The 58476-nt window shown below is 44.3% G+C and overlaps 1 protein-coding gene across 1 annotated transcript; it reads right to left on the reverse strand.

Annotated features, from left to right (window-relative positions):
• Nucleotides 1–17737: 17737 nt before the first annotated feature.
• Nucleotides 17738–42648, reverse strand: mkrn1 (makorin, ring finger protein, 1). Its single transcript, XM_056276254.1, has 7 exons — nt 42521–42648; nt 28454–28770; nt 20398–20621; nt 19959–20173; nt 19308–19418; nt 18923–19067; nt 17738–18294 (listed from the first exon to the last, which is right to left on the reverse strand). The coding sequence occupies exons 1-7, from the start codon at nt 42643–42645 to the stop codon at nt 18082–18084; spliced, it is 1350 nt and encodes a 449-aa protein (XP_056132229.1). The 5' UTR covers nt 42646–42648; the 3' UTR covers nt 17738–18081.
• Nucleotides 42649–58476: the final 15828 nt, after the last annotated feature.

Genomic DNA, 58476 nt, shown 5'->3' on the forward strand with positions numbered 1-58476 from the left:
TATCAAACCCAGGCATGGATTATTTCTGATGTCAAACCCAGCCATGGAGTTTTTCTGATTTCAAACCAAGGCATGGAATATTTCTGATATCAAACCCAGGCATGCAGTTTTTCTGATGTCAAACCCATGCATGGAGTTTTTCTGATATCAAACCCAGGCATGGAGTATTTCTGATATCAAACCCGGGCATTGTGTTTTTATGATGTCAACCACTGGCATGGGGTTTTCTGATATCAAACCCAGGCATGGAGTAATTCTGACATTAAACCCAGGCATGGAGTATTTATGATGTCAAACCCAGACATGAAGTAATTCTGATATCAAAATCAGGCGTGGAGTTTTTCTGATTTCAAACCCAGGCATGGAGTATTTCTGATATCAAACCCAGGCATGGAGTATTTCTGATATCAAACCCGGGCATTGTGTTTTTATGATGTCAACCACTGGCATGGGGTTTTCTGATATCAAACCCAGGCATGGAGTAATTCTGACATTAAACCCATGCATGGAGTATTTCTGATATCAAACCAGGGCATGGAGTTTTTAAGATGTCAACCACTGGCATGAGGTTTTCTGATATCAAACCCAGGCATGGAGTAATTCTGTTGTCAACCCCAGGCATGGAGTATTATTAATATCAAACCCAGGCATGGAGTTTTTCTGATATCAGACCAAGGCATTGAGTTTTTCTGATATCAAACCCACGCATGAAGTATTTCTGATGTCAAACCCAGGCATGGAGTTTTTCTGATATCAAACCCAGGCATGGAGTATTTCAGATATCAAACCCAGCCATGGAGTTTTTCTGATTTCAAACCAAGGCATGGAATATTTCTGATATCAAACCCAGGCATGCAGTTTTTCTGATGTCAAACCCAGGCATGGAGTTTTTCTGATATCAAACCCAGGCATGGAGTATTTCTGATATCAAACCCGGGCATTGTGTTTTTATGATGTCAACCACTGGCATGGGGTTTTCTGATATCAAACCCAGGCATGGAGTAATTCTGACAATAAACACAGGCATGGAGTATTTATGATGTCAAACCCAGACATGAAGTAATTCTGATATCAAAATCAGGCGTGGAGTTTTTCTGATTTCAAACCCAGGCATGGAGTATTTCTGATATCAAACCCAGGCATGGAGTATTTCTGATATCAAACCCGGGCATTGTGTTTTTATGATGTCAACCACTGGCATGGGGTTTTCTGATATCAAACCCAGGCATGGAGTAATTCTGACATTAAACCCATGCATGGAGTATTTATGATGTCAAACCCAGACATGAAGTAATTCTGATATCAAAATCAGGCGTGGAGTTTTTCTGATTTCAAACCCAGGCATGGAGTATTTTTGATATCAAACCCAGGCATGGAGTTTTTCTTATGTCAAACACAGGCATGGAGTTTTTCTGATATTAAAACCAGGCATGGAGTATTTCTGATATCAAACCCGGGCATGGAGTTTTTCAGATGTCAACGACTGGCATGGGGTTTTCTGATATCAAACCCAGGCATGGAGTAATTCTGATATCAAACCCAGGCATGGAGTATTTATGATGTCAAACCCTGTCATGAATTAATTCTGATATCAAGACCAGAAGTGGAGTTTTTCTGATTTTAAACCAAGGCATGGATTATTTCTGATATCAAACCCAGGCATGCAGTTTTTCTGATGTCAAACCCAGGCATGGAGTTTTTCTGATATCAAACCCAGGCATGGAGTATTTCTGATATCAAACCCGGGCATTGTGTTTTTATGATGTCAACCACTGGCATGGGGTTTTCTGATATCAAACCCAGGCATGGAGTAATTCTGATATCAAACCCGGGCATTGTCTTTTTAAGATGTCAACGACTGGCATGGGGTTTTCTGATATCAAACCCAGGCATGAAGTATTTCTGACATTAAACCCAGGCATGGAGTATTTATGATGTCAAACCCTGTCATGAATTAATTCTGATATCAAAACCAGAAGTGGAGTTTTTCTGATTTCAAACCAAGGCATGGAGTATTTCTGATATCAAACCCAGGCATGGAGTTTTTTCTTATATCAAACCCAGTCATGGAGTATTTCTGATATAAATCCCAGGCAGGGCGTTTTTCTGGTGTCAAACCCAGGCATTGAGTTTTTCTGATGTCAAGCCAAGACGTGGAGCATTTCTGACATCAAACACAGGCATGGAGGGATGGAGTTTTTATGACGTCAAACCCAGGTATGGAGTATTTCTGATAACAAACCCAGTTATGGAATTTTTCTGATGTCGAAACCAGGTATGGAGTATTTCTGATGTCAAACCCAGCATTGGAGTTTTCTGATGTCAAACCCAGGCATGTAGTTTTTCTGATATCAAACCCAGGCACGGAGTATTTCTGATATCAAACCCGGGCATGGAGTTTTTAAGATGTCAACCACTGGCATGAGGTTTTCTGATATCAAACCCAGGCATGGAGTAATTCTGATGTCAACCCCAGGCATGGAGTATTATTAATATCAAACCCAGGCATGGAGTTTTTCTGAAAGCAGACCAAGGCATTGAGTTTTTCTGATATCAAACCCAGGCATGAAGTATTTCTGATGTCAAACCCAGGCATGGACTTTTTCTGATATCAAACCCAGGCATGGATTATTTCTGATGTCAAACCCAGCCATGGAGTTTTTCTGATTTCAAACCAAGGCATGGAATATTTCTGATATCAAACCCAGGCATGCAGTTTTTCTGATGTCAAACCCATGCATGGAGTTTTTCTGATATCAAACCCAGGCATGGAGTATTTCTGATATCAAACCCGGGCATTGTGTTTTTATGATGTCAACCACTGGCATGGGGTTTTCTGATATCAAACCCAGGCATGGAGTAATTCTGACATTAAACCCAGGCATGGAGTATTTATGATGTCAAACCCAGACATGAAGTAATTCTGATATCAAAATCAGGCGTGGAGTTTTTCTGATTTCAAACCCAGGCATGGAGTATTTCTGATATCAAACCCAGGCATGGAGTATTTCTGATATCAAACCCGGGCATTGTGTTTTTATGATGTCAACCACTGGCATGGGGTTTTCTGATATCAAACCCAGGCATGGAGTAATTCTGACATTAAACCCATGCATGGAGTATTTCTGATATCAAACCAGGGCATGGAGTTTTTAAGATGTCAACCACTGGCATGAGGTTTTCTGATATCAAACCCAGGCATGGAGTAATTCTGTTGTCAACCCCAGGCATGGAGTATTATTAATATCAAACCCAGGCATGGAGTTTTTCTGATATCAGACCAAGGCATTGAGTTTTTCTGATATCAAACCCACGCATGAAGTATTTCTGATGTCAAACCCAGGCATGGAGTTTTTCTGATATCAAACCCAGGCATGGAGTATTTCAGATATCAAACCCAGCCATGGAGTTTTTCTGATTTCAAACCAAGGCATGGAATATTTCTGATATCAAACCCAGGCATGCAGTTTTTCTGATGTCAAACCCAGGCATGGAGTTTTTCTGATATCAAACCCAGGCATGGAGTATTTCTGATATCAAACCCGGGCATTGTGTTTTTATGATGTCAACCACTGGCATGGGGTTTTCTGATATCAAACCCAGGCATGGAGTAATTCTGACAATAAACACAGGCATGGAGTATTTATGATGTCAAACCCAGACATGAAGTAATTCTGATATCAAAATCAGGCGTGGAGTTTTTCTGATTTCAAACCCAGGCATGGAGTATTTCTGATATCAAACCCAGGCATGGAGTATTTCTGATATCAAACCCGGGCATTGAGTTTTTTCTGATGTCAAGCCAAGGCGTGGAGCATTTCTGACATCAAACACAGGCATGGAGTAATTCTGACATTAAACCCATGCATGGAGTATTTATGATGTCAAACCCAGACATGAAGTAATTCTGATATCAAAATCAGGCGTGGAGTTTTTCTGATTTCAAACCCAGGCATGGAGTATTTTTGATATCAAACCCAGGCATGGAGTTTTTCTTATGTCAAACACAGGCATGGAGTTTTTCTGATATTAAACCCAGGCATGGAGTATTTCTGATATCAAACCCGGGCATGGAGTTTTTCAGATGTCAACGACTGGCATGGGGTTTTCTGATATCAAACCCAGGCATGGAGTAATTCTGATATCAAACCCAGGCATGGAGTATTTATGATGTCAAACCCTGTCATGAATTAATTCTGATATCAAGACCAGAAGTGGAGTTTTTCTGATTTCAAACCAAGGCATGGAATATTTCTGATATCAAACCCAGGCATGCAGTTTTTCTGATGTCAAACCCATGCATGGAGTTTTTCTGATATCAAACCCAGGCATGGAGTATTTCTGATATCAAACCCGGGCATTGTGTTTTTATGATGTCAACCACTGGCATGGGGTTTTCTGATATCAAACCCAGGCATGGAGTAATTCTGACATTAAACCCAGGCATGGAGTATTTATTATGTCAAACCCAGACATGAAGTAATTCTGATATCAAAATCAGGCGTGGAGTTTTTCTGATTTCAAACCCAGGCATGGAGTATTTCTGATATCAAACCCAGGCATGGAGTATTTCTGATATCAAACCCAGGCATGGAGTATTTATGATGTCAAACCCTGTCATGAATTAATTCTGATATCAAAACCAGAAGTGGAGTTTTTCTGATTTCAAACCAAGGCATGGAGTATTTCTGATATAAAACCCAGGCATGGAGTTTTTTCTTATATCAAACCCAGTCATGGAGTATTTCTGATATAAATCCCAGGCAGGGCGTTTTTCTGATGTCAAACCCAGGCATTGAGTTTTTTCTGATGTCAAGCCAAGGCGTGGAGCATTTCTGACATCAAACACAGGCATGGAGGGATGGAGTTTTTATGACGTCAAACCCAGGTATGGAGTATTTCTGATAACAAACCCAGTTATGGAGTTTTTCTGATGTCAAACCCAGGTATGGAGTATTTCTGATGTCAAACCCAGCATTGGAGTTTTCTGATGTCAAACCCAGGCATGTAGATTTTCTGATATCAAACCCAGGCACGGAGTATTTCTGATATCAAACCCGGGCATGGAGTTTTTAAGATGTCAACCACTGGCATGAGGTTTTCTGATATCAAACCCAGGCATGGAGTAATTCTGATGTCAACCCCAGGCATGGAGTATTATTAATATCAAACCCAGGCATGGAGTTTTTCTGAAAGCAGACCAAGGCATTGAGTTTTTCTGATATCAAACCCAGGCATGAAGTATTTCTGATGTCAAACCCAGGCATGGACTTTTTCTGATATCAAACCCAGGCATGGATTATTTCTGATGTCAAACCCAGCCATGGAGTTTTTCTGATTTCAAACCAAGGCATGGAATATTTCTGATATCAAACCCAGGCATGCAGTTTTTCTGATGTCAAACCCATGCATGGAGTTTTTCTGATATCAAACCCAGGCATGGAGTATTTCTGATATCAAACCCGGGCATTGTGTTTTTATGATGTCAACCACTGGCATGGGGTTTTCTGATATCAAACCCAGGCATGGAGTAATTCTGACATTAAACCCAGGCATGGAGTATTTATGATGTCAAACCCAGACATGAAGTAATTCTGATATCAAAATCAGGCGTGGAGTTTTTCTGATTTCAAACCCAGGCATGGAGTATTTCTGATATCAAACCCAGGCATGGAGTATTTCTGATATCAAACCCGGGCATTGTGTTTTTATGATGTCAACCACTGGCATGGGGTTTTCTGATATCAAACCCAGGCATGGAGTAATTCTGACATTAAACCCATGCATGGAGTATTTCTGATATCAAACCAGGGCATGGAGTTTTTAAGATGTCAACCACTGGCATGAGGTTTTCTGATATCAAACCCAGGCATGGAGTAATTCTGTTGTCAACCCCAGGCATGGAGTATTATTAATATCAAACCCAGGCATGGAGTTTTTCTGATATCAGACCAAGGCATTGAGTTTTTCTGATATCAAACCCACGCATGAAGTATTTCTGATGTCAAACCCAGGCATGGAGTTTTTCTGATATCAAACCCAGGCATGGAGTATTTCAGATATCAAACCCAGCCATGGAGTTTTTCTGATTTCAAACCAAGGCATGGAATATTTCTGATATCAAACCCAGGCATGCAGTTTTTCTGATGTCAAACCCAGGCATGGAGTTTTTCTGATATCAAACCCAGGCATGGAGTATTTCTGATATCAAACCCGGGCATTGTGTTTTTATGATGTCAACCACTGGCATGGGGTTTTCTGATATCAAACCCAGGCATGGAGTAATTCTGACAATAAACACAGGCATGGAGTATTTATGATGTCAAACCCAGACATGAAGTAATTCTGATATCAAAATCAGGCGTGGAGTTTTTCTGATTTCAAACCCAGGCATGGAGTATTTCTGATATCAAACCCAGGCATGGAGTATTTCTGATATCAAACCCGGGCATTGTGTTTTTATGATGTCAACCACTGGCATGGGGTTTTCTGATATCAAACCCAGGCATGGAGTAATTCTGACATTAAACCCATGCATGGAGTATTTATGATGTCAAACCCAGACATGAAGTAATTCTGATATCAAAATCAGGCGTGGAGTTTTTCTGATTTCAAACCCAGGCATGGAGTATTTTTGATATCAAACCCAGGCATGGAGTTTTTCTTATGTCAAACACAGGCATGGAGTTTTTCTGATATTAAAACCAGGCATGGAGTATTTCTGATATCAAACCCGGGCATGGAGTTTTTCAGATGTCAACGACTGGCATGGGGTTTTCTGATATCAAACCCAGGCATGGAGTAATTCTGATATCAAACCCAGGCATGGAGTATTTATGATGTCAAACCCTGTCATGAATTAATTCTGATATCAAGACCAGAAGTGGAGTTTTTCTGATTTCAAACCAAGGCATGGAATATTTCTGATATCAAACCCAGGCATGCAGTTTTTCTGATGTCAAACCCATGCATGGAGTTTTTCTGATATCAAACCCAGGCATGGAGTATTTCTGATATCAAACCCGGGCATTGTGTTTTTATGATGTCAACCACTGGCATGGGGTTTTCTGATATCAAACCCAGGCATGGAGTAATTCTGACATTAAACCCAGGCATGGAGTATTTATTATGTCAAACCCAGACATGAAGTAATTCTGATATCAAAATCAGGCGTGGAGTTTTTCTGATTTCAAACCCAGGCATGGAGTATTTCTGATATCAAACCCAGGCATGGAGTATTTCTGATATCAAACCCAGGCATGGAGTATTTATGATGTCAAACCCTGTCATGAATTAATTCTGATATCAAAACCAGAAGTGGAGTTTTTCTGATTTCAAACCAAGGCATGGAGTATTTCTGATATAAAACCCAGGCATGGAGTTTTTTCTTATATCAAACCCAGTCATGGAGTATTTCTGATATAAATCCCAGGCAGGGCGTTTTTCTGATGTCAAACCCAGGCATTGAGTTTTTTCTGATGTCAAGCCAAGGCGTGGAGCATTTCTGACATCAAACACAGGCATGGAGGGATGGAGTTTTTATGACGTCAAACCCAGGTATGGAGTATTTCTGATAACAAACCCAGTTATGGAGTTTTTCTGATGTCAAACCCAGGTATGGAGTATTTCTGATGTCAGACCCAGCATTGGAGTTTTCTGATGTCAAACCCAGGCATGTAGATTTTCTGATATCAAACCCAGGCACGGAGTATTTCTGATATCAAACCCGGGCATGGAGTTTTTAAGATGTCAACCACTGGCATGAGGTTTTCTGATATCAAACCCAGGCATGGAGTAATTCTGATGTCAACCCCAGGCATGGAGTATTATTAATATCAAACCCAGGCATGGAGTTTTTCTGAAAGCAGACCAAGGCATTGAGTTTTTCTGATATCAAACCCAGGCATGAAGTATTTCTGATGTCAAACCCAGGCATGGACTTTTCTGATATCAAACCCAGGCATGGATTATTTCTGATGTCAAACCCAGCCATGGAGTTTTTCTGATTTCAAACCAAGGCATGGAATATTTCTGATATCAAACCCAGGCATGCAGTTTTTCTGATGTCAAACCCAGGCATGGAGTTTTTCTGATATCAAACCCAGGCATGGAGTATTTCTGATATCAAACCCGGGCATTGTGTTTTTATGATGTCAACCACTGGCATGGGGTTTTCTGATATCAAACCCAGGCATGGAGTAATTCTGACATTAAACCCAGGCATGGAGTATTTATGACGTCAAACCCAGACATGAAGTAAATTCTGATATCAAAATCAGGCGTGGAGTTTTTCTGATTTCAAACCCAGGCATGGAGTATTTCTGATATCAAACCCAGGCATGGAGTATTTCTGATATCAAACCCGGGCATTGTGTTTTTATGATGTCAACCACTGGCATGGGGTTTTCTGATATCAAACCCAGGCATGGAGTAATTCTGACATTAAACCCATGCATGGAGTATTTCTGATATCAAACCAGGGCATGGAGTTTTTAAGATGTCAACCACTGGCATGAGGTTTTCTGATATCAAACCCAGGCATGGAGTAATTCTGATGTCAACCCCAGGCATGGAGTATTATTAATATCAAACCCAGGCATGGAGTTTTTCTGATATCAGACCAAGGCATTGAGTTTTTCTGATATCAAACCCACGCATGAAGTATTTGTGATGTCAAACCCAGGCATGGAGTTTTTCTGATATCAAACCCAGGCATGGAGTATTTCAGATATCAAACCCAGCCATGGAGTTTTTCTGATTTCAAACCAAGGCATGGAATATTTCTGATATCAAACCCAGGCATGCAGTTTTTCTGATGTCAAACCCAGGCATGGGGTTTTTCTGATATCAAACCCAGGCATGGAGTATTTCTGATATCAAACCCGGGCATTGTGTTTTTATGATGTCAACCACTGGCATGGGGTTTTCTGATATCAAACCCAGGCATGGAGTAATTCTGACAATAAACACAGGCATGGAGTATTTATGATGTCAAACCCAGACATGAAGTAATTCTGATATCAAAATCAGGCGTGGAGTTTTTCTGATTTCAAACCCAGGCATGGAGTATTTCTGATATCAAACCCAGGCATGGAGTATTTCTGATATCAAACCCGGGCATTGAGTTTTTTCTGATGTCAAGCCAAGGCGTGGAGCATTTCTGACATCAAACACAGGCATGGAGTAATTCTGACATTAAACCCATGCATGGAGTATTTATGATGTCAAACCCAGACATGAAGTAATTCTGATATCAAAATCAGGCGTGGAGTTTTTCTGATTTCAAACCCAGGCATGGAGTATTTTTGATATCAAACCCAGGCATGGAGTTTTTCTTATGTCAAACACAGGCATGGAGTTTTTCTGATATTAAACCCAGGCATGGAGTATTTCTGATATCAAACCCGGGCATGGAGTTTTTCAGATGTCAACGACTGGCATGGGGTTTTCTGATATCAAACCCAGGCATGGAGTAATTCTGATATCAAACCCAGGCATGGAGTATTTATGATGTCAAACCCTGTCATGAATTAATTCTGATATCAAGACCAGAAGTGGAGTTTTTCTGATTTCAAACCAAGGCATGGAATATTTCTGATATCAAACCCAGGCATGCAGTTTTTCTGATGTCAAACCCATGCATGGAGTTTTTCTGATATCAAACCCAGGCATGGAGTATTTCTGATATCAAACCCGGGCATTGTGTTTTTATGATGTCAACCACTGGCATGGGGTTTTCTGATATCAAACACAGGCATGGAGTAATTCTGACATTAAACCCAGGCATGGAGTATTTATTATGTCAAACCCAGACATGAAGTAATTCTGATATCAAAATCAGGCGTGGAGTTTTTCTGATTTCAAACCCAGGCATGGAGTATTTCTGATATCAAACCCAGGCATGGAGTATTTCTGATATCAAACCCAGGCATGGAGTATTTATGATGTCAAACCCTGTCATGAATTAATTCTGATATCAAAACCAGAAGTGGAGTTTTTCTGATTTCAAACCAAGGCATGGAGTATTTCTGATATAAAACCCAGGCATGGAGTTTTTTCTTATATCAAACCCAGTCATGGAGTATTTCTGATATAAATCCCAGGCAGGGCGTTTTTCTGATGTCAAACCCAGGCATTGAGTTTTTTCTGATGTCAAGCCAAGGCGTGGAGCATTTCTGACATCAAACACAGGCATGGAGGGATGGAGTTTTTATGACGTCAAACCCAGGTATGGAGTATTTCTGATAACAAACCCAGTTATGGAGTTTTTCTGATGTCAAACCCAGGTATGGAGTATTTCTGATGTCAAACCCAGCATTGGAGTTTTCTGATGTCAAACCCAGGCATGTAGTTTTTCTGATATCAAACCCGGGCATGGAGTTTTTAAGATGTCAACCACTGGCATGAGGTTTTCTGATATCAAACCCAGGCATGGAGTAATTCTGATGTCAACCCCAGGCATGGAGTATTATTAATATCAAACCCAGGCATGGAGTTTTTCTGAAAGCAGACCAAGGCATTGAGTTTTTCTGATATCAAACCCAGGCATGAAGTATTTCTGATTTCAAACCCAGGCATGGACTTTTTCTGATATCAAACCCAGGCATGGATTATTTCTGATGTCAAACCCAGCCATGGAGTTTTTCTGATTTCAAACCAAGGCATGGAATATTTCTGATATCAAACCCAGGCATGCAGTTTTTCTGATGTCAAACCCAGGCATGGAGTTTTTCTGATATCAAACCCAGGCATGGAGTATTTCTGATATCAAACCCGGGCATTGTGTTTTTATGATGTCAACCACTGGCATGGGGTTTTCTGATATCAAACCCAGGCATGGAGTAATTCTGACATTAAACCCAGGCATGGAGTATTTATGATGTCAAACCCAGACATGAAGTAATTCTGATATCAAAATCAGGCGTGGAGTTTTTCTGATTTCAAACCCAGGCATGGAGTATTTCTGATATCAAACCCAGGCATGGAGTATTTCTGATATCAAACCCGGGCATTGTGTTTTTATGATGTCAACCACTGGCATGGGGTTTTCTGATATCAAAACCAGGCATGGAGTAATTCTGACATTAAACCCATGCATGGAGTATTTCTGATATCAAACCAGGGCATGGAGTTTTTAAGATGTCAACCACTGGCATGAGGTTTTCTGATATCAAACCCAGGCATGGAGTAATTCTGATGTCAACCCCAGGCATGGAGTATTATTAATATCAAACCCAGGCATGGAGTTTTTCTGATATCAGACCAAGGCATTGAGTTTTTCTGATATCAAACCCACGCATGAAGTATTTCTGATGTCAAACCCAGGCATGGAGTTTTTCTGATATCAAACCCAGGCATGGAGTATTTCAGATATCAAACCCAGCCATGGAGTTTTTCTGATTTCAAACCAAGGCATGGAATATTTCTGATATCAAACCCAGGCATGCAGTTTTTCTGATGTCAAACCCAGGCATGGGGTTTTTCTGATATCAAACCCAGGCATGGAGTATTTCTGATATCAAACCCGGGCATTGTGTTTTTATGATGTCAACCACTGGCATGGGGTTTTCTGATATCAAACCCAGGCATGGAGTAATTCTGACATTAAACCCAGGCATGGAGTATTTATGATGTCAAACCCAGGCATGGAGTTTTTCTTATGTCAAACACAGGCATGGAGTTTTTCTGATATTAAACCCAGGCATGGAGTATTTCTGATATCAAACCCGGGCATGGAGTTTTTAAGATGTCAACAACTGGCATGGGGTTTTCTGATATCAAACCCAGGCATGGAGTAATTCTGATATCAAACCCAGGCATGGAGTATTTATGATGTCAAACCCTGTCATGAATTAATTCTGATATCAAAACCAGAAGTGGATTTTTTCTGATTTCAAACCAAGGCATGGAGTATTTCTGATATCAAACCCAGGCATGGAGTTTTTTCTTATATCAAACCCAGTCATGGAGTATTTCTGATATAAATCCCAGGCATGGCGTTTTTCTGATGTCAAACCCAGGCATTGAGTTTTTGTGATGTCAAGCCAAGGCGTGGAGCATTTCTGACATCAAACACAGGCATGGAGGGATGGAGTTTTTATGACGTCAAACCCAGGTATGGAGTATTTCTGATAACAAACCCAGTTATGGAGTTTTTCTGATATCAAACCCAGGCACGGAGTATTTCTGATATCAAATCCGGGCATGGAGTTTTTAAGATGTCAACCACTGGCATGAGGTTTTCTGATATCAAACCCAGGCATGGAGTAATGCTGATGTCAACCCCAGGCATGGAGTATTATTAATATCAAACCCAGGCATGGAGTTTTATTGATATCAGACCAAGGCATTGAGTTTTTCTGATATCAAACCCAGGCATGAAGTATTTCTGATGTCAAACCCAGGCATGGAGTTTTTCTGATTTCAAACCCAGGCATGGAGTATTTCTGATATCAAACCCAGGCATGGAGTATTTCTGATATCAAACCCAGGCATGGAGTATTTCTGATATCAAACCCGGGCATTGTGTTTTTAAGATGTCAACGACTGGCATGGGGTTTTCTGATATCAAACCCAGGCATGGAGTAATTCTGATATCAAACCCAGGCATGGAGTATTTATGATGTCAAACCCTGTCATGAATTAATTCTGATATCAAAACCAGAAGTGGAGTTTTTCTGATTTCAAACCAAGGCATGGAGTATTTCTGATATCAAACCCAGGCATGGAGTTTTTTCTTATATCAAACCCAGTCATGGAGTATTTCTGATATAAATCCCAGGCAGTGCGTTTTTCTGATGTCAAACCCAGGCATTGAGTTTTTCTGATGTCAAGCCAAGGCGTGGAGCATTTCTGACATCAAACACAGGCATGGAGGGATGGAGTTTTTATGACGTCAAACCCAGGTATGGAGTATTTCTGATAACAAACCCAGTTATGGAGTTTTTCTGATGTCAACCCCAGGTATGGAGTATTTCTGATGTCAAACCCAGCATTGGAGTTTTCTGATGTCAAACCCAGGCATGTAGTTTTTCTGATATCAAACCCAGGCACGGAGTATTTCTGATATCAAACCCGGGCATGGAGTTTTTAAGATGTCAACCACTGGCATGAGGTTTTCTGATATCAAACCCAGGCATGGAGTAATTCTGATGTCAACCCCAGGCATGGAGTATTATTAATATCAAACCCAGGCATGGAGTTTTTCTGAAAGCAGGCCAAGGCATTGAGTTTTTCTGATATCAAACCCAGGCATGAAGTATTTCTGATGGCAAACCCAGGCATGGACTTTTTCTGATATCAAACCCAGGCATGGATTATTTCTGATGTCAAACCCAGCCATGGAGTTTTTCTGATTTCAAACCAAGGCATGGAATATTTCTGATATCAAACCCAGGCATGCAGTTTTTCTGATGTCAAACCCAGGCATGGAGTTTTTCTGATATCAAACCCAGGCATGGAGTATTTCTGATATCAAACCCGGGCATTGTGTTTTTATGATGTCAACCACTGGCATGGGGTTTTCTGATATCAAACCCAGGCATGGAGTAATTCTGACATTAAACCCAGGCATGGAGTATTTATGATGTCAAACCCAGACATGAAGTAATTCTGATATCAAAATCAGGCGTGGAGTTTTTCTGATTTCAAACCCAGGCATGGAGTATTTCTGATATCAAACCCAGGCATGGAGTATTTCTGATATCAAACCCGGGCATTGTGTTTTTATGATGTCAACCACTGGCATGGGGTTTTCTGATATCAAACCCAGGCATGGAGTAATTCTGACATTAAACCCATGCATGGAGTATTTATGATGTCAAACCCAGACATGAAGTAACTCTGATATCAAAATCAGGCGTGGAGTTTTTCTGATTTCAAACCCAGGCATGGAGTATTTCTGATATCAAACCCAGGCATGGAGTTTTTCTTATGTCAAACACAGGCATGGAGTTTTTCTGATATTAAAACCAGGCATGGAGTATTTCTGATCTCAAACCCGGGCATGGAGTTTTTCAGATGTCAACGACTGGCATGGGGTTTTCTGATATCAAACCCAGGCATGGAGTAATTCCGATATCAAACCCAGACATGGAGTATTTATGATGTCAAACCCTGTCATGAATTAATTCTGATATCAAGACCAGAAGTGGAGTTTTTCTGATTTCAAACCAAGGCATGGAGTATTTCTGATATCAAACCCAGGCATGGAGTTTTTTCTTATATCAAACCCAGTCATGGAGTATTTCTGATGTCAAACCCAGCCATGGAGTTTTTATGATGTCCACCAATGGCATGGGGTTTTCTGATATCAAACCCAGGCATGGAGTAATTCTGATGTCAAACCCAGGCATGGAGTATTTCTGATGTCAAACCCTGTCATGAATTAATTCTGATATCAAAACCAGAAGTGGAGTTTTTCTTATTTCAAACCAAGGCATGGAGTATTTCTGATATCAAACCCAGGCATGGAGTTTTTCTGATGTCAAACATAGGCATGGAGTTTTTCTGATATCAAACCAAGGCATTGAGTTTTTCTGATATCAAACCCAGGCATGGAGTTTTTCTGATGTCAAACCCAGACATGGAGTTTTTCTGATGTCAAATCCAGGCATGGGGTTTTTATGAAGTCAAACCCAGTCATGGAGTGTTTTTGATTTCAAACCCAGGTATGGAATTTTATGATGTCAAACCCGGGCATGGATTTTTTATGATGTCAAACACTGGCATGGAGTAATTCTGATATCAAACCCAGGCATGGAGACATTTTGATATCAATCCCAGGCATGTAGTATTTATGATGTCAAACCCAGACATGAAGTAATTCTGATATCAAAACCAGGCGTGGAGTTTTTCTGATTTCAAAAAATGCATGGAGTTTTTCTGATATCAAACACAGGCATGGAGGCATGGAGTTTTTCTGACGTCAAACTCAGGCATGGAGTTTTTATGATAACAAACCCAAGCATGGATTTTTTCGATGTCAAACCCAGGCATTAAGTTTGTATGATGTCAAAACCAGGCATGGAGTATTTCTGATGTCAACCCCAGGCATGGAGTATTATTAATATCAAACCCAGGCATGGAGTATTTCTGATGTCAATCCCAGCCATGGAGTTTTTCTGAAGTCAAACTCAGTCATGGAGTGTTTCTGATTACAAACCCAGGTATGGAATTTTATGATGTCAAACCCGGGCATGGATTTTTTATGATGTCAAACACTGGCATGGAGTAATTCTGATATCAAACCCAGGCATGGAGAAATTTTGATATCAAACCGACGCATGTAGTATTTATGATGTCAAACCCAGACATGAAGTAATTCTTATATCAAAACCAGGCGTGGAGTTTTTCTGATTTCAAACAAATGCATGGAGTATTTCTGATATCAAACACAGGCATGGAGGCATGGAGTTTTTCTGACGTCAAACCCAGGCATGAAGTATTTCTGATGTCAAACCCAGGCACGGAGTTTTTCTGATATCAAACCCAGGCATGGAGTATTTCTGATGTCAAACCCAGCCATGGAGTTTTTCTGATTTCAAACCAAGGCATGGAGTATTTCTGATATCAAACCCAGGCATGCAGTTTTTCTGATGTCAAACTCAGGCATGGAGTTTTCTGATATCAAACCCAGGCATGGAGTATTTCTGATATCAAACCCGGGCATGGAGTTTTTATGTCAAGCACTGGCATGGGGTTTTCTGATATCAAACCCAGCATGGAGTAATTCTGACATTAAACCCAAGCATGGAGTATTTATGATGTCAAACCCAGACATGAAGTAATTCTGATATCAAAATGAGGCGTGGAGTTTTTCTGATTTCAAACCAAGGCATGGAGTATTTCTGATATCAAACCCAGGCATGGCGTTTTTCTGATGTCAAACACAGGCATGGAGTTTTTCTGATATTAAACCCAGGCATGGAGTTTTTCTGATATCAAACCAAGGCATGGAGTATTTCTGATATCAAACCCAGGCATAGTGTGTTTCTGATATCAAACAAATGCATGGCGTATTTCTGATATGAAACACAGGCATGGAGGCATGGAGTTTTTCTGACGTCAAACCCAGGCATGGAGTATTTCTGATAACAAACCCAGGCATGGAGTTTTTATGACGTCAAACCCAGGCATGGAGTTTTTCTGATGTAGGAATGGAAGGATGCAGAGACGCTCACACGTTTCCTTCTGTTGAATAAAAGAGAGACAGTTAATAGACAACGCTGAACTGACTTTTTGGTTGGAATGGCAGAATGATGTGCGCAGTACATACACCTGTCTCCACCCAACACCGCAACACACCTGGAGAGTCTCCAGCTGAAACAGCCTAACAACTTACACCAGTGTCACTTTCTCTTGCTGTACATGGTACCATCACACATTTGCCTTTTTTGTTGTTGCATTGAATGAGAACAGAGAAGAACAAGACGTCCAGCCAGGATTGACTGTGGCACACGCAGTGGCCCTGGTACGTGAAATACCACATGAGAAGGAAGTGACTCACCCACGCCACCTTCGGATTTTATAGCGATACAATTGTAATATTTACCCAAAATAGCCAATATGTCTTCTCCTTGTCTCACTCTGAGCTAATACGAACCATCCTCAACACCCCTTATTGTTAGTAGTTGCAATTTCAAATGGGCCATTTTGACCCAAACAGAACACAAGGGTTGAAGTAAACGGTGTTATTTTTTTTTTAATATAGAGCAGTTAATGGTCAACTACTTAACTGAACACCTTCAAAAGAACCAACACACAAATAGATGTTGATAATAAACTTTTAATTTCAAGTGGTGGTGGATGGCTGTGGAACAGAAAATACACATTCCAGTGAACAGATGCATTGCAGTGCAGTTCAAGTTTGGAGCAGCTGTTCTGACTTGTGGATGGGCATCTGTCAAACCGGCTTACTGTGCATTTCTCACTGAGAGCAAAGATATCTACAATTCATTGACAAATATTTTGAAATTAAAAAAAAATCTGCTTCCTTATTGTCATTTTGTTTGCTTATAAACATTATAAAAAAATTAGACAAGCTTGTTCCTGAATGGGTCAGATCCAGAGAGGCTAGAAATGTGCAGTTGGGCCCATGGGGGGGATTCTCAGATGGAAACATATGGATATGTTTCCAACATATATGGACATGTTTCCAACATATGGATATGTTTCCAACATATGGACATGTTTCCAACATATATGGATATGTTTCCAACACATGGATATGTTTCCAACATATATGGATATTTTTCAAACATATGGACATGTTTCCAACATATATGGATGTTTCCAACATATGGACATGTTTCCAACATATATGGATATGTTTTCAACATATGGACATGTTTCCAACATATGGATATGTTTCGAACATAAGGATATGTTTCCAACATATATGGATATGTTTCAAACATATATGGATATGTTTCCAACATATATGGATATGTTTCCAACATATGGACATGTTTCAAACATATGGATGTGTTTCCATCCGAGAACGTGTTGATGGGTCGTCCCTGCTTGGAGTAAAAAGCGGGACGAGTGGACACGAGTATTTTTGTGAATGGGAAGAAGACTGGCTAACGGCAGGTCAGCTCAGCGCGTCCGAGGACTACTTCTCAACCATGGCTTCCTCGCCTATACTGTACATGGAGCTGTGTAACGGGCGCATCCTCGGCCTCACACATGCGCACAAACACCTGGGGAAATGATCAAGTCAACCCACACCCACAAATCATCTTGATAATGTTTATTAGCAATATTTATAGAAATGAATAACGATTTTGTTAATTCCTATACTGATTCTCTTGTTTTGTTATTTTTTCCTTTTTACATGAACCACACAATAGATTCACAAGGACAGTTTCTAGAAAATGTTTAGCACAAGTGTGACGTCTGATTTTTTCTTTTTTCAATTTTTCTTAAAGTTCATTTATTTATGGCCTGCTTAAGGGCAGTGCCACAACACAGGGATAAAAAGCTACTGTCCATCACTTGCACAAGACAGTCCATTCTAGAGTTTAGTATGAGGGGTTGGTATGTGCCTTAGGGGAGAGGCAGGGGTAATGGGCAGGGCTGCTATAGGTAAATTTCATAGATATCGTCCAGCTCCTCGTGAAACAAGTCCCATTCATCTTCTGAATCTGTCACCTCGTCGTCGGTGCCTGCAGCAAGCAGCATGAGGAGCATCTCACTCAACTCAAATGTCACCATGTCCTCATCCTCATTGTCAAAGGAATCTGTACTTCCCCGCTCATCAAAAATGTCCCAGAGAGGCGTTCTCCTTGCATTCTGGAATACAGAGGAGACACACCTTTTAGTTAAAGAGCTGTGAAATGAATGGTGAAGAGTTTGGGATCAAAGAAAGAAAATTTTGCACCCTAATGTATGAAAATTATTTAAATTCCCAGACCCATTTTGACTGAAGTTGGCTTGTCATTTTTGTCCGTTTTCTAAACACATATAAGTGTATTTTTAGGAGCATCCATCCATCCATTATCCCCACCGCTTATCCTGCTCTCAGGGTGGCGGGGATGCTGGAGCCTATCCCAGCAGTCATTGGGTGGCAGGCGGGGAAACACCCTGGACAGGCCGCCAGGCCATCACAGGGCCGACACACACACACACACACACTCATACCTAGGGGCAATGTAGTACGGCCGATTCACCTGACCTACATGTCTTTGGACTGTGGGAGGAAACCCATGCAGACATGGGGAGAACATGCAAACTCTACACAGAGGACGAGCCGGGACGTCCCCCAAGGTTGGACTACCCCGGGGCTCGGACCCAGAGCCTTCTTGCAGTGAGGCGACCGCGCTAACCACTGCGCCACCATGCTGCCCTTTTTAGGAGCATATGCTACAAAAATGTCATCAGTGGGGATCCCGTTTTAGACCCTGGTGACCTGCTGTCATACCCTGTTTCTTCCATTGGATCCTGTCTGCCTTCTCTGGGGTTGAGCCTCCTCCAAGCGCCCATCAGGAAACGCGTGCTTGTAAAAGCAGTTTGAACCGAATGGACAGGTCCCACGGCCCTCATCAAAATATCGACATGGTTTACTCCTGGCAAACACCACATACAAAATAGCACCAACAGCAAGTTAAGCCAAATGCGGTACACCAGGACACAGAGACCGAGAGAGAAACAAAGGAAACTGATTATGGACGTTTTTTCCAGAGGATTTCTGTCATTTAAATGGATATCTTTTATTTCGGTGCTTATACTATAAGAGTAAAGCTTGTCGTGCATGTATGCTTATAAGCTGTGGTAGCCAAGTGCTTAATTTCTCCTTATTTTATTACCCCATGCCATCTTTGTATTTCTGGATGAGCTTCTGCTTCTCATCCTTATCCTCGACCCAGTATTCGCTCGGGATAACAAAGTTGGATGTGATGCGACACTCTGGGCAGGATCTGAAAAGGGGCAGTATGGGAGAGGAGGTCAAGTAAGCCTTCATAGCATTGATCAAATGAAATAACCCTTTTCATGTAAAAGAAAAGGGCTTAGCAAACTCAACTCACAAATTAACATTTCTAACTAGACAATCTTCTTCTTCTTTCAGGTTATTCCCTGTTTCTCATGGGTCGCCACAGCGGCTTTTATAGTTTCTATCAGTACCCTGTGAGGGCATAGCACCAATGGATGTGGTTGTTGTTAACCCGGGCCTCGACTGATCTGGTAGTGAGCCTCGACCGATCCGGTATGGTCTACTCAATCCGCATAAGGATTTGGCAAAATTTTACGTCGGCTGCCCTTCCGGACACAACCACTAACCCTGTGAACGAGGGCACAGGTGAAGCGCTGGATGCCATCCCAGTATTCACGGACTTGCACCCATGCCTGGTCCCTAACCAGATAATGCTTTCCCAAAAACAGGCACAAACCTAATATGGACATTTCATAGGAGGAGGCTACTTCATTTTTAACTTGTATTCTTCCTTTGCCTTACTCACTTGATGATTTTGCTCTCAAATTGTTTGGCACTCCTCCATTTGCGAATGCATTTGAGACAGTAACAGTGGCAACAGTTTGAGAGGATGCCGAAACGACGTTCACTGGGGTTAGCCTTCTCGAACACCACTTCCATGCATACACCGCAGATCATGTCCTTGCTGCGTTGGATAGCAAAAGAAATCTCCATGTCCTTCTCATGAGCCTCAATACAAGCCTAGAAGAAAACACAGGTAAGCCCCTGGCCAGAAGTAAAATGAACCAATAATCATGTTCAGCTGTAGTTCTTAGATGCTGTTTTACAGACGATAAGTATCTCACTAATAGTATCTCCCCACTACCCTAGAAATGCTCACCACACTTACTGTAACCGAAATCACAGAGCTACAAATTTTGTTTTTAGCAAAGTGGTTTGGATCAATGAGTGGTTTTAAACCTTACCTTGCTGTGCTCCGACCGCTGGGTGTTATCGGTGGGATGGAGCACCTGCAGGCCACACATGTCACAGACATCACCATGGAGGTAGGCACAATTTAGTCCGTAGCGGCACTCGCCAACGGCAGCATATGGACACAGCTGCTTCTTCAATTCTTTGTTATCCCGGGCTGAGTCCTTCTCAAAGTCCTCGATGAGAGGGACAGGCCCCTCCACTTTCACAGGATCAGCTGGATGAACAAATGTACAAATAGAATGTGGTTGTTTTATTTTATTTCCAAATCAATAGCTACCAGATTAGAAGACATTATTATGTCGAAGATAATTCATCCTGACCAAATAAGATTTAGCAAGAATAGACAAGGGTCAGACAATGTTCGCCGGTTATTTCATATAGTGGACTATGCACAGAGGAAAAGGGAACCCATGCTGATAAAATCAATGGATGCTGAGAAGGCGTTTGACAGGATCCAGCCTAGCTTTACGTTTCAAACGCTTAGAAGCCATGAATTTCGGGAGCGATTCATCCAATATACCAAAACGATTTTTAATGCCCCCTAAGGGCACAATCTTAACTATGGGGGCCTGCTGGATGCTTTCTCACTCTCTACAGGGGTCTGACAGGGCTGTTGCATCTTGCCATCATTATTTTCAATCGCCATTGAACCGCTCACTATCGCCATTCGAGCCAATACTGCCATCTCTGGTATCAAATTTGGTACTTCTGAGCACAAAATATCTCTCTATTCAGACAATGTTTTAACATACATAACTGACCCAGCTGATTCGGTCCCTCCACTTTTTCAATGTCTACAAGAATATAGTGCAGCCTCAGGATACCAAATAAACGTATCTAAGAGTGAGGTCCTGCCCTTAAACACACAGAACTTGAACATTAGCACACTCACTAAACCACTGAAGGTATGTCCTTGTGGTTTTAAATACCTGGGCATCAACATCAGAAAACACCACGACAAAGTGCTCAAAGACAACTATTTGAATCTCTTGGAAAAAATTAAGACAGACACTCAGAGATGGACCAACTTGCCACTGTCCCTAATTGGTAGAGTGAACATAATTAAAATGAATGCATTACCAAAGCTTAACTACCTTTTTATTTGTATCCCCCTGAGTGCCCCCTGGAGCTTTTTCAATGAACTTAACAAAGCTGTCACCTCATTTTTATGGCAAAATAAAATCCCAAGAGTAAAACGCTCTACTCTCCAGGCCCCTTATACTAAGGGTGGTTTAAACCTTCCCAATTTCAGATGCTACTATCTGGCATCTCAGTTCCGGCCGATATGGATTTGGCTGCACACTGAGGGTAATGAGGTTAGATGGCTATCTATAGAACAACATGAGCTGAATACTACTCCTTTGAAAATAATTCCTGTCTTGGGCACAAAGAAAAGCTTCCTGTCAATCACAAAGAACCCCATAATTATGAACACTTTTGGTGCGCGGCAGGAATCCCAAACAATTTTGGGAATAGAAATCTCATTACTAAGAAAGACCCCTGTATGGGATAACCCCAACATTCAAAATCTTATAGCTGATGGAACATTAAAGAAATGGGTCAATAATGGGATAAAAACTGTTGGAGACTTATATAGTGGCAATATACGGTCTACATTTCAACAACTATCTTCCAAATTTAATTTGCCAAGACACAATCTCTTTAAATACCTTCAAATCAGACACTGGGTCCAATATAATTCTGTAGATTTCCCATTTATTGCAAATATCACCCCTAGAGGATCATTTGCTTAACATACCAGTTTCCTCCGCTAGGGGGCTGATATCCTCTTTAAACAACATTCTAAACAGAAATCTACCACTCTACGATAGGTTGTCTACTAAACACAAACGGGCGACAGACCTAAAATGCAACTATGGTGACCGTGATTGGCAAAATATTTTGGAAAGATCTCAGACAGTTCTAGTCTCTACAAAACATAGGCAAATGCAATTTAATATGTTTCACAGAACACACCTCACCCCACACAGGCTACACAGGATGGATGGGAATATATCTGCCATGTGCCAGAGGTGTAAGATAACTGAAGGCAGTCTGCTCCATATGCTCTGGAGTTGCCCTTGCCTGGAAGAGTTTCGGAAGTTCATTATAACCACTGTTTCAGATATCATAGAACACAAAATACCATATGATGCCAGGATTTGGTTACTGGGTGACGTTGACATGCCAGCAGTAACTCACCATAAGAAGTATTTCATATTGCTTGCCAGCACAGCAGGGGGGAAAAATGTCCTTACAAATTGGAAATCAGAAATCTCACCATCACAAAAGCACTGGCTGAGTGAACTTTCATCATATTGCACTCCAGAGAAGATTGTGTACAATGTCAGGAGAAAACCTGCAATATTTAATACAATCTGGGGCTCCTTCTTGGACTCTCTCCCTTCTATAAATCCACTTAGTTTATTGACTTATTAGAACTGCTGTTGTATTTTTTTCCTTAACACATTGTAGTGAATTTGGGGGGCAGCCCGGCTGGACCGTCACAGCCAGGATGCAAACTCAGATTTCCCGCACCGCGTGCGACAACGTTAACCAGCCGACTAAAGGGTCCGAGCCGTTATCCAAGGGCTAACTTGTCTACTTATTCGTGTACGTCACAATATCTTTAAGGGACTTGAAATTGTGAATGACGTTGAGCGTTGTACCATTCTTGGGATGGGGTTGGGTGGGTGGGAGGGTGTATTTATTGTATTTTAGTTTTTGTTCTTTCCCTTTTCTCTGTTTTTTTCCCACCCTATTTTCGGTAATTGTGTCTTGTATTTAGAACAAAAATGACGATGTAGTTGTTTGGTGCGTTGTCAATAAATAAATCCTTGTGAAAAAAAGAATGTGGTTGTTTAATCTTATTTTATCTCATTTGAAAAAAAAGTCAGCTGCCCACTTGCCTTTAGGTTTTACTTTTAACTGTTGAGTCAGTGAGGAGGCCAAGAAGGTGACACAGATACAACAAGTTCAGGTGTTGGACAGCCATTTACATTCTATTTATTCCTGGTTTTGGGTTGTTGTTTGTTTAGTGCTGAAGAATGTAATATCGCAAGTAAGGTGGAATTCCCGTTTGATTGACTGTTTAAAGGTTTAGTAATTTTGTACATTAACAAATCAAGAAAATTGGAGGCTGATTCACAGATATGTCTATACCAGCTCAACAAGGCAAGCCCAATCCAATTACAAGAAAAAAACGTCAAAAGGAACTATTTACCTGTCCCTCTACTCTGGGTAAATGAACACCAACACACCCACCAAGCACTGCAAGTGAAACCTCCAGGCTAAGCCATCCAAAATGAGCCAGCAGATAGCACGGCTCTTCTGAACGTCACGCCCTCCATTATTTCCGTTGAGCAAGAAGCACATTGTCAGGAACGTGATGAGGGCAGGCACCGTCTCACCCAACACTAAGGGGTACTGAATTAATGAATACTGATCACACTATCAACATTCTGAATTTTGAGGCAATACAAATCTTTAAAAAAATATTCAATACCAATTACTATACCACAACAAAAAAGCATCACAACAGTCCACAAAATATTAATTTTGTTGACGGTCAACATTACTACTTATGCATCTGTCTACTTTTGCACCTTCACATTTTTTTTCCTTCCTCCCTCACCTCTCCCTGCTGCCTCTCCCGCCTTTCACAAATCCCCTTAGCAAAGGAAGACTGCACTCAAAAACAACATAATGCTCAGCAACTGCAGTGCCAAACAATCAATATAGACGAAGGTGATTTCCTTGACCAAACTTATTCCATGTAAGGCAAGGCTAGTTTATTTATATAGCACATTTCATATACAAAGACATTTCAAAGTGCTTTACATAAAGGCATGGAAAGACACAAAAAATATATAGAACAAGATGAACAAATTAAATACCAAGAAGAATATTAAAGAATTATATAAATAATTAAGAAATAAATTAAAAAGCTTAATAAAAAAATAAATTAAAGCATAATAACAACATCACCGGTGGTCACATATGACCGTCCTCCTTCTAGGTCCTTGTGGGTCTTCAGGTGGGCGCTGCAGCCGATCCTGGAGCCACATATTTTGGGGCAATGTGGGCAAGGAGGTGAAGAAGTGGTTGAGGATGTGGTTTGGGCCTTTCTGGTAACTCGCTCCTTTCTGAGTCTGTGCTTGTTTTCAGCAGCACAGTGGAGGTCATGGTTGTAGCTCCCAGCATGTTCATGGACAGCCAGTGTCCAGGCCTCCCTATGTTTTTCCTGCTTGTTCCCAGGTGTTAAGGTCGATGCCAAAACTTTTGAGGTGAGCCTTGATGTTACCTTTATATTTCTTCTTTGGTCCTCCTGGGGAACGTCTTGTCACGAGCTGACATAAAAGGACTTCTTTCGAGAGGCAAGAGTCAGACATGTGGAGGAAATGGCCAGTCCATCTCAGCTGATGTTGTGCGATGGTAGTAGTTATAATAGCCATGTTGGCCTCCTCCAGGATGCTAAAATTGTTGCGCTTATCCTCCCAGCTGATCTTAAAGATCTTCGTGAGGCATCACTGTTGGTATGCCTCGAGTGCCTTCAGGTGCCTACGATGTGTGGTCCAGGATGCTGACCCATACAGAGTAGGGTGGGCAGCACCACTGCTTTGTACAATAGAGTTTTCGTTCTGGCCTGAAGGTTGCGGTTTTCAAAAACCCTTTTACTCAATCTTGAGAAGGCCCGGTTGGCACAACCAAGACGATGGTGTATTTCACTTTCAATGTTGGCTTTGGAGGAGAGAAGGCTGCCAAGATATGGGAACTGTTCCACATTTTTGAGTCTGGTATTGTCTACAGAGATGGATGGGGGCAAAGCAGGCATATTTCTGTTGGGTGGGGGTTGGTAGAGGATATGGATCTTTTTATTTTAATGGCCAGGCGAAGTTGCTTGTATGCCTTTCCAAAGGCATCCAGTATGCTCTGTAGTTCCTCTTCTATGAGGACACTAAGGCGTTGTCATCGGCATACTGCAGCTCTATGATGGATGTAGTGGTGGTTTTACCTTTAGCCCTCAATCTGTTAATATTCAGATGATTCCCATCAGGCCTGTACATGATTTTGACTCCCTGAGGCAGACTGAGACACGTGAGGTGGAGGATGGTGGCAATGAAGGCAGAGACCTGGGTTGGGGCAATGACACAGCCTTGTTTAACTCCTGTGTGGACCTTGAAGGACTCAGTCTTATCCCCATAACTGCTGAGTACTCTAGCAGACATTTCCCTTCACGGGAACTAAGGGGTCTAGCCCAACCCCTGAAAAACAACCCCATCCAATTATCCCTCCTCCACCAAACTTTACAGTTGGCACAATGCAGTCAGGCAGGTAATGTTCTCCTGGCATCCACCAAACCCAGACTCGTCCATCAGACTGCCAGACAGAGAAGTGTGATTCGTCACTCCACAGAACATTTCCACTGCTCCAGAGTCCAGTGGCAGTGTGTTTTACACCACCCCATCAGACGCTTGGCATTGTGCCTGGTGATGTAAGGCTTGCATGCAGCTGCCTGGCCATGGAAACCCATTCCATGGAGCTCCTGGCACACAGTTTTTGTGCTGATGATAATGCCAGAGAAAGTTTGGAACTCTGCAGTTATTGAGTCAACAGAGCATTGGCAACTTGTACACACTATGCACCTCAGCACTCATTGACCCCACTGTGTGACTGTACGTGGTCTGCCACTTCGTGGCTGAGTTGCTGTTGTTCCTAAATGCTTCTACTCCTCAATAATACCACTTACAGTTGACCGTGGAATATCTAGCAGGGAAGAACTTTCACGAACTGACTTATTGCAAAGGTGGCATCCTATGACAGCACCACGCTGGAATTCACTGAGCTCTTCAGAACGAGCCATTCTTTCACAAATGTTTGCAAATGGAGACTGCATGGCTATCTGCTGGATTTATACACCTGTGACAATGGGTCTGAATGAAACACCTGAATTCAATGTATATGTGTGTGTATATATATATATATATATATATATATATATATATACATACACTCACCAGCCACTTTATTAGGCACACCTGTCCAACTGCTCGTTAACGCAAATTTCTAATCAGCCAATCACATGGCAGCAACTCAATGCATTTAGGCATGTAGACATGGTCAAGACGATCTGCTGCAGTTCAAACCGAGCATCAGAATTGGGAAGAAAGGTGATTTAAGTGACTTTGAACGTGGCATGGTTGTTGGTGCCAGACGGGCTGGTCTGAGCATTTCAGAAACTGCTGATCTACTGGGATTTTCATGCACAAGCATCTCTAGGGTTTACAGAGAATGGTCTGAAAAAGAGAAAATATCCAGTGAGCGGCAGTTCTGTGGGCGAAAATGCCTTGTTGATGCCAGAGGTCAGAGGAGAATGGCCAGACTGATTCGAGCTGATAGAAAGGCAACAGTAACTCAAATAACCACTCATTACAACCGAGGCATGCAGAAGAGCATCTCTGAACGCACAACACATCGAACCTTGAGGTAGATGGGCTACAGCAGCAGAAGACCACACCGGGTGCCACTCCTGTCAGCTAAGAACAGGAAACTGAGGCTACAATTTGCACAGGCTCACCAAAATTGGACAATAGAAGATTGGAAAAACGTTGCCTGGTCTGATGAGTCTCGATTTCTGCTGCGACATTCGGATGGTAGGATCAGAATTTGGCGTCAACAACATGAAAGCATGGATCCTCCACCATGCTTAACAGATGGCGTCAGGCATTCTTCCAGCATCTTTTCATTTGTTCTGCGTCTCACAAACGTTCTTCTTTGTGATCCAAACACCTCAAACTTGGATTCATCCGTCCACAACACTTTTTTCCAGTCTTCCTCTGTCCAATGTCTGTGTTCTTTTGCCCATCTTAATCTTTTTCTTTTATTGGTCAGTCTCAGATATGGCTTTTTCTTTGCCACTCTGCCCTGAAGCCCAGAATCCCGCAGCCGCCTCTTCACTGTAGATGTTGACACTGGTGTTTTGCGGGTACTATTTAATGAAGATGCCAGTTGGGGACCTGTGAGGCGTCTGTTTCTCAAACTAGAGACTCTAATGTACTTATCTTCTTGCTCAGTTGTGCAACGCGGCCTCCCACTTCTTTTTCTACTCTGGTTAGAGCCTGTTTGTGCTGTCCTCTGAAGGGAGTAGTACACACCGGTGTAGGAAATCTTCAATTTCTTAGCAATTTCTCGCATGGAATAGCCTTCATTTCTAAGAACAAGAATAGACGGTCGAGTTTCAGATGAAAGTTCTCTTTTTCTGGCCATTTTGAGCGTTTAATTGACCCCACAAATGTGATGCTCCAGAAACTCAATCTGCTCAAAGGAAGGTCAGTTTTGTAGCTTCTGTAACGAGCTAAACTGTTTTCAGATGTGTGAACATGATTGCACAAGGGTTTTCTAATCATCAATTAGCCTTCTGAGCCAATGAGCAAACACATTGTACCATTAGAACACTGGAGTGATAGTTGCTTGAAATGGGCCTCTATACACCTATGTAGATATTGCACCAAAAACCAGACATTTGCAGCTAGAATAGTCATTTACCACATTAGCAATGTATAGAGTGTATTTCTTTAAAGTTAAGACTAGTTTAAAGTTATCTTCATTGAACAGTACAGTGCTTTTCCTTCAAAAATATGGACATTTCAATGTGATCCCAAACTTTTGAACGGTAGTGTATATATAGTGATGGCCTGGCGGCCTGGTACCTGAGAGTAGGATAAGCGGTTTGGCTAATGGATGGATGGAAATATAATGCAGCTGGATAGTTCAGTACATATATACATATTGTGCGTGTGTGTGTGTGTGTGTGTGTGTGTGTGTGTGTGTGTGTGTGTGTGTGTGTGTGTGTGTGTGTGTATATGTAATTACCCAGATAACAAGAAAACCCTTTCTCATTTAGATTTAGACATTAGAACAGAGTGACATGAAACATTCTCTTCCTATATTCACTGAAAATGCTTCTCCGATAGCTCATTTGGGAGTTGGCAACCTAGTGGAGAATGCTGGGACATTATTGGCATTCTGGTGGTGACACTCACTCACCCCGTCCACAGTAGGGCTGTCCTGGTACAAACTCAGCAGCATTGACCCAGTCCCTTGTCCCTGTGCTCTGTTGCATCTCAGAGCTGTCCACTGCACAGCCAGATCCACTCAACACTGCACAGCCAGACCCACTCGGCACTGCACAGCCAGACCCACTCGGCACTGCACAGCCAGACCCACTAGGCACTGCACTACCAGACCCACTAGGCACTGGATCTGATGCAGTGGCAGGTGGCAGGGGAGTTGAAGGCAGCGGCAGCGGCAGCGGCACAGCACCGTGCAGTTCAGCTTGCTTGGCTGGTTTAGAGTGTTCAAACCTGAGAAGAGACACATAATATAAGATGGTGAGGGTCACTGTACTGTATCAATCCTACAATTGGACAAAATATGTACTTTTAACCATTTTTCTCATTTGTTTTATTTATCTTGTGTTTCTTTCAATTAGGGCTGAATGATATTGGAAAATACCAACATTACGAAATTGTTGTTTTTACAATATGCATTACACCATTAAAGAAAATCAATTTCACCAGTTATATTCAGCGTTTTAATTCAGTAGCCCCATTTCGAAATTATTTACCAGTCTAGCAATGATTAGGGTGATTTTAGAAAGGGTAATAAGGAAGTTGTTCAATACTGTAATTGACTCACCATGACACAATTGTATTCAGTAAATACCTATCAACTGAGGCTGGTCCATATTCCATACAATATGTATTATGCACTAGAGCTGGGGAATATGACTATGTGAAGGAGTAAGGTCTGCACACTAAATTCCTCACACAAGCTAATTTGGGAGCATTTTGGGAGCTGAGGACAATCTACCTGATAAAAACGTTGCAAAAAAAAAGTTTTTGAGGGCAATTTAGTGTGCAGACCTTATTCCATTCTAGTATTGCAATTTTTGTCTTGCACCTTAATAATATTTTCTGGATGTGTGCATGCTCAGTTCCTCCAGCATATCTATACAACATCAGTATTGTGGTATGAGACTTGATATCGTCTGGGATCTTGGTGCTCAGGACATATTATAAGTTGTTGTTAAAGGCTGCATTACAGTAAGCTGATGTAGTTATTGGACTGTTTTAGCTGCATGACATGTAGAATGAACGTCTGTACATGCTTGGTCACCATATGTGACTATTACCCACGCATGAACCGCAGTGTTGGTGCAGAAACGATATATTGTTCAGCTCTACTTTCAGTCATGAAAGCTGTTTGAGAAAAAAAGTTACAATCCATCCATCCAACTGTTGTGTGGGCATCGCCCCTTTGAGCCTCACACAATCACCACTACAACCGCTACACTCAATAAGAAAAAAAACACGCTGGATTACCGCCTAAACCAAATTACTAAATGCAAATGGACTACAGAGTTTCCAACAGGAAATGGTTCCCCGCAGGAGTCATGTCAGCGGCAGCGGCAGGATGTGACGAGGTGCATCCAGCAGTGACATGGCATGTGGCATGGGCCTAGTCCTTGCCTATCGGCAAAATGAAATGTGACTGATGTTCCAGTGCAGCATTATTACCAGCTGACTGTGTTCTGTAGTTGACAGTTATCCTGTGGCGCTATCTCCTGCTGACTAGTAACTCACAGCAACCCATTTGCGAATCTGTCCTTGTTTAATGACGCCATCAATTGGGAGTCCGCTTTTGTTTGTAATCAGAAAGCATGCTGCTCTTATCCATCTCTGACAACTTCTTCGACTCTAAGCTGGCCTGTGAAGGCAGTGTTGGTATGTTGTCTAAACTGCAGTTTACTTCTGGTGATGAAGGGTAGTCGGGGCACATGTGAACTCAATGTTTATTTCTGTTCATGAGGAGCAGTCGAGGTATATGTGAACTCAATGTTTATTTCTGGTGATGAAGAGTAGTCAGGGTACATGTGAACTCAATGTTTATTTCTGTTGATGAAGAGTAGTCGGTGTACATGTGTACTCAATGTTTATCTCTGGTGATGAAGAGCAGTCGGGGTACATGTGAACTCAATGTTTATCTCTGGTGATGAAGAGCAGTCGGGGTACATGTGAACTCAATGTTTACTTAACCAGTGGCAGTATTTAACCCCCAGCTATGGGTTAAATAGTGCCACCTAGTGGACACCTCGGGAGAGGACTAGGCTACGGGAGTAAACCCCTACACAACATCAACGTCTACAGTGCTGTTGTGTTTTAGTTTTTCTTGCCCTTTTGTGTGTGTCTAAGTGGGAGAGTACTGCTGGCGTCATGTGTGGCTGCCACTTCTCCCTCTCGTAGCCCCCCCTTCCCATCCATCCCTGTATGTCTGCCCCCCTTCCCATCCACCCCTGTATGTCTTGTGTTATGTTTATCTGTTGTCTTGTTTCACCCCGTTTATTGCAAAGCCACTTTGAGTGTTAGAAAAGCGCTATATAAGTTTAATGTATCATTATTATTATTATTATTATTATTATTATATGTTTGATTTATTATATCATTATTATATAAGTTTGATTTATTATTATTATATAAGTTTGATTTATTATATTATTATTATATAAGTTTGATTTATTATAATTATTATTATATAAGTTGGATTTATTATATTATTATTATTATTATATAAGTTTGAGTTATTATTATTATCGTTATATAAGTTCTATTATCGCTACTCCGTAGTGCTATATTTACATATTGCCCTCTGACCTCGCCTCTGGCGACGCTAGGCTCTGAAATTCACCGCTCATGCGACAGCATCCCCTAAGCCCCGCCCACAACTGCACTTGACATGCGTCACCACATCACTCGTCAGTTCGACTAGAGCCTCCTTCAAGGGAAGACGTGTCGCGCTGAGCTCTGTTGCGGGTTTTTTCTTCATTGCTAGCTAGCTTAGCTATTTTCTCTATTTTGACAATAGTGCGGTTTTCTCCGTCACTATGGCTGGTGTTAACGTCGACGTCGATGTTCTTTTCGCCGAGTTTTACAGTGGTTGCCACAGGAAGAAGGACGCTGGCAATTTCCATCCTTTTTGCAGCGACCATCCTAGAATGGCTCATGTTTGGGAGACTGCAGCTAGCCTAGAGGCGCCACCATGCATGGTGTGCGCTTCATGGCCGCTCAGTCGACGGACGAGCTGGGTTTCACACGCCTTTCCACTCAGGTTGTTGTCGGTGTGTTCGAGATCCCTCCCCGGCCGGGCTCGTTGGTTTCTGCTGTGCTCCCTGGGAGCCAGGACCACATGTGCCCGCCGGCGGTTCCGCAGGCTGCTACTCAAGATGGCGGATCTTGCTCCTACCAAGTCCCTGAGGAAGGGTCCGAGGAGGAGGCAAAGTTCGACGACTTTTTCCCTTTTTTCCTCGAGAGGGCCTTGGCTTCGACGGGGACCACAAGGGTTGCCCCAGTCCATGCCTCGGTGACGCCCGGAATGGATCAGGCGTTCTCTGCCTCGGTGGAGGTGCGCAAGACCATAAGCACATTCCGCCCTTCCCCCCCATCACGGAGTCCATCAAAGCCACATGGCCGGAACCAGGGAAGGTGCGCTCCACTGTTAAAGTGAACACCAAGAGCCACCTGACGGTTGCCGGCTGGTCTCCTGCTTCTGTGCCGCCCCCCACTGTGGAGAAATTTCTTTTTCCCCGGCTCTACCCTAGTAAGCTACGCGAACCGGAGAGCAAGGAGGCGGCGATGAAGATCAAACAGTGAGAGCCAGGGGGATGACAACACCGATGCCTCACGCCTGGACGAGGCTTGGAGGGCTTCTCAGATCATCGGCAGATCCAGGGTTGGGGTTCCCCTCGGACCCAGATCGGAGGAGGTGAAGCTATTCACGGACGCATCCCTGGGAGGTTGGGGTGCGATCTGTGGCCACGGCACAATCAGAGGAGTATGGCCCGTGAGTCACAATGCGCACATCAACACGCTGGAGCTGGAGGCAGTGCCGTTGGCGGTGCGCCATTTCGCTCCTCTCCTACGACATCGACACATTCTGGTCAGGTCGGACAGTACCACTACGGTGGCGTATATCAACAGGCAGGGCGGGACGCGGTCGGCTGCGTGCAGTGCGTTAGCCTACGACCTGTGGAGTTGGGTGCATCAGAACGCGCAGTCCATTCGGGCAGTTCATGTGCCTGGCAGCCAGAACGAGGCAGCGGACATTATGTAGCGCGGCGGGCATTGCTGGGACAACTGGTCCCTCAATCCTCTTATCGTGGAGATGATCTGGGCGAGGTTCGGAGTGGCGCAGGTGGACTTGTTTGCGTCCAAGAGGAACGCCAAATGCGCACGATGGTATTCGCTCTGCCCGAGCGACAACCCGCCAATGGGAGTGAATGCGCTGGGCATCGAGCCGTGGCCACGCGGGCTGCACTATGCTTTTCCCCCCTCTGGGTCTGATACCGGCGGTGGTGGAACGGATCAGATGCACAGGCGCGTTGGTGAGCCTGGTGGCTCCCAACAACCCAGGCGCGCCGTGGTTTCCGAACATGGTTTCCATGGTGCGCGCGCCACAGTTCCTCCTCCCGATGTGGCTGGACGCTCTGACACAGGCAGACGGGATTATCCAACAGGAGCCCCCTCTAGCGGGGTTCCAACTGGCGGCCTGGCTTCTGAGAGAGGAGGTGGCCACGGTGGCCACTATACAAGCCGCGCGCGCTCCGAGCACATCGGCGCAATGCGACGCCAAGTGGAGAGTTTTTGCTAGGTGGTGTGTGGGAGAGGGCGTGGAACCTCTGTCTGCATCCTTGGCCCACGTTGCGGGGTTCTTGGAATACAAGAGATCGACTGACAATTTAGCCTACGAATCGATCAAGGGGTACTTGGCAGCGATCTCAGCCTTTATGCCTAGGCTGGGTGGTGACACTGTCTTCTCTCACCCCCGTATGGTGGCGTTCCTCAAGGGGGTGAGGAACAGGCAGGGTGTTCGGAACGACCGCACGGCCACTTGGGATTTACCCTTGGTTCTGTCGGCGTTGTGTTCTGCGCCATTCGAGCCTTTGGAATCGGCTGACGTTAAGTGGCTGTCGGCCAAGGTGGCGCTCCTGCTGGCCCTGGTGTCTTTGGGTAGGGTCAGCGAACTGCGCGCGCTCTCCACGGAGGGCAACGAATTTGCCGCGGACAGTTCAAAGGTGATAGTCAACCCGAATCCGTCGTTTCGTCCGAAACATGTCACCGCGCGTTACCAGCGGGTGCCACTGGTGTTGTCGGCCTTTTATCCCTCTCCCTCTTCGGAGGAGGAGAGGAGGCTCCATCTCCTCTGCCCGGTTCGTGCGCTACGGGTTTACCTGGAGCGCACTGGTCCTTTCAGAAAGACTAAACAGGTCCTTGTCTGCTACGGGGCGACGGCAGGAAAGGAGAGGCGCTGTCTAGCCAGAGGCTTTCTCATTGGATTTGCTCCGGGGGGCTGGTAGAGGAGTACCTAGGTTTAAAGCGCACTCCACGAGGGGCACAGCCGCTTCGGTGGCTCTCTATGCTGGTGTGGCAATGGAGTCTATTATGTCAACGGCAATGTGGTCTTCGCCACATTCGTTCATTAATCATTACTTAACTGACCAGTCTGCTATGACAGTGACCGGTGCTGTGCTTGGCACAGCGAGGCGCACTGATGCGTAATGCGCTCCGGCCATACGCAAGTGTCTCCCGTCGGGAGCGCGGACGTTTGTACATAGTTCATTTAAAATAAAATGAAAAAAAAAGAATATTATATATAGGATATAGCCTATGTGTATATGTATATGGAAAGATGGAACGGTTACGTTCCCTTTTCTCTTTTTTCCCGCCCCCTTATGCGAGCCTCCCCTCTACGATATACTAGCCGGACAAAGGGGGGATTTGAGTGCTGGGTGTGAGGTGTTTTTCCCCTTATTGTCCTCAGCGCGGGTGGCAGGCGAGGGGCATTAGTCCGCCGCAACTCCGTAGTTGAGGCAATATGTAAATATAGCACTACGGAGTAGCGATAATAGAACTCCTCGTTCTGTAGAGAACCTAGGTTCTATGAGCTACGGAGTAGTGCTATATTTTCCTGCTCGCCTGCTGAGGTCCCTTGAAGGAGGCTTTGGTGGGTTGAACTGACGAGTGATGTGGTGACGCATGTCAAGTGCAGTTGTGGGCGGGGCTTAGGGGATGCTGTCGCATGAGCGGTGAATTTCAGAGCCTAGCGTCGCCAGAGGCGAGGTCAGAGGGCAATATGTAAATATAGCACTACTCCGTAGCTCATAGAACCTAGGTTCTCTACAGAACCAGGACTTCTCTAGTGGTCACTTTCTATATCAACTCATCATGTTCTCTATTAAGTCACTTTCTAAATGAACTCATCATGTTCTCTAGTGGTCACTTTCTATATCAACTCATCATGTTCTCTAGTTGTCACTTCCTATGTCAACTCATCATGTTCTCTAGTGGTAATTTTCTATATCATCTCATCATGTTCTCTAGTGGGTCACTTTCTAAACAAACTCATCATGTTCTCTAGTGGGTCAATTTCTATAACAACTCATCATGTTCTCTAGTGGGTCACTTTCTATATCAACTCATCATATTCTCTAGTGGTCACTTTCTATATGAACTCATAACGTTCTCTAGTGGTCACTTTCTATATCAACACATCATGTTCTCTAGTGGTCACTTTCTATATCAACTCATCATGTTCTCTAGTGGGTCACTTTCTATATCAACTCATCATGTTCTCTAGTCGTCAATTTCTATATCAAATCATCATGTTCTCTAGTGGTCACTTTCTATATCAACTCATCATGTTCTCTAGTGGTCACTTTCTACATAAACATCATGTTCTCTAGTGGTAACTTTGTGTATCAATTCATCACGTTCTCTAGTGGGTCACTTTCCATATCAACTCAATATGATCTCTAGTGGTCACTTCCTACATAAACATGTTCTCTAGTGGTCACTTTCTATATCAACTCATCATGTTCTCTAGTGGTCACTTTCTGTGTCATCTCACCATGTTCTCTAGTGGTCACCTTCTATTTCAAGTCATCACGTTCTCTAGTGGTTATTTTCTGTATCAACTCATCATGTTATCTAGTGGTCACTTTCTACATCAAAAGCATGTTCTCCAGCACTCACTTTCTAGGTCAACTCATCATGTTCCCGAGTGGTCACTTTCTATATCATCTCATCATGTTCTCTAGTGGGTCACTTTCTAAATCAACTCATCATGTTCTCTAGTGGTAACTTTCTATATCAACTCATCATGTTCTCTAGTGGTGACTTTCTATATCAACTCATCATGTCCTCTAGTGTTCACTATCTATTTCAATTCATCATGTTCTCTAGTGGGTCACTTTGTATATCAACTCGTGTTCACAAGTGGTCATTTTCTATATCAACTCATCATGTTCTCTAGTGGTCACTTTCTATATTAACTCATCATGTTCTCTAGTGTTGACTATCTATATCAACTCATCATGTTCTCTAGTGGTCACTTTCTATATCAACTCATCATGTTCTCTAGTCGTCAATTTCTATATCAACTCATCATGTTCTCTAGTGGTCACTTTCTATAAAAACTCATCATGTTCTCTAGTGGTCACTTTCTGTATCAACTCATCATGTTATCTAGTGGTCACTTTCTATATCAACTCATCATGTTCTCTAGTGGTCACTTTCTATATCAACTCATCATGTTCTCTAGTGGTCACTTTATTTATCAACTCATCATGTCCTCTAGTCGTCAATTTCTATATCAACTTATCATGTTATCTAGTGGTCACTTTCTATATCAACTCATCATGTTCTCTAGTGGTCACTTTCTATATCAACTCATCATGTTCTCCAGTGGTCACTTTCTATATCAACTCATCATGTCCTCTAGTGTTCACTATCTATTTCAATTCATTATGTTCTCTAGTGGGTCACTTTCAATATCAACTCAACATGATCTCTAGTGGTCACTTCCTACATAAACATGTTCTCTAGTGGTCAATTTCTATATCAACTCATCATGTTCTCTAATGTTCACTTTACATATCAACATCATGTTCTCTAGTGGTCACTTTCTGTGTCATCTCATCATGTTCTCTAGTGGTCACCTTCTATTTCAAGTCATCACGTTCTCTAGTGGTCATTTTCTGTATCAACTCATCATGTTATCTAGTGGTCACTTTCTACATCAAAAGCATGTTCTCCAGTACTCACTTTCTAGGTCAACTCATCATGTTCCCGAGTGGTCATTTTCTATATCATCTCATAATGTTCTCTAGTGGGTCACTTTCCAAATCAACTCATCATGTTCTCTAGTGGTAACTTTCTATATCAACTCATCATGTTCTCTAGTGGTGACTTTCTATATCAACTCATCATGTCCTCTAGTGTTCACTATCTATTTCAATTCATCATGTTCTCTAGTGGGTCACTTTGTATATCAACTCGTGTTCACAAGTGGTCACTTTCTATATCAACTCATCATGTTCTCTAGTGGTCACTTTCTATATTAAGTCATCATGTTCTCTAGTGTTGACTATCTATATCAACTCATCATGTTCTCTAGTGGTCACTTTCTATATCAACTCATCATGTTCTCTAGTCGTCAATTTCTATATCAACTCATCATGCTCTCTAGTGGTCACTTTCTATATAAACTCATCATGTTCTCTAGTGGTCACCTTCTGTATCAACTCATCATGTTCTCTAGTGATCACTTTCTATATCAACTCATCATGTTCTCTAGTGGTCACCTTCTATATCAACTCATCATGTTCTCTAGTGGTCACTTTCTACATAAACATCATGTTCTCTAGTGGGTCACTTTCCATATCAACTCATCATGTTCTCTAATGTTCACTTTACATATCAACATCATGTTCTCTAGTGGTCAATTTCTATATCAACATCATGTTCTCTTGTGTTCACTATCTATATCAACTCATCATGTTCTCTAGTGGTCACTTTCTATACAAACTCATCATGTTCTCTAGTGGTCACTTTCTGTATCAACTCATCATGTTATCTAGTGGTCACTTTCTATATCAACTCATCATGTTCTCTAGTGGTTAATTTCTTTATCAACTCATCATGTCCTCTAGTGTTCACTTTCTATTTCAATTCATCATGTTCTCTAGTGGGTCACTTTGTATATCAACTCATCGTGTTCCCAAGTGGTCATTTTCTATATCAACTCATAATGTTCTCTAGTGGTCACTTTCTACATTAACTCATCATGTTCTCTAGTGTTCACTTTCTACATAAACATCATGTTCTCTAGTGGTCACTTTCTATATCAACTCATCATGTTCTCTAGTGGGTCACTTTCTATATCAACTCATCATGTTCTCTAGTCGTCAATTTCTATATCAACTCATCATGTTCTCTAGTGTTCACTATCTATATCAACTCATCATGTTCTGTAGTGGTAACTTTCTATATCAACTCATCATGTTCTCTAGTCGTCAATTTCTATATCAACTCATCATGTTCTCTAGTGGTCACTTTGTGTATCAACTCATCACGTTCTCTAGTGGGTCACTTTCCATATCAACTCAACAAGATCTCTAGTGGGTCATTTTCTATATCAACTCAACATGTTCTCTAGTGTTCACTTTGTGTATCAACTCATCATGTTCTCTAGTGGTCACTTTCTGTATCAACTCATCATGTTCTCTAGTGGTCATTTTCTATATCAACTCCTCATGTTCTGTAGTGTTCACTTTCTATATCAACTCATCATGTTCTCTAGCGGTCACTTTATTTATCAACTCATCATGTTCTCTAGCGGTCACTTCATATATCAACTCGTCGTCATGTTCTCTAGTGGTCACTTCCTGTATCAACTGTGGGTCACTTTCTAAATCAACTCATCATGTTCTCTAGTGGTCACTTTCTATATCAACTCCTCATGTTCTCTAGTGGTCATTTTCTATATCAACATCATGTTCTCTAGTGTTCACTTTCTATGTCTACTCATCATCTTCCCGAGTGGTCATTTTCTATATCAACTCATTATGTTCTCTAGTGGTGACTTTCTATATCAACTCATCATGTCCTCTAGTGTTCACCATCTATTTCAATTCATCATGTTCTCTAGTGGATCACTTTGTATATCAACTCATCGTGTTCCCAAGTGTTCACTATCTATATCAACTCATCACATTCTCTAGTGTTCACTATCTATATCAACTCATCACATTCTCTAGTGATCACTTTCTATATCAATATCATGTTCTCTAGTGTTCACTATATATATCAATTCATCATGTTCTCTAGTGGGTCATTTTCTATATCAACTCATGATGTTCTCTAGTGGGTCACGTTCTAAATAAACTCATCATGTTCTCTAGTGGTCACTTTCTATATCAACTTTTCATAATCTCTAGTGGTCACTTTCTACATCAACTCATCATGTTATCTAGTGGTCACTTTCTAGATCAACTCATCATGTTCTCTAGTGGTTACTTTCTACATCAACAGCATGTTCTCTAGTGGGTCACTTTCTATATCAACTCATCATGATCTCTAGTGTTCACTTTCTATATCAACATCATGTTCTCTAGTCGTCAATTTCTATATCAACTCATCATGTTCTCTAGTGGTCACTTTCTATGTCAACTCAACATGTTCTATAGTGGTCACTTTCTACATCAACAGCATGTTCTCTAGTACTCACTTTCTAGGTCAACTCATCATGTTCTCTAGTGGGTCACTTTCTAAATCAACTCATCATGTTCTGTAGTGGTCACTTTCTATGTCAACTCATCATGTTCTCTAGTGGTCATTTTCTATATCAACATCATGTTCTCTAGTGTTCACTTTCTATGTCAACTCATCATCTTCCCGAGTGGTCATTTTCTATATCAACTCATCATGTTCTCTAGTGGTGACTTTATATTTCAACTCATCATGTCCTCTAGTGTTCACTATCTATTTCAATTCATCATGTTCTCTAGCGGTCACTTTATATATCAACTCGTCGTCATGTTCTCTAGTGGTCACTTTCTGTATCAACTCATCAATTTCTCTAGTGGTCACTTTCTATATTAACTCATCATGTTCTCTGGTGGTCACTTTCTATATCAACTCATCATGTTCTCTAGTCGTCAATTTCTATATCAACTCATCATGTTCTCTAGTGGGTCACTTTCTATATCAACTCACCATGTTCTCTAGTGGTCACTTTCTATATCAACTCATCATGTTCTCTAGCGGTCACTTTATTTATCAACTCATCACGTTCTCTAGTGGGTCACTTTCCATATCAACTCAACATGATCTCTACTGGGTCACTTTCTATATCAACTCACCATGTTCTCTAGTGTTTACTTTCTGTATCAACTCATCATGTTCTCTAGTGTTCACTTTCTATATCAACTCATCATGTTCTCTAGCGGTCACTTTATTTATCAACTCATCATGTTCTCTAGTGGTCACTTTCTGTATCAACTCATCATGTTCTCTAGTGGTGACTTTCTATATTAACTCATCATGTTCTCTGGTGGTTACTTTATATATCAACTCATCATGTTCTGTCATGCTGAGGCTTATTTTGGATTCCAGCTGACATGATGGTATGACAATCTTTGAGATGTCTTGTTTACAGCTGCATAGCTACCAACACATATCATAGTTAATTAATTTCAGACTTCCCAAACAAATGAAATTGTGAGTGACTTTTCCTGATGCTCGTTTTACCCCCCCCCCCATATCTCTTTCTTGCATTAGCAATCACATGATTAATAGGTGTAAGTAATCACATCTTGTCAGGCCCTGACACACGCCATCTCACCTTTTTTGAGAACAATTAACAAGGGTCTGAATGATAGCATTCACACACTCAATATCAAATTTGCTGAATGAGCAGGTGTGACTTTTTTTAATGCCTTGAATTTGATTTTCTTTTTAAATCATTATTTTTTTTTAAAATAGCCTACTCGTTTTTCCTCTGTTACAATCTCGGGAATTCAGTGGTAGCGCTATGCTGAACTTCAATTAAACCTTTTCATGATGGATAAAAGATGAAATGGGTGGGCCATTTTGATGCTCCTTTAATATGCTTCTTTCCAACCAACCAACCAACTAACGCAAAAGAAATGTGTGAGTCCAAAAGCACACAGGCAGCACTGCACATTTTCCTTTGGTGATCTCATGCATACTCAAGACATTAACAGGCTGGCGTCTTTTCCCAGGACAGAACAATACCAGTGTGGGAGACTGAAATATAATGGCCTCATCTTACAAGCCTAAAGAAAATAAAACAAAAACACACACTTAACAAAGTGAAGTCATTTTTGGCATAGACAAAGCAATTTAGCTCTTTTAAGTAAAAAGCTGTTGGATAGACAGAGTCATGTTGGGACAGTCGGAACAGAAGGAAGGGAATGAACTGAAGACCCACATTTTTGTTTGCAATATTGGATTCAAATATCACATCAGTTTCTATCTGACTGACAAAAACTCTTCATCAAAACAAGTATGTAAACAATTTGAAGATGACCTTAATGAGACAGAGGCATTTATAAAGTCTCTTTTTCTTCACCAACTAAAGGACAGTACAAGATGCTGAAGAAGAAGAATGCAAACTGCTTTTCACAATTACTGCATTCAGATTGAGGACGTTGATTCTATTGCAGCACAGCCTCTGCTGCCCCGTGGATACAACACAGCATGACTAATGTTGGTTGACAGCCAATGCACATGGCTATACAAATACAAAAAACAGCCTTTATCTTGCCTTTAACCATCATCATGTCACCAGGATGTATCGGAATTCAATACCCAATACCAACTGACCTCAGAAATCCATTAGAGAACTGGCCAAACAAAAAGCACTGAGGGAAGTACGTGGGGCTGCCAGCAGCACACATAAATAAATAAGAGAGGAGGGCGCTGCAGCAGAATGGCGGAATGAACTGACTGAACTCAGCGACAGCAACAGAAAGGGATGGGGAGGGTGGGGCCACATAAAGAAAAGGAGCACGACTGAATTGCACACAGGGTTATGCAATTGCCATGCAGGCAGCAGCACAGTCTGGCCTGGGAGTCTTGGAGAGAGAGAGGGCAAGAACTAGCAGAGAGAGAGACTGAGATGGAGAGCGAGACAGAGCCTTTAACAATAGCAACACCTGACAGAACTCATCCATCATAAAGCCCCTACCATCAGGCTTGTTCCCTGGGGTCTTAATACAGGTTGCCAAGCCCCATGGGGTCATTGAAATAATAAAGACATCCTCTTTTCTGCACCTCCATCTTATAGCAGAATTCCACTTATCATCACAACTAACACAGGACCAAAGATTTCCTACTGGCAAGAAGTCAACTTCAGACATTCACACAAGACAAATTATCAGATATCAGAATAAAGGCTTCCAGCTCTTTTATTTGGGTAGACCCTTGGTCTGTCGTGGAAACAATAAAGACACAGACATTGTCTGCACTGGCTGTCTTGATACCATCAAGGTGTAGGACATGCTGGAAATCTAATCCATCGGCCAAAATTATTTTGGGAAAAGGCAATCTCTTATATTTGATAAGTATTGAAAATAAGATAGGTTTCTGAGATTTTGCCAGATCTCAAAACCTTGTGACAAAACAGAGAAGCATCTCAATTAATAAACAACCAGCCCATGTTCACATGTCCCATTAAATATGTCATATTCTAACAAAGGCATAACAACCATATCCTATTCTATAAGTAAAAAAAATCAACAGCTTTAGATGGTAGCCCTTTAGAGCAAGCGCTCAAGTCTATAAAGAAACAGCGATAACCAAAAGCTCATCATAAACAACAACACCAACAAAACAAACATAAAATCATCCAGATTTCTCAGTGGCCTGCTGATAACAAAGGCAGTAGGCTGGTGGTAGCTAGACATGATGTTGATGGTAGGTGGCATCATTCTCAGGTGTCAGCCCTCTCTCTGGAAGAGGATGCTGCAAATGTTCTTAAGCCCAGCCACAAAACTCCGTCCTTCGAGGAACAGTGTGATCCGTTTTACAGAGAAAGTGGCAGTTGAGGTGGATTTTAACTCCAAACTACATAGAAGTTTTTTGTGAGGATGTGCCAGGTGATGTAAATGTGTTTGTTATGATTGGAATTGCATATTTGATGCCTACACTGAGTGCAAACTCATGAGTTTTTTGTTTTGTTTTGTTTTGTTTTTACCTGCAACGGTCCCCAAACACACAGTTTCCTTTCAGAAAGAACTTGCAGATCATGGCTGCAGGTTTGCTGCTGGTCAGATCATGTGAATATCGACAGTTGTCTCCCTCTTTGCAAAGTCCATGCATGAAATACCTGCAAGTTAAACATATGTACATACAGATACATACATACATATACATATATATATTAGACATAATATGCGGTTTTAAAGCTGGTCGTACAACACTGCATCGTGAGAATTGGTGTTTGTGTAGCCTGTATATTTTCAGATCAGTATTTGAAGACACCGACGTTTTGCTGTTGCTAAAAGGGCCACGAACAGGGGTTACGTCCCGCTGCATGGTCCCTTTACTCCCCCTCGGTGCTGCTACTTCTGCTGAGGCTGGTTTCAGCCAAGCGTATTTGACGCTGGACACAAACACGACTCCACAACCCGGGCGGCCAGCGGCCACTGGGGCGCGGCCCCACCGACCGCAGGGACGCGGCCCCACCGGCCGTCGGGACGCGGTTCTCCCGGCCGGGACTCGGCTCCATCGGCCGCCGAGACGTGGTTCTACCGACCGCCGGGACGCGGTTCTACCGGCCGCCGGGACGCGGCTCTACCGGCCGCCGAGACGCGGCTCCACCGGTCGCCGGGACGCGGCTCCACCGGCCGCCGGGACGCGGCTCTACCCGCACCAGACTCGTTATGTGTGTCGGAACCAGCGGTATTCTGAAGTCCCGGCTGTCAACAAACGGTGAGCTTTGCAACAGCAACGAAGTCATGTCTCGTCTCTTGTCTCTCGTCTCTTGGACAAGTTGTCGTCTTTAGTCGGGTTGGTTTTGAGACGGGAGTTTGTTAAATAAACCTTTGTCTAGATTATAATCCAAGGGGGGGGGGGGGTACCAAATCCCGTAGGAAAGATCTCGCTCGCTTTGCTAGTGATACGAGCCAGCTAGCGAGCTAGCTGCTGAACCACAACAACACAACACAGCGAGCACGGTACGGCCCCGACCACTGCCGCGACACCGCCCGCCAACGACGGAACCAGCCGCGGCTCGTCCGCGGCTCTTGTTGGGAACGCTGCTCGACGGTTACTTGCCTGCAGGTTACGTGTTTGGTCCAGCTTCCTGTTACCGCTGAAGCCGCTGTGGACGCTGCTGCTGCCTCCGCCATTGCTGTTTATGCTGAAACCCCGCACCCGGATCTTCCGGAAACACTACCGAAGATTTGGAAACACGTTACTCGACTGCAGCACACAGAGATACCGACAGGGGACAGACAACATATCCCGGTCCGCTGCCGAGGAGACCTCAAGGCGCTATCAGTTGACACAACGTTTATCGGGATTGCCTTGATGCATGCGGAATAATCCAGGAAAGAAACTCAAACAAGGTTGAACCAGGTCATCTGGACTCAACGGTTATTGACAGAACCGTTTCATCATCTTCTAAGCGACCTCTTCCGTCTCACCTGACTGCAGGTGTCCCCACCCTTATAAACAATACAGTGGCATAACGACCCAAACCAACCACAAGTTTCATATGCAGGTATGGCTGTGACCATTAACTAGAGATTCAATGGCCTATTGACCAATGGCGAACGGTCCAATGGTCCATTACTACTTTGGTACTATTCCATGTCCAATGGTCCTATTCACAATCTAATGGTCCTATTCACAGTCCAGTGGTCCTATTCACAGAGGATGTGGGAATGTTTGCAAAAATTGGATTTTGTGGATAAGGTGAGGAACATCATTATGGAGGGGGGGTGAAACAATGGTCTCTTGATGTTGAGTCTCTCTTCACGTGTGTTCTTGTTGATGAAACAGTGGAGGTACTTCGTATGTGTTTCGTGTTCTCATGAATGACGCAGGGTTAGTACTCATAACCTGGTTTATTAACCAACACGACGAGGATGCAATATGACGACATACGTGTAGCTGGCATCCATCACTATCGCTTCGCGGGCCCTCACCCGGTAACCTGTATAACTGAGTGTTCCTCAGTACGGTGTCTGCAGTGGCTCAATAAACATCAGCACTAACACAGTCACTGATCTACATCCCCCTTTCTTAGCTCATGCTCATACCATAACAAAACCATGTTGTCAATTATCAATACTTGCTGAATAACATATATTGAACAAACCTTCAAATAACATACATTAAATAACTGTTCAATAATCACAGAGTGAGAATTATCAAATGCAAAGAAAACAATTTGCCCTTAATGAATAATATGAAAATAGTTGTCTTAGCAAAGCATATAGTTATACTTTAACACTAAATGAGGTCTTTTATATGTGAAGATACCTAAAACGAAACCCAAAGACCTCAATGTCAGCTCTTAGCAAATCAGAGAATTAACTTAAATGACATAACCTTCAAAATTTTGAGCTGACAAATTGACTCAATCTTTATACTTAGGATTTGGCTTGCTGACACGACCATAGCGTGTTGTGTACAGACTTCCAGTTGTCTTAGCAGGTAGCACAGCTGTAGGTGTTTTCATATGTGACTGTTCAGTGTCCAGCGTGTTGTGTGACACTTTTGTTGGAGTGTGCTGGTTGTTAAGTTCATGTCCACTGTCCTGACATTCACTGTCGTCTGGGTAGTGCTGTGCTGGAGCAGGCTCGACAACCGGCAGAATGTGGCACCTATTTCTCCTGTACAGCTTTCCTTCTGAGTGAATGAGATAGGATCTGGGCTCCTTGCAGATCTCCTTTACCATGCCTGTTCGATTGTAGCCTTGAGGGGTCTACATTCTGATAACTTGTCCTTCCATCAATGGTTGAAGAGGTCGGCTCGTTCTGTCATAGTACAACTTCTGTGTCAGTCTTTTGTTAAGAAGCTGAGCCTTTACCTCCAGTGGCTTGTACACCTCTGGTTCAAGCAGCTTTCTTGAGACTGGCAAAGTGGTGCGTGTTTGCCTTGACATCAGTCTTTGTGCAGGGGATCCAAGGTTTGTGTCACGTGGTACATTTCTGAGATTTAACAGATTGAGAAAGACATCACTTCCATCTCTATGAGACTTTTCCATGAGCTGTTTTGCACTGCGAACAGCCCTCTCAGCTAAACCATTAGATTGAGGATACTCTGGGCTGCTCGTGACATGAGTGAAGTCCCAATGTGTAGCAAAGTCCTTAACGCGCTGACCTGTGAACTGTCTACCATTGTCAGTTATGAGTGTGTGTGGTGCCCCATGAACTGAGAAATGTCTTTTGAGTTTGGTGATGACTGTTGCCGATGTAGCATCATGGAGCAGATCAATCTCATACCAGCCTGAATATGAGTCTACCAAAACTAGGTACAGCTGATTACGCCACTCAAAGATGTCTGTTGCTACAGTGGACCAGGGAGGATCTGGCACCGGGTGTAGCTGGAGTGGTTCTTTCTGCTGATGTGGTTTTGTGCTGTTTCACACTGAGCATGACCGTATTTCTTTGTCGATGTCATCTGTCATTGTAAGCCAGAAAACAATCCCCCTTGCTCTCCGTTTAGTTGCTTCTGCACAAGGATGTCCTCTGTGTACAATGCTAGTGTAGTCTTTTTGTAAAGACTTTGGAATGACAGCCTTTTGACCTTTCATGATAACACCATTTTCAATAGTCAGTTCATCTCTGAAAGGATAATAGGAACGAATAGCATGAGGAAGGCTGGATGGTCTGCTAGGCCATCCATGTCTGATCATGGAGATGAGAGTCTGCAGAGTTGTGTCAGTTGCTGTGTGTTCTTTCAACTCCAACAGCCGGGAAGAAGAGATGTAGTTGACCGTCATCACATCAAAGCTGTCCTCCTCTTCAGCTTCCTGAGCAGTTGAGCTTCTGGGAGCTCGAGACAGTGTGTCTGCCACATACATAAGTTTGCCGCTTTTGTATACCAGTGTGAGGTCATACTTTTGCAGTCTGAGCATCATCCTTTGCAGTCTTGCTGGAGCTGCATGTATAGGCTTCTTTAGTATGGTGAATAGGGGTTGATGGTCTGTTTCTATGGTCACTGACTTGCCATAGATATAGTCATTGAATTTTGAGCATGCAAAAACTACTGCTAGCAGCTCCTTCTCAATCCGTGCGTATCTAGTTTCAGTGTCAGTTAATGTGCGTGAAGCATAGGCTACAGGTTTTCCTCCCTGCAGACATGCAGCACCAAGTCCATACTGTGAAGCATCGCATGTGAGCGTCACTGGTTTACTGACATCATAGTATGACAGAACTGGTGGACTAGACACGTGTGTTTTTAGCTGTTCAAAAGCATTTTGCTGCTGCTCATGCCATGTCCATGCTGTGTCCTTGTGTGTTAGTTGTCGTAGTGGAGCCATAAGCTCACTAAAGTTGGGAATGAACTTTCCAAGGTAGTTAACCATCCCGAGAAATCTTTGTAAAGCTGGAACATTTGTTGGTGTTGGCATTTCACTGATCGCTTTTGTTTTGGAGTGGTCTGCCTTGAGGCCTTCACTGGAGAAAACATGACCAACATAGCTGACCTGGTTCAGCCGGAACCTGCACTTGAGAGGACTGAGTCTCAAGTTCACCTCTCTGGCACGGTTAAGCACTTTTCTCAAGTTAGCATCATGTTCTTCCACAGTCTTACCACCAATGAGTATGTCATCCACTATAATTGCACAGGGATATCCAGCAAAAATCTGTTCCATGGAGCGCTGGAAGACCTCACTGGCTGAGTTGAGTCCGAAGGGCATTCGCAGAAATCTATAACGATCAAAACTGGTGCTGAAAGTGGTTAACATTGAGGATTTGTGGTCAAGAGGAATCTGCCAAAATTAATTTTTTGCATCTAGAACTGAAAATACAGTTGCATTTGACATGTGTGCAGCCACTTCCTCTACAGTGCGCATGGGGTGATGTGGTCTTTTTAGAGCAGAGTTAAGGTCTCTTGGATTTATGCATATTCTGATTTCTTGCTTGTCCTTTTTGTGTGTAGCAACCATTGATGACACCCAGTCAGTTGGCTCAGATACTGGGGTGATGACACCTAATTCCTGCATTCTGTTCAATTCAGCTTTGACTCTGTCTTTCATAGCCATAGGAATGTGATGTGCAAGACGAACAGCAGGTCTCACCTCTGGATCAAGTGTCATGGAGTAAGTCACAGGTAGTTTCCCAAGCTCATCTGAAAAGAGGTTGCTGTATTCAGTGTAAACTTGCTGCGACAGATCATCATCAGTAGGACCTAACTGATGAACATCTTTGCTGAATGAGACAAGTCCCATCTCTCTACATGCACGTAGACCAAGCAGTGGCAAAACATCCTCATGAACAATGAAGAACGGCAATGTGTGTTTGTCCCTCTAGGTGACACTGCAGCCGAACAAGACCAACAGTTTTAATTTTGCTGCCCCCATATGCAACAAGGTTTGTGGGTTTCATATTTACTTCAAATTGATCATTTCTCTCTATCTGTTCAAATGTCCGAATTGACAGGACATTGCACTTAGCACCGGTATGAACTTTCAGCTCAACTGGACTTCCATTTACATGTACAGTAACAAAAGCTTAATCTTTTTCAATTATGTGTACATCAGGTGAATCAACAGTTTTTTGCAGTGTTAGGCCATCAACATAGAATGTATCTTCAGCAATATTATCAGCTTGGTCAGGTTCAATCTGGTGAACAGCTCTCCTGAATTTTAGCTTGTTGTGGCCCTGTTGTACAGATCTACAACATATTTTAAAGTGATTCCATTTTTTACAGGCGTTGCACTGTTGACTAAAAGCTGGGCATATGTCTCTCCTTGCCGCATGACTGCCTCCACAGTTGTTGCAGTTATCAATGCTCTGTTTGACATATTTTTCTGATTGATTGTCCACTTTGTCTCTATCATGCTTTTTTATTCTCATGAATTTAGGTTGGACTGCATCAACATTTGTAGCATAATGCTGTCGTGAGGCTAGTGTCTTGTTGTGCTCTTCCGTCATCTCATGTATTTGACAGACATACTGCTTTGGCTAGCGTCAAGTCACTATCACACAATAGCACTTTCCTCAGATTGTCATTATTTATGCCACAGACAAATCTGTCCCGAACGAGCTCTTCACATAGATCTCCAAAGTTGCAGCTTTTTACTTTTATTCTCAAGTCACAGACATATGATTCAATGGACTCACCAGCCCTCTGATTGCGTGTGTTGAACTTGTGTCTTTCCATTGTAATGTTGGACCGTGGGCTGCATATCTCACGAAACTTTCTTTTCAGGCATTCGGGATCCTCCTTGGATTCAGCGGGAACGAGGACTTGTCCTCCCTCGCCGGGTGCTCTCACTTCTGCTGCATACACAAAAGACCGTTCGCGTCCAATGGCCTCTGGTCCTGCTAAGTTGAGGAGAATGTATGCACGGGTGCGGGCTGGCTTGTCAGAGTGCCACTGCCGCCGCGACGAAAATTTCGTATTCCTGTTGGAATATCCGCCAGTTTTCACTGATGTTGCCATCAAAGACGAGAGGGTCGGGCCGCCGAAATCCGTCCGACGTGTTCGCTGATTAGCTCCGTAGGCTAGGTGGCTCCGTTGTCCTCGCTAGAAACAATAAAAAGTATCGGCCGAAAAAATGTGCGTGAAAGTTCCAAAATCTTCCGCTTCTGACACCAAGTTTCGTGTTCTCATGAATGACGCAGGGTTAGTACTCATAACCTGGTTTAGCAACCAACACGACGAGGATGCAATAAGACGACATACGTGTAGCTGGCATCCAGCACTAGCCCCACGCGGGCCCCCACCCGGTAACATGTATAACTGAGTGTTCCTCAGTACGGTGTCTGCAGTGGCTCAATAAACATCATCAATGACACAGTCACTGATCTACACTCACCAAAATGAGTCAAAATGTCTTTATGCACGCTCAATAATCCAGGTTAAAAAAAATCTAATTTATTAGAATCAGTTCATCCGGACACAACGTTTATTGATAGAAACGATTCATCATCATCTACGTGTGTTAGGGTTTGTGGAAGACCCCAAGCGTACGACACCGGACAGAATGGGGTTAGCCGAAAACTGGCGTACTTTATTCCTTACGCGTACAAATAGTCAAACACAGGAAGGCAATGAGCGACAAGAAAAACGGAAAGTCCAAGGGGAAAAATTCGCGGGTAATCCAAAACGGGAACACGGCAGGATACTTCCACGGGGAAACTTTGCAAGGGAAAACACAAACCAAGGGCTGGGGTGACCTCGGAGAGAAAAGGACCGTGAGGGAAGAGTTGCCACTGAGAGGAGGTTACGTTACGAACTGACAACGGGCGCGTGGGAGGCCACCAAACTTAAGCCCAGGCCTGACGGCTAAGTCCGGCCCTGACGAGCTGATTGGCTGCCGGCGCGGGGTGGGCGGGCCACGGCGCGGGGTGGGCGAGCCGTAACAGTACCTCCCCCTCCACAGGAGCCACCAGGCGACTTGCCCGGCTTGTCGGGATGGGAATGATGGAACTCAGAAAGCAGCCCAGGGTCCAGGATGAGCTGGCAGGAGACCCAGCTACGTTCCTCCGGACTGTCGCCCTCCCAGTCGGTTGGCTCCCCGACTGGCGCGTTCAGCTGCCCGGAGCAGAGCAGCTCTGGTCACCTCCCAGACGCGACGACACCGGTTCAGATGGGCCTGCACGGAGGGAACTGCCACTTCCGACTCCTGCGCAGCAAAGAGAGGCGGCTGGTAGCCCAGGGACACCTCAAAAGGTGAGAGGCCGGTGGCAGAGCTGACCAGGGAGTTGATGGCATACTCAACCAAGGGGAGGAACCGGCTCCAGGAGCTGGGCTTCTTGGCGGCCACGCACCGGAGGGAAGACTCCACACTCTGGTTCATCCTCTCCATCTGCCCGTTAGTCTGTGGGTGATAGCCAGAGGAGAGACTAACAAAGGCACCCAACCCCTTACAAAAGGCCCGCCATACCTGGGAGATGAACTGGGGCCCTCGGTCTGAGACGACGTCCAGGGGAAGGCCATGGAGACGGAACAGGTGGCTCGTCAGGAGGTCCGCTGTCTCAGAAGCTGATGGGAGTCTGGGGAGGGCCACCAGGTGCACTCCTTTACTGAAGCGGTCCACCACTGTCAGGATCACAGTGTTACCCTGGGAGGGAGGCAGTCCGGAGACAAAATCCAATGCCACATGGGACCAGGGCCGGCTTGGAGTTGGGAGGGGCTGCAGCAGACCCGCGGTTGCCTGGTGAGAGGCCTTGCTGCGAGCACAAACGGAGCAGGCCCTTACGAAGTCCCTGACGTCAATCCTCATGGTGGGCCACCAGAAACGCCGAGCCAGAAAGGTGAAGGTGCGGTGGATACCCGGGTGGCAATCAAACTGACTGGCACAGCCCCACTGGAGAACCCGGGGCCGGACTACGTCCGGGATGAACAGGCGGCGTGGAGGCACGTGGCCCGGGGCGGGATGGGAGCACAACGCCTGCCTGACCATGGTCTCGATGCCCGAGGTAACCACACCAACCACCCTGGCCTCAGGAAGGATGGGAGTCGGCTCCTCTGTAGCTGGCTCCCTCCTCGGGTGTTGTCGGGACAGGGAGTCTGCCTTCGTGTTGCGGGATCCGGGGCAATAAGTCAGCGTGAAGTCAAACCGACTGAGGAAGCTGGCCCACCGTGCCTGCCGACCATTGAAGCGCTTGGTTGCTCGGACGAACGTCAAGTTCTTATGATCAGTCCAGATGGTGAACGGCTGTTCCGCCCCCTCCAGCCAATGGCGCCACTCCTCCAGAGCAGCCACCACCGCCAGCAGCTCCCGGTTCCCGACATCGTAGTTCTCCTCGGTGGGGAGGAACCGGCGAGAGAAGAAGGCACATGGGTGGACCTTCTGGTCAGACGCTGACCGCTGGGAGAGGACAGCCCCCAACCCGGTGTCCGAAGCGTCCACCTGTACGATGAACTGCCTCTTGGGGTCGGGGTGGAGCAGGACCGGGGCGCTGCTGAACTTCTCCTTGAGGGACTGGAACGCAGAGCGGGCAGCCGGGGATCAGATGAACGGCTGGGAGGGGGAGGTCAGCCTGGTGAGAGGTTCTGCCACGCGGCTGTAGTTCCGGATGAACCTCCGATAGAAGTTCGCAAACCCGAGGAAGCTCTGTAATTCCTTCCGTGATGTGGGATCGGGCCAGTCCACCACAGCCTGGATCTTGCGGGGGTCGGCCCGGGTCTGTCCCCTCTCAACGACGAAGCTCAGGTAGTCAACGGAAGGGGAATGGAACCGGCACTTCTCTGCCTTGACGAAGAGCCGGTTCCAGAGGAGACATTCGAGTACCCGGCGGACATGCTGGACATGGTCCGCGAGGGTCCTGGAGAAGATGAGGATGTCATCGAGGTAGACCACCACAACCTCGTCGAGCATGTCGCGGAGAATGTCATTCGTGAGAGCCTGGAATACCGCCGGGGCGTTGGTGAGGCCGAACGGCAGCTGTCTTCCATTCGTCCCCCTTCCGGATCCGGACCAGATGATAGGCACACTGGAGGTCCAGCTTAGTGAAGACTGTAGTCTGGGTGAGGGGCTCAAGGGTGGAACTCATGAGAGGAAGGGGGTACTTGTTTTTGACGGTTATCTCATTGAGTTGGCGATAGTCAATGCAGGGTCGGAGGCCCCCATCCTTCTTCTTCACGAAAAAGAATGCAGCTGCCACCTGGGAGGACGAGGGCCGAATGAGCCCCGCTGCCAAGGACTCGGAGATGTACTCGTCCATCGCAGCCTTCTCGGGGATGGTCAGACTGTACAGACGACTGCTGGGAAGGGGTGCCCCAGAGTGGAGGTCGATAGCACAGTCATGAGGCCGATGAGGAGGAAGAGATTGGGCCCGGGTCTTGCTGAAAACCTCACCTAACTCATGGTACTCAGGGGGAACAGAGGAGAGGTTGGGAGGCGGGGCACTAGGGGCACTAGGGGGGATGGGGCGGTAGCAGCCTGGAGACATTGGGCATGACAGGAGGAGCTCCACCCCATGATGGTACTGGAGGCCCAGGCGATGTGTGGCTCATGCTGCACGAACCAGGGGCGCCCTAGGATCACAGGGACTAACGGGGACTGGATGATGTAGAACCGAAGTCTCTCCACATGGTTACCTGCTATGGTGAGAGAGACAGGGTGGGTGCATTGGGTGACGCTTGCCAGGCAGCGCTCGTCCAGCGCGAAGGCCTCCATGGGCTTCTCCGGCGTCTCTAGCGGGATGTTAGCCTGGGCAGCAAACTCTGAGTCCAGAAAACACTCATCTGCTCCCGAGTCGAGGAGTGCACCCACCGTGAGCCGCTGGTCAGCCCAGGCCAGGGTAATGCTAACTAGATGGTTCTGTGGGGCAGGACGGCGGGAACAGGAAAGGCGGCTCACTAGGATCTCCCGGGGCCCCAGTGAGCCAAGTCTTTTGGCCGAGTGGGGCAGCCGCTGATCAGATGTCCCTTCTGGCCACAGTAGAGGCATTGACCCGCCTTGAACCGGGCCTCCCTTTTGGCCGGACTAAGGTGCATGCGCCCCAGCTGCATAGGTTCCTCCCCCGTCGTGGTCTGGGGCGCGGGGGGAGAAACGGCCACAGGGAAAGTGGGGCGAGCAGGAGCAGGGGTCCTGTTAGGAGTGCTGGACGACTGGGGAATGGACGGGGATCCACGCAGGGCTCGCTCGCGCCTTCTCTCCCAGAGGCATCTGTCGATGCAGATAGCGAGCTTGATCAGGTCCTCAAGGGAGGTGGGCTCCTCCTGGGTGGCTAGCTGGTCCTTGACAGCCTCGCTGAGACCTCTGTGGAAGGTGACCCGAAGTGACTGGTCGTTCCAGCCGCTCTCAGCTGCGGCCAGCCTGAACTCCACCGAGTAGTCTGTGACACTGCCACTGCCCTGCTGGATACTGCTCAGCCGAGCACCAGGGTCCTGGCCACCGACTGGATGGTGGAAAACCTTCCGTAGTTCCGCCTCAAAGGCCTCGTAGGTGAGGCAGAAACTGGCCTTCATGAACCAGGAAGCAGTGGCCCACTGAGCTGCTCGGCCTGTGAGCAGGTTGGTCACGTAAGCGACCTAGGCAGCATCAGACGTGAACTTGCTGGGTTGGTGCAGGAAGACCAGCTCACACTGCATGATGAACGTGGCACAGGTTTCAAAGTCGCCATCAAATGGTCGTGGGCTGGAGAGGCAGGGCTCCCGGGGAACTGGGTTGAGCCCCACAGGGTTAACCGGGGCAGCGGGCCCAGGGGGCGGGTTACCCACGACTCCAGGGGCAGGCTGGCTCGGCGGCTGGATGGTGAGAGCCGCCGTGATGGTTTGCAACTGCCGCAGGATCTCTGCTTGTTGGCTGGCCAACGCCGCCTGCTGGCTCGTTAGGTTACCCACACAGGCCTGGAGGGGCTGGACCCGAGTCTGAAGACCTCTCACCGCGGCGGAGGCCGCCTCTAGCTGCTGGGTGTGGGAGTTAGTCAGTTGGATCTGTCCGATGAGAGCCGCTCGAAGCGGACTGGCCGGTACGCTCTCTGTGTCGGCTGGGGACGTCATGGTCAGTTCGTACTGTTAGGGTCTGTGGAAGACCCCAAGCGCACGACACCAGACAGAGATGGGGTTAGCCGAAACTGGCGTAATTTATTCCTTACGCATACAAATAGTCAAACACAGGAAGGCAATGAGCGACAAGAAAAACGGAAAGTCCAAGGGGAAAAACTCGCGGGTAATCCAAAACGGGAACACGGCAAATAGGATACTAAAACATAAATCAAGGGCTGGGGGTGACCTTGGAGAGAAAAGGACCGTGAGGGAAGAGTAGCCACTACTGCGAGGAGGTTACAACACGAACTGACAACGGGGGCGTGGGAGGCCACCAAACTTAAGCCCAGCCCTGACGGCTAAGCCCGGCCCTGACGAGCTGATTGGCTGCCGGCGCGGCGAGGGCGGGCCACGGCGCGGGTTGGGCGAGCCGTAACAAAGTGACCTCTTCAGCCTCACCTGACTGCATGCGTCCCCACCCTTATAAATAATACAGTGACTGCAGGTGTCCCCACCCTTATAAACAATACAGTGACTGCATGTGTCCCACCCTTATAAACAATACAGTGACTGCAGGTGTCCCCACCCTTATAAACAATACATTGACTGCAGCTGTCCCACCCTTATAAACAATACAGTGACTGCATGTGTCCCACCCTTATAAACAATACAGTAACTGCAGGTACCCCACCCTTATAAATAATACAGTGACTGCAGGTACCCCACCCTTAAAAATTATACAGTGACTGCAGGTGTCCCACCCTTATAAACAATACAGTGACTGCATGTGTCCCACCCTTATAAACAATACAGTGACTGCAGGTGTCCCCACCCTTTTAAACAATACAGTGACTGCATGTGTCCCACCCTTATAAACAATACAGTGACTGCAGGTGTCCCCACCCTTATAAACAATACAGTGACTGCAGGTGTCCCACCCTTATAAACAATACAGTGACTGCAGGCGTCCCCACCCTTATAAACAATACAGTGATTGCATGTGTCCCACCCTTATAAACAATACAGTAACTGCAGGTACCCCACCCTTATAAATAATACAGTGACTGCAGGTACCCCACCCTTAAAAATTATACAGTGACTGCAGGTGTCCCCACCCTTATAAACAATACAGTGACTGCATGTGTCCCCACCCTTTTAAACAATACAGTGAGTGCAGGTACCCCCACCCTTATTAACAATACAGTGACTGCAGGTACACCCACCCTTATAAACAATACAGTGAGTGCAGGTACCCCACCCTTATAAACAATACAGTGACTGCAGGTGTCCCCACCCTTATAAACAATACAGTGACTGCAGGTGTCCCACCCTTATAAACAATACAGTGACTGCAGGTGTCCCCACCCTTATAAACAATACAGTGACTGGATGTGTCCCACCCTTATAAACAATACAGTAACTGCAGGTATCCCACCCTTTTAAACAATACAGTGACTGCAGGTGTCCCCACACTTATAAACAATACAGTGACTGCAGGTACCCCCACCCTTATAAACAATACAGTGACTGCATGTGTCCCCACCCTTATAAACAATACAGTGACTGCAGGTGTCCCCACCCTTATAAACAATACAGTGACTGCATGCGTCCCCACCCTTATAAACAATACAGTGACTGCAGGTATCCCACCCTTATAAACAATACAGTGACTGCAGGTACCCCACCCTTATAAACAATACAGCGACTACAGGTGTCCCCACCCTTATAAACAATACAGTGACGGCATGCGTCCCACCCTTATAAACAATACAGTGACTGCAGGTACCCCACCCTTATAAACAATACAGTGACTGCAGGTACCCCCACCCTTAAAAACAATACACGGAGTGCAGGTACCCCACCTTTATAAACAATACAGTGAGTGCAGGTACCCCCACCCTTATAAATAATACAGTGATTGCATGTGTCCCACCCTTATAAACAATACAGTGACTGCAGGTACCCCACCCTTATAAATAATACAGTGACTGCAGGTGTCCCACCCTTATAAACAATACGGTGACTGCATGTTTCCCACCCTTATAAACAATACAGTGACTGCAGGTGTCCCCACCCTTATAAATAAACCAACGATCAGTTTCATATGCAAATGACCATGACTACGAACTAGAGTTTCAGCGGCCATGTGTACTGTTCACAGAGGATTGGAGAATGGTGGCAGTCACACTATTGTAAGATAATAATACTAAACTGAGTTTGTATAGCGCTTATAATCTGTGGCGACAGATCTCGAAGCGCTTCACAGATAAGAGTATAATAAAATAAAAAATATATATATTTAATAAACGTTGTGTCCAGATGAACTGATTCAGTTGTCTTTGATGTTCTTACCTGGATTATTGGGCATGCATAACAAAGATAGCTGTATTTTAATGAAATACATATTATGACACAGGGATTTTGCAGTTTATTTTGATACATTTGACAAAAATGTATTTATATTTTGTAACATATGAGGTTATGGAGAATCTCTGGCTATCTGTATTCCCGATAGCTGCCCTGTGACAAAATGGTAGCTGAACACTCCACATGCTGGGGCCTGAATCATCTAATATGGAGTTTCTGTACTCAGATGTTTACATGATCTTGAGCTAGGTGACACTTCTTCTTAAAGGTTCCAGAAATCCTGCCACATCTCAGTCTATCTGGACATACGAACAGGATGTGGAGGAGAATGGTATTCTTGGAGTCAGTTTAGAAGTATCCAGCATCTCCAGGAATGAAAGACCGCGTGTAACCATGAGATGCCATGAGGAACGTCCTGGCTGAGACCATCAGCCAGCAGTGCTAAAGTTTAGACCAGCGTTTCCCTTCCATCCCTGCAAACACTGGGTCTTTGTCAGTCCTGTCTACTAAGGAGATTCTCCAACACATTACAAGGTGGAATGAGGCTATAACGTTTTTCAAACACAATGCTGTATCTTTCCGTTTTTTTTTTAGTTTGTTTTTTGTTCTTCATGTTCATCAATGCCCATCTATATATCCTGAACCAGGCTGTGACTGTCTCTTTGTTCTAATTGTACATTTTTTTCCACAGAGACTGAAAATAATCACTTGCACACACACACACACACACACACACACACACACACACACACACACACACACAATTACCTCTCTGACGACAATGGAGAACATCGTTTTGCTCCACACATGCCCGGTTAACAGTTCAGCCACAACATAATGGGGCGAGTCCAGTGAAAAGGAAAGCACTCTGGATGGAAGGAATACGTGTATAAAATGCTAGATGGCATACAGTAGGTTCACCTGGGGTCAGTCCAGTGAAAAGGAAAGCACTCTGGATGGAAGGACTATATGTATAAAACGCTAGATGACATACAGTAGGTTCACCTGGGGTCAGTCCAGTGAAAAGGAAAGCACTCCGGATGGAAGGAATACATGTATAAAACGCTAGATGGCATACAGTAGGCTCACCTGGGGTCAGTCCAGTGAAAAGGAAAGCACTCCGGATGGAAGGAATACATGTATAAAACGCTAGATGACATACAGTAGGTTCACCTGGGGTCAGTCCAGTGAAAAGGAAAGCACTCCGGATGGAAGGAATACATGTATAAAACGCTAGATGACATACAGTAGGTTCACCTGGGGTCAGTCCAGTGAAAAGGAAAGCACTCTGGATGGAAGGACTAAATGTATAAAACGCTAGATGGCATACAGTAGGTTCCCCTGGGGTCAGTCCAGTGAAAAGGAAAGCACTCCGGATGGAAGGAATACATGTATAAAACGCTAGATGACATAAAGTAGGTTCACCTCGGGTCAGTCCAGTAAAAAGGAAAGCACTCTGGATGGAAGGACTACATGTATAAAACGCTAGATGACATACAGTAGGTTCACCTGGGGTCAGTCCAGTGAAAAGGAAAGCACTCCGGATGGAAGGAATACATGTATAAAACGCTAGATGGCATACAGTAGGTTCCCCTGGGGACAGTCCAGTGAAAAGGAAAGCACTCTGGATGGAAGGAATACATGTATAAAACGCTAGATGGCATACAGTAGGTTCATTTGAAGGACGGGAATGCTTTACATGAGAATGAAAAATTCCAACATGACATTTCCTGGTTGCCATTTGTGTGGAATAATCTGTACAGTAATATACAACAGCAGCAGAGTTACTGCACATCTTCTGGGGGTGCTGGGCAGTCCCATCCCCCCCTGTAGTCCGAAGAGGGGCCACAGAATCACATATCTTTAAAAATGCCAGTAAACCACATGCCAGCCCATTTCGGTAATCACACCGATTCACCTCTGAAACTTTGCCCTGGTTCTTTATTTCCTATTTTCAGGTAATCCCACATAGACCTTTAAGAGTGTAAGTTGTCCTTCAGAGGTCTTTCAGAGAAATGCATGTGCTACGCCCCCAACACTGTGACCAGTTGGCTCCAGTACTGATTTATCCATCGTCATCATAAACACAACAATATTGATAAGAACTCCTCCATCCAGGATGAAATCACTCAGTCTCTGCTTTCCTGCGCAGTGTCCTTTCCAGTC

The sequence above is a fragment of the Lampris incognitus genome, chromosome 3 (assembly GCF_029633865.1).
Source record: "Lampris incognitus isolate fLamInc1 chromosome 3, fLamInc1.hap2, whole genome shotgun sequence".
NCBI classification, from domain to species: domain Eukaryota; kingdom Metazoa; phylum Chordata; class Actinopteri; order Lampriformes; family Lampridae; genus Lampris; species Lampris incognitus.

Bases quoted from the DNA above. Each gene is read 5' to 3' on its own strand.
- mkrn1 (XM_056276254.1), bottom strand. From the start codon at position 42,645: ATGCATGGACTTTGCAAAGAGGGAGACAACTGTCGATATTCACATGAT. The intron at 20,622-28,453 runs GTGAGTGAGTGT...TTGTTCATCCAG, and splicing joins ACAGCCCTACTGTGGACGGG to CTGATCCTGTGAAAGTGGAG. The intron at 19,419-19,958 runs GTGAGTAAGGCA...GCCCCTTTTCAG, and splicing joins TTTGAGAGCAAAATCATCAA to ATCCTGCCCAGAGTGTCGCA.